At 55.9% G+C, this 64,061-nt stretch overlaps 1 protein-coding gene across 1 annotated transcript; it reads right to left on the bottom strand.

Moving 5' to 3' along the window:
* Positions 1-3,579: 3,579 nt before the first annotated feature.
* On the bottom strand, positions 3,580-32,558 carry Trpc6 (transient receptor potential cation channel subfamily C member 6). Its single transcript, XM_042682739.1, has 14 exons — positions 32,538-32,558; positions 30,897-30,958; positions 26,995-27,775; positions 25,494-25,676; positions 24,045-24,209; positions 20,696-20,912; positions 18,614-18,847; positions 17,013-17,277; positions 15,091-15,286; positions 14,133-14,336; positions 13,128-13,202; positions 5,679-5,762; positions 4,784-4,859; positions 3,580-3,836 (listed from the first exon to the last, which is right to left on the bottom strand). The coding sequence occupies exons 1-14, from the start codon at positions 32,556-32,558 to the stop codon at positions 3,682-3,684; spliced, it is 2,718 nt and encodes a 905-aa protein (XP_042538673.1). The 3' UTR covers positions 3,580-3,681.
* Positions 32,559-64,061: the final 31,503 nt, after the last annotated feature.

Here is a 64,061-nt window from a genome sequence, read left to right as displayed (position 1 = left end):
CTAAAGAGATGGTGCTTTGTTCCCTCTCGGTGATGAGGACAAGGGATCTGAACTAGACCCGCAGCAGAGCCAAGCAGCCAGCCCGGCGCGCCTCCGTCCCTAGCCTCGTGTTTATCTGTCTCCTCTCATTCGGGGCCTGGCCGTGCAGGGTGGGCTCCCCCGAGCTCAGCCGCCTGCGCCGCTCCTCCGAGCGCCCTCCTTTCTCCATGGGCTGTGATGGGGGGTGGTCTGCTTTTCTCCTGGGGGGAGGGGCCCGCACGTCCTGTGAGGGGTGTGAGGCTCGGCCCCACTGGGCGTCTAGAAGCCATTCTCCAGCAACCACCGGCGGCGATGGGGGCCTTTCATCTCCAGGACCTGTTGTCCCTGCACGGGACTGACTCCCGGCGGCTGCGTCAGGTCCTGATGCCACTGCGTCGTCTCTGTGCGTGGCCGTGTTATGTGGATCTCCCAAGGCTGAATGTCACCACTTCCAAAGGAAAAGTCCTCAGGTCTGATCAGGACGCAGCCTGGCGTTTATGTGGCTTAGTGGCTGGCATCTGTTGTTGATGTGTGTCACGCTTCTACAGTGAATACAGACTTTTTGTTTTTCATTTTAAAATCACTCATTTTAAAAACTCATGCAACGAATCCTTGAAAAACCTCCATCAACCTGAGAGCTGCCTGCGACATCTGAGCGCACACACGGCCTGCAGACGTCCCCGCGTGGCTGCGGACGCACCGATTTGGACAAGTCAAGCCGCCACTGCGTTCTGTCTGTTCCCAGTCTTCCGGGCCTCGTGTCCATTGCCGTGGTTATGTCAGGGAGAGCCTGCCAGTGACCCACGCAGCCCCGGCCGCAGCCAGCCTGTGTCACGGTGTTCCTGGAGGCTGGCCGCCTCCTCCCGCCCCGCGGCAGCTGCAGCTGCACCCCGCGCCCCAGCTCTCCACCACGGGGTGGCACCCAGGAGCGGCTGCGGCTGCCCCACACACGCACGCGCCCGCACACACACGCACACACACACACACACACACACACAAAGCAAACTGCATGTCCTCGTCTTGAAACTGTGGCCCGCGCCCATGTCTACAACTGGAGAGGAGAGAGTTTTAGCTTTGCTCTTCCAGTTGGCTTTCTCTTGGTTTGCACCCCTGCCGAGGCGAGCCTGCACTCCTGTTATTAGCCTTCCCTGCCTGGCAGGGGGCGCTGGCGGCACCGGCTTCACTAGCTTTTCCTGCTCCAGTGCGGCTGCCCGGGGGAGGGGGGGAAGGGAGGGGAGGGGAGCGGAGGGAAGGGGAGGGGGGAGACCAGGCGGAGCCGGCAGGACCCGGGTGGGGTGGGGTGAGGGGGCAGCAGGGCTGCCTCCCTGCAGAGGTGAGGGCACTGGTGTGGGGCGCCCGCGCCGAGCCCCCGCCGAGCAGGGTCCCGCTCCCCAGGAGAGCCTGGCACCCCAGCCAGCCTGCTCTAACCACACGCACGCACACCCACACCACGGTGTGGCCTGGGGTGTTCAGCTCGGGATGGAGCCGGGCATTGGGCAGATGGGGTGGAAGATGGCGGGGCCCTGCATCCGCGTGAAGTACTCTGAACAACCAGGCAGGAAAAGAAGAGGTAGCTGACTTCAGAGTCAGGAAAAGGGGTGACGTCATCGAAGAGAAGCCACCGTGGAAGGACAAGGGAGAGCAGAGGCAAGGGCCGAAGTCGTCTTTTCCTGGTGTCATAGGTACTGATGGATGGTTGGGAAGTGTGTGCGGGTCTTGGATCATGTGTGTGGATGCGCATGCATCGTGGTAGACAGGATGTTTATGTGCACGCGTATAGATACGCATTCTGTGGGCTGACAAATGACAGCCACAAGGTGATTGCAGGTGAACTTTTTCAGTGCAAGGACATGCTGCCATCTGCCCTTTCCCAACTCCGCTAATGAAAGCCCATCACGAGCAGAAGAGTGAAGGGGAAATGTCGGGCTGAGTCGCGGAGCTCCTGAAGAGGCTAAGGTAAAAGCAGAGCCGGGCCTGAGCAATGATAATATAATTTCTTCCGAATCAAAACAATGCTCTTTTGTTGATCGCAAAGTCTATTTTCCCGGATAATAATTACTAGAACCCAAGTGGGGGACGAGGAAGTTCAAGATTCTCTTCCCAAATGTCAGCATGCAGCTTCCGCGCAGGACCGAGGGGAATGAAGTGAGGATGTCCCGCGCGCTCCTGGAGGCCGGGTCTGTCCCCCTCAGCGGATGTGCTGCAGGTACCGGCGGACGACTCTAGAAGCCTGGGGGCATTGGAAACAGGAAGCTGGCTCTTCGCTCAGTTTAAGCAGTGGAGCTGTGTGCGAGGAGTAGGAGATCAAAGCCAGACTCCATCCCGATTACAAGCGCTGGCCAGCCAGGTGCCTTCCACGATGCTGTTGCCTTGCTCATTGCCGTGGCGAATTCCAGGGGTGCCGTGCTTCGTGTCCAGCCGGTCCGTCTGGAAAACCAGGGCGTGTTCCCTGGGGTTGTCGTGGGCAACGCCTGCATGCCCACATCGTCTTGGCACGCAGCAGCCTGGCTGGGCACTGCATTTGGTATGCGGCTGGGTTTTACCAACACTGGGTGCCAAGACTGTCACGGGACACGTGGGAATGGACTTTCTTGCCTGGCTAACTTCTCAATGAGCAACAGCCACACATACAAAATGACAACATAGATTTTATCGGGGATAAAAAAGGTTTTCAGTTCCTGTTTCATCTTTAACACAAAATAAGAGACTTGCCCTGAACCCTCCTTCACGGAGTCTAAAGCCCATCTCTCGAATGCCCAGCGTCCTCTGGTGAGAGGTTGAGCCTTCTCAGTTAGGCTGCTGCAACAATCCCTTGGAGAACGCCCACAAAAGCCAACTCTTCTCCTACACATTGGGGAGCGGAGTAAACCAACCAAAAGGAGCCCGGGCGTGTGTGCAAATTCTCACCCCTCAACAGCCAGGTATGAGAATCTATCTATGGGTGCCCTCAGAAAGTGCTCAAAATACATCCTTTCAATTCACCCTGATAATCCCAGACAGGGGCCGTTGACACATCTCTAAAGGTTCTTATTCAGACAATATTTTTTGAGTAACAATAAAAAACTATAACAGAGCTTTTGAGTATTCACAGTAGCTACAAAAGATACAGGAAAAGCATTCTGTGTACATATATGCACACACACACACAATCAGACCATCTGTGTTTGCAAGGGTCAGTGGGGAAAATAGTTTTTCGCATGAAGTGCAGTGCCATCAAAGAGATGAATAAGAAAACGTAAGCCGTTCTGTCTGCCCGGTTCTTTGAGGATGGAGACAGGTGACGATCGCACCGCATTATTTAAAGATAAGAAGACTGCCCTCCCCTCCCCCTCCCCGCTTCAAAGCTGGGGTCACCAAGATCAGGTTCTCTAGTCACCTGAGACCCATTCTCAAGCCGGCACAGCCTCGTCCCCACAGTTACCCCAAGAAAGCAGTCTTAAAAAAACAAGCTCCAAACCACTAGACAAAAAAACTTCCTTTATGATCTGCACTCTTTACCTCAATGATAAAACAATCAGCAAAGCTACGACACCGCGATCCCGCGGGCCGCGAGCCCAGCCGTCATCTCACTTTATTCCTTTATCATTGGCACTTAACAAAAATATATCAGAAAACAATATGGCTTCAAGTGGACAAAGACGGATTTCTAAGGAAGGATCTGGATTATCTTTTGCTGCTTTCCTCTTGATGTGGTTCCAAGGATAATTTCTCCCCGAGTTTCCTTATGAGTTCTGCTAGGTCCTCTGTGTTCTGGGACTTTTCTTCAAGGAGCTCGTAGCGGAGGCTGGAGATGTCCTGCTTGATTTCCTTCAGTTCCCCTGGGGGAAGCAAGGGCGGAGAGGGGTCAGCGGCTCTCCAGGGGAGCGTGTGGCTACTGCCCTGGTTATCTTGGGAGAGTGGACAGACCACAGCGAGTTCTGACGCTGCCCCAGGACGCAGCTGGAGAGGGCCAGGGGAGGGCTGTAACCCCAGCTCGGATCGGCCCGCCACCTCCCCAGCCACCCCTCCCGACCCCTCCCCTTCATCCCCCTCCCGACCCTCCCCTTCATCCCCCTCCCCGACCCCCTCCCCTTCATCCCCCTCCCGACCCCTCCCCTTCATCCCCCTCCCGACCCTCCCCTTCATCCCCCTCCCGACCCCTCCCCTTCATCCCCCTCCCGACCCCTCCCCTTCATCCCCCTCCCGACCCCCTCCCCCTTCATCCCCCTCCCGACCCCTCACCTTCATCCCCCTCCCGACCCCCTCCCCTTCATCCCCCTCCCGACCCCTCCCCTTCATCCCCCTCCCGACCCTCCCCTTCATCCCCCTCCCGACCCCTCCCCTTCATCCCCCTCCCGACCCCTCCCCTTCATCCCCCCTCCCGACCCCCTCACCTTCATCCCCCTCCTGACCCTCCCCTTCATCCCCCTCCCGACCCCTCCCCTTCATCCCCTTCCCGACCCCTCCCCTTCATCCCCCTCCCGACCCTCCCCTTCATCCCCCCTCCCGACCCTCCCCTTCATCCCCCTCCCGACCCCTCCCCTTCATCCCCCTCCAACCCTCCCCTTCTTCCCCCTCCCGACCCTCCCCTTCTTCCCCCTCCCGACCCCTCCCCTTCATCCCCCTCCCGACCCCTCACCTTCATCCCCCTCCTGACCCTCCCCTTCATCCCCCTCCCGACCCCTCCCCTTCATCCCCCTCCCGACCCCTCCCCTTCATCCCCCCTCCCGACCCTCCCCTTCATCCCCCTCCCGACCCTCACCTTCATCCCCCTCCCGACCCTCACCTTCATTCACTTCGTCGCTCTCCTTGTCCACCTGCGCCTGCAGCACGTATCTTTTGATGAGCCGCTTCATTACTTTCTAGACAGAGAAGGAGACGCTCGGCTCAGAGCTGGGCCGGGGAAGCCCTCTCCTCGACCCTCACTCCTGGGCTGCCCCGCGTGGGCCAGCGCTTTGGGAGTGAAGACTATCCAAGGTGAGCAGGTGAGGACAACAGCACGGCCCCACTCCGCTTTGGGTGGCCGCCATCTTCTCTGGGCTAAGGACTTCACCTCCGCAGAGAAAACGTCCAGCACCCAAGTCCCGGCACCATCGCCTGCGTTCCTCTTAAAGCGCTGGAGACGCACAGGCAGCCCTGCTGCGGGACAGGCGCGAGCCAAGTGCCGGCCCCACCGGAAGAGGAGAAGGAGGCCAAGTCGTCTCGGACGGCCCCACACGCGGCCTCACCAGGACCCAGAGCCAGCTTTGATGCTATGCTCGCTGTGAATTCTAGAATACCACGTTCAGCATCTAGACGCAGGCACATAGCCACGTAGGTTTCTCTCCATAAACACTTACCTATATTATCTGTCTAACTATATATAATACAGACATCTAGCAGAATTTTCATAGCAAGCAGAAATACCTGAATGGTGAGGTCTGAGGTGAATGTTACTCGCTTATGATCTAAGGTCAGCCTTCTGTGGTGAGCATCTCCCAAGGCTTTCTCTAAGTTGTTTACTTACCTATTCAGTACTTAAGACATGCCTGGCATGTTGCTCTGGATAAATATTTGCTGTGGGAATATGTCATTTTCAAGCTGAGAAACATATCCTCCTATCCCATTTCCATTTCATTACATAGTTTGAGAATCTACACATGACCGGTAACTGGCCCTCCTGCCTTCAAATGGATACGCACCTGATACCTTCCTGGAGGGCTATTGAGACTATTTAAGTGCAAGTCTTCTGAGCTCCTTATACTGGGTTGTGTATCGTGCGCAAGCTGCAATTCGAAAAGAATTAGAAATTGTTGTTGGTCCCAAGTAATGTCTGGGATCATTGGTTCCATGCATAACCACAGGTAATCTCGTGTACGTGAGTAATCTTATCTACCTGTACAGGGCCATTACCCGTCACTCGCTTGAGATTCTGCCTCCAAAACGGCCCTCCCGTCCCTCCACGCCCCTCCCCCCTGCCCCTCCCGTCCCTCCACACCCCTCCCCCACCCCGCCCCGTCCCTGCGTGGCCAGCAGAGGCCGTGGGGCCCTCACACTGTGGCTTTTCACCCCATTGCCGTGAGACGCTGTAGCCTTCCAATAAGACAACCACTGGCAATGGTGCCGTTCTTACATCACCAACAGCCACACCTGCCATGGGATCCCGAAGGCAAACCCTGGTAAGGCTGGGGGGCCAGACTTGGTGCGGAGGAAGCCCGGGACGTCCTTTGCATTGGGGATCCACAGCATAGTCCATCCCGCCAGCCTTGTCAATGGTGTTTCCTGACGGAAGCCCATCTGAGATCTCAACGCAGAACCGTGCTGCGCATTGCCCAGCTGGGAACTTCCTCTACGAATGTTTCTGGGTATAACTGTCTGTCCAGGAGCGGGGGAAAGATCTCTAAGGCTGTCTCCACAGGCTGCTCTAGCTCACGGGACAGGTCAGGGGGAGCAGACGCGCTGAGGAGACGCAGAGAGAGCCCGCGATGGGTGTCCACGCGCTCCGCCGCTGCGGCCTCCTAGAGCCACAGTGGCTGCGTGCGCAGCTCCGCGCTGCTCGCAAGGCGTAGGACTGGGCGCTGGGAATTCAAGGGAAAGCCAGAAATAGCTGCAGTGAAATGAGGTAAGAGATGGCAAGACTGGAAAGAACTGTGAAAACAATGTCAGTTTGAAAATAGTGAGGCCCCTCTCTCCCGTTTGCCCCCGGCAAACACACCAGGGAAGCCTCCCCGCTTCATGCTTTGTGCACAGCACATGGCTCTCCATTCATTTGCTCTTTCCCAATCCCTAAGTGCTTCTTCCTGCCCGTGGCCCAGGCGTGTGTGTGTGTGTGTGTGTGTGTGTGTGTGTGTGTGAACTCAAGGCCTGGTGTGGGTGTGAGCTCAAGGCCCGGCGTGGGTGTGAGCTCAAGGCAGGGTGTGGTGTGAGCTCAAGGCAGGGCGTGGGTGTGAGCTCAAGGCCCGGCGTGGGTGTGAGCTCAAGGCCTGGCGTGGGTGTGAGCTCAAGGCCTGGCGTGGGTGTGAGCAGGGCGTGGGTGTGAGCTCAAGGCAGGGCGTGGGTGTGAGCTCAAGGAGCAGTGAGCGCCTCTGAGTCTTGTCCTCGCCGGCCCACCTGAGAAGCGGGCATTGTGTTCCTTTCCGGCCGCCCGGCCGCCCCTCCTCGCTGCCGTGCTACACGCGTGCTGTCGGCGTGCTGCAGGCCGCGGCAAGCAGGGCCCGTGGCGTGTGCCCTGGAGCAGGGCTGGAAGAGGATGAAGGCCTGGAGGCACTTCTTGAGCAGTGACAGTTGCTTTGCGGGCGCTCCGCGATGCCAGGCACGCACGCCTGGGTCCGAGCCCAGGTTCACATACAATATGACGCGCGCTGGGCTTCCCCAGCCACGCGCCCTCAGCCTCCGGAGCTGGAAACTCGTGCCGCGCACTGCAGCACCAGCAGCTCCTCACCACCCATGCCGCGGCCAAACCACCCCAAAGCCACGGCCCCGGGACCGGAGGAGAGGCAAAGTCACCTCTGATTGGGAGCCCCTAAGATGGCTAACCAGTCTACGGCCATACCACCCTGAACACACACGCTCTCGCCTAATACAGCTGATGACTCAGGACCAAGCGTCTACGTACGCATTTGTTATTGTGTGACTAGCTCTAAGTGTGAAACGTTAGATTTGAATGTAAATATGACATGCCGTTTTAATTTCTATTGATTTCTATGATTAATTCTATTTCTATTAGTTTCTTCTAACATACCATACAAATCCAACAAATACTTATGGAAAAATTGGGAAACGCAGCCCAGGTGTAAGGAGGGCCTGTCGCCACTGGGTGGCAGCAAGTCCTCGTCTTCAATTCATTTCCACGCACAGCAGCTCAGCTTCAAACTGGAAAAGTGCTCGGGGCTGTTCTTGGAGAGCTGAGCGCTAGGCTGGGAGCAGGGCGTGCACCGCCGGTGGTGTGGACGCAGGACTCATGGAGGCAGAGAGCACTGGGCGCCAGCTTCCTCCGGTGAATCCACCCTGAGCCTCCCAGTGCTGCGCTCCCTCTGGCCCTGAAGTCCCACAAGCCAGCTCTGAACGAAGCAGGAGCTTCTCTTAAACTTTCCTATTCTCTGCGTGCGCTGTAGCTTTTTCATTTTCTACTAACCGTTTGCCACAAGCCTGGGTTGATTGTAAGTTCAGAGTGGGAAACGCAGCTGTGTGCTGTTCACAGAATGTCCGAGTGTCCGTCTTCTCTCGGCGCTCTCATGTTGTGGGTGGAAGTCTCTCGTTCCGGTCAGAAGCCGGGAACGGAGCCGTGCGCCAGGCAGCCACGGCCGTGTCCGACGATGGTCCGTGGGGAAGCGAGGGTGTGCGCAGTCGTGTTATACGGGGCTTGAAAACCTGCTCTACCAGTCGAGCTGACTCTGGGCCTACCATTTGTCTGAGATGGGACTTCAGGCTAGTAGTCTTCCTCCCGTGGGCCCAGGCTCCTCAAGCAGAGACCAGAGACTAGATCACCTCCTTCACAGCCAGCGTGTGGCCCCCAGAGAAGAGGCAGGGAGAAGGCACCGCTGGCACGTGGTGCTGGGACACTGCCAACAGCTCTTTTCCCCTAAGTACCAGGCTCTGGGTAGCCTGCACGGCTGGTTTAATCTAGTCGGTACAGTGGAGACATAGGCAGTTGACTGGCCTGCTCTTTGCAATTGAGCGATGCTTTTGTTATAGCAAACACTTTGCCAATCATGAATGGAAGGTGACTAGTCAGGGAGAGATGCCTCTTTGGATTGTTCTATAAAACATCCATTTCTTTGCCATAAAATGGCAGCTTTTGTACAAGTGTACTTAAGAAATGAGTTGTCTAAGCCAGAGTGGTGAAGGCCTTGAAGCAGAGCATCAGTACTCCAAGGCAAGTCTACATAATATATATATGTACATATCTATACATATGTGCATACACATACATACATATATATGCATACAGACACATGAGTATATATAGAACCAATTGTCTATGTGTACCTACCTCTATTTATTGTGGCTATTCTGCGTACTTGAGTTTTATAGAGAGTTACTAATATTTTTTTTTTTTTGCTGGTCCTGGGCCTGGAACTCAAGGCCCAGGCACTGTCCCTAAGCTTCTCTGGGCTCAAGGCTAGCGCTCTACCACTGGAGCCACAGCGCCACTTCTGGCTTTTTGTAAGTAGTTCATTGGAGAGAAGTCTTGTGGACTTTTTCTGCCTGGACTGGCTTTGAACATCACTCTCAGCCTCCTGAGTAGCTAAGGGGACAGGCAGAAGGCACCAGCGCCCAGCTAATACTTCATAACCTCTTAATTAGAAGAGACCACGGTGCAGCATGCTGCCCATGATACCAGGATTCTCAAAGGGAGACGCAAGCACCGCAGACCTAAGAGCTCCCCCCACCCCCACCGTGCGCGCTCTTCTTAGATGTTATTATTCACATGCGGATAACATGTACTCTGTTGTCACAGCTTCTCCTACCTTGCGAAGCTGTTGCTAATGGTGTGCTGCTGGCGCAGGGGCTGAGCTGGCAGAGCCGGGTTTAATCTAAGGGCCTCCCTCACTAGAGTCATCCTGGAAACGTCGGTGTCCGTCACCCCGTCCTGGTTCTGACGGGAGTGTGTGGCCGTCCGTCACCCCGTCCTGGTTCTCGTGGGAGTGTGTGGCCGTCCGTCACCCCGTCCTGGTTCTCGTGGGAGTGTGTGGCCGTCCGTCACCCCGTCCTGGTTCTCGTGGGAGTGTGTGGCCCTTGTTGAGCCTCACACACGCACACGCCAGCCAAGTTTCTCAAAGTTCATCACCCTTTGTTAAATTGGTTGGATAAACGTTTGGAGAAGTTAACTGTATTCTTTTGTGAGCGTTCCCCGTCCTTGTCCGTCCGTCCATCCATCTGCAATGACCCCCCTTCCTCCGTTGGTGGCCTCTTCTTGGCATGGAAATTCCAGAATAATTTCACTGCGCCAAGGTAACTGTAGAAAACTCCATCTGCTACATGTGCCTGGCTAGGTGTTTCATCGCAATTAGTTCAGGCTGCCTTCGAGTCTCCAGAACCCAGTGAGGCTTTTCTCAGGCCTAAGTCCATGGCTGGAACATGGGGGGGGGGGGCGGTGAGGGAGGGGAAGGGGGTTGAGAGTGCTCATGCCAGAGAGAGGGGGAGGGAGAGAGAGAGAGAGACAGGGGGAGGGAGACGGAAAAGAGGGTGGGAGAGAGGAGAAATCAGAAGAGAAAGAAGAGTGGAGACAAGAGGGAAGAGTAAACAAGAGAGAAGAGACAGGAAGCAGAGTGAGGAGAGGAGGCGAGAACAAGAAGGGGGGGCTGGGAAGGTGGCTCAGTGGTAGAGCGCTTGCCTTGCATGCCAGAGGCCCTGGGTTCCATTCCTCAGGACCACATAAGCAAAAAGAAAAAAGCCGGAAGTGGTGCTGTGGCTCAAGTGGTAGAGCGCTAGCCTTGAGCTGAAGAGCTGAGGGACAGCGCCCAGGCCCAGAGTTCAGGCCCCACGACCCAACACCCCCCCCAAAATAAAAAGAAGGGGAGAGAAGAGGAAGAGACGAGAGGGACGAACGAGAGGAGGAGATGCGAAGAGCGGTAGCAGAGGAGAAAGAAAGAGGGGAGAGAGAAGGGACAGAAGAGGGGGTGGCAGAGAAAAGAGGAGAGCCAGAGAGAGGAAAGAGGCGGAGAAAGATGGGGGGATGAGAACGAAACGGAGAGGGAGGAGAGAGGAAAGGAAGGAAACGGGAGAGAAAAGAGGAAGAGAAGCGATCAGAGAGAGGAGGGAAACGAGGAATGAGAAGGAGGTAAGGGAGATAGGGAGAGGCGGGGAGAGGGGGGAGAAACGGGGGAGAGGTGGGGGAGAAACGGGGGAGAGGGGGGAGAGCCAGGGAGAGGAAGGAGAGGTGGGGGAGAGGGGGGAGAGGAGGGGGAGAGGGGGGAGAGGTGGGGGAGAGGCGGGGGAGAGGAGGGAGAGGAAAGGAGGGAGGCGGGGGAGAGGGGGGAGAAGAAAGGAGGGAGGCGGGGGAGAGGCAAGGGAGGAGAGGGGGGAGAGGTGGGAGAGAGGCGGGGGAGAGGGGGGAGAGGTGGGGGAGAGGGGGGAGAGGCGGGGGAGAGGAAGGAGAGGAAAGGAGGGAGGCGGGGGAGAGGGGGGAGAAGAAAGGAGGGAGGCGGGGGAGAGGCAAGGGAGGAGAGGGGGGAGAGGCGGGGGAGAGGAGGGAGAGGAAAGGGGGAGAGGAGGGAGAGGAGGGAGAGAGAGGGGGAGGCAGGGGAGAGAAGGGAGAGGAAAGGGGGGAGGGGGGAGAGGAGAGGGGGAGAGGGGGAGAGGCAAGGGAGGAGAGTGGAGAGGGCAAAAAGAGAAGGGAGAGGAGTAAGAGGGAGCAAGTGGGAAAGAGAGAAATGGGAGCGGAGAGGGAGGAGAGGGAGAGAAACGGAGGACAGAGAGCGAAATGAGAGACGCAAAAAGGAGAGAGGAGGGGAGGGGGGAGGGATGGAGGGGGTGGAGAGACCGCCCGTGTGTAATTTGTGCACAATTCAGGCAACGTTGCCTTCCAGATCTACTCAGACGTAATCGTCCATCACCATTTCTCTTTCTTCCACTAATTCGTTCACTTCAAGTTACTTTTTTTCCCGATACATCCACTTAACATTTTTGAGCTAGATCTTGTGCTCGGTTGCGTTCTTTCTCGGGACTGTTCCTGGCCCGGTCTGACTGCTCGGCCCTCCCAACCAGCGGGGCTGTGTGGGTGTCTGTCCTTCCTGCACCGCGCCCTGGGGCAGTGTGCCTGGAAGTCAGCTTGACCGCTGCCACGCTCTGCAAATGGCAGGGGGTCTGTGGGGCACGCGCATGTGTCCTGGTGACAGCCTCGGCACAGTGCGATCGGCACAGCGTCCTGGTGACAGCCTCGGCACAGTGCGATCACCACAGCACGCTGGTGACAGCCTCGGCACAGTGCGATCACCACAGCGCGCTGGTGACAGCCTCGGCACAGTGCGATCGGCACAGCGCCCTGGTGACAGCCTCGGCACAGTGCGATCGGCACAGTGTCCTGGTGACAGCCTCGGCACAGTGCGATCACCACAGCACCCTGGTGACAGCCTCGGCACAGTGCGATCACCACAGCGCCCTGGTGACAGCCTCGGCACAGTGCGATCGGCACAGCACCCTGTCTGCTCACCGTCACCAGACCCGCCCAGACTGCTCTGTGAACCTCTGGATGAGAAATATTTTAGGGTGGAGAGGCACAAACTCTGCCCTGTATTTCCTTCCTTCCTTGGTTTTCCACAGCCCTTAACAATGAAAAAAACAAACAACACACCCTCAAGAAAATCCTCCTTAACTGATTTTGAGCCAAACCAGGCTGAAGACCAAATACAGGCGAAGGCTCACTGACTGTGCCCAGCACCCCAGAACCCCAAACCGCACTTGGCTGTGTTACTTGCAAATGACATCGCACTCACCTGCTGTCCCAAAGGGCGCCGGAAACAAGCGTGGCTCAGAGTTCCCTCGCGTCTGGCTGTCTCTGAGAGCCACGGTTTTGTTTAGGCCGTTGCGACATGGGTTACTACCTGGCACCGAGTGGAATTCCTGTCTGACACACCACTCCTGTACTTCGTCTCTAACTTCTTTAACTGTCATTTGTCTCTGACTTCCTGTTGTAGCCTACTCTGTGCTGCACTAAGCAAGGAAGCAAATAACCTCATCTCCAAAGATTCTCCTTCTTCAAATTAGGGAGTTATGCCCGCAGGACCAGCCACAAGTGCCACTAAATTCCAGCAGCCTCTTCTTCTCCATGTCCTCCTGGGCTTCCAGGTGTGCCACCACCCCACGCTCTGACAGCCTGCACTGGCCAGGCGTGTTCCCCTAATCTACCGACGCTTTGAATCGTCCCTGGGTCCGAGAGAAATTCCTCTCTCAACACATTGCTGTTTCTATACTCCACCCCCCACCCAAGGACCTAGAAACGAGCACCACTAAAAAATGTATGCGGAACACACGCACGCGCGCACGCACGCACGCACACACACACACACACCTTGCTAATTTTATGTAGGTTACTTTGACCTCCCAATAAGATTTAAGAAAGTTGTTAGAATTCTTTAACTGTCTCTTGCCTATTTCTCGAAGGCAGCCCTGACCGGGGTGAGGCTTTGTCCCCCCAAATCTCATCTCACCTGTTTCTGGTCAAGTGACAATTTTGAAAGATCTTCATGACTTCCCAGAATTCCAAGTTTCTTTTCTTCTTTACTCTTTTAAAGACAGCAAAATGAGTACAATTACAGCGCCAAATCCACTTTTCATTCTGCAGTCTATAAAGCCACCTGGTGCAACGCCCTAACAGGTATTTTGTCTAAGATGGAGACTGCCCTCACTATCTGACACTTGCTTTTGGTCACTGGCTGGTGCTCTACCACCTGATCCACACTCCCAACCCCCCACCTCCTTTTGGAGTTCTTCCTTTGGTAAGTGCTTAAACATTTCCTCTCCTCAGACCTGCAGTCTTCATTATGTGATGGGAAACGGCTTCCTCGGGACTGGCAGAATGCCGTGGACGTCTGTAGTGAAAACTAGCCAACCTAGACCTTACAATCGGCCTGAGAGCTGGTATGCCGGCAGCACAGGCATGCGCACCCTGCCCAGCTTCCTCTGCCAATTCATCTGACTCCTTTATGTTGTGGTGATCATTTCCTCCTGCATTAATACGGTGGAGGAATCCAGGACAAGAATGTTCTAGAACTCTGGAGGGGATCAGCTGGTGCCCCCAGACCGTTCCTTCCCCAGCTATGGACTGAAGACGCTCAGCTCCCACATCGTATGTGAGCAGCCGAGTTCAGAACTTTTCAACGTAGACGTGAGGTCCTGCCAGCCGTAACTGTGATACTGCACGTTGCTCTATAAGCCACTGGGAAAGCGACTGTCACCAGAACAGCAAAGGTGGACCCCGCAGCGTGGGAAGGGGGGAGGCCCGTTTAGCGCCTGCCGTGCCCTGCACGTCATTGCTGGGATGTTGTGTGAACTCGCGGCTCACACTAGGAGGCCTGTGCTGGACCAAGCGGCTGGGCGGGGATGGGCGAGCCCTGCGTGGGGGACGGTGATCTGGACTATGTGACCAGGCCCGGCCGTCACACACCGTGCCTGCTCGGCGGCGACCGGGTGAGGGCGTCCAGGCTCCCGGTTACCTCGCTCATCTCCGCGTCCTCCCGGAAGCCTTTTCTGTGCCCCACAAACAGCTCCGAAACCCACTTCTTCAACTTGACCAGGAGATAGAAGAGGGACTTGGGGCTGGGCACCAGGTTGAACGGGACCGGCAGCGTCCTGCCCTCCTCGAAGTAGGAGAACCAGAGCTTGGCCCTGGCGAACTTCCACTCCACATCGGCATCGTCCTGTGCACAACACACAGCCGCTCAGAAAGGGGGTGTGCTGGGGGTGCGTGCCCAGCCCCCCTGGGGTGCGCTGACCACCTGAGGCCGCCAGCAGATCAGGCCTCAGATTTCTCTGTGTGCAGAGGTTCTGCACACGCACATGCATGCACGCGCGCCTTTGCTGTGTAATGCTGAGGCTTTCTGGACTCAAGTCTCCAATGTGGGGAGGAACGGCTTCTGGGCTCCGTGCTCACTCATCTGAGCCGCCTGCCTGTGCTCTGTTGCCATACTATTAAAAAAAGCTCGCATGCCTTCATACATGTGAAGACAAACGTTAACGCGTTTCCCCACGTTCTAAACCAACACCGACAGCGTCCTCTCTCACTCTTCTATAAACTGACTGCCCGCCAAACAAGACCCAGATGAAGCGCTGGAACAGAGATTTGTACTACTTATTCTCAACTTGGAAATGGATCGATTTGGAGGTGCTGCCCAAAACAGGAAGCAACAGAAATGTGTGGAAGCATTGGTATTTGAGTAACAATCCATGCTCGCGCTGTATTTCTTCGGTCTATGAATTAGATGTGTCTAACTTCTTTTGTTCATCGTCCTGCCTACAGGCAGAGTGAGAATGCTCTGGCTTACGAGCAGGCATATGAAAGAGGAGGGAAGAGCGGAGGAGAGGTAGGGACACCTGTTCCCTGCCCACTGCCACCTTGCTCTCTGGGACACCGCTAACCCATCCCGCAAGGGCAGGCACGCCGGCCTGGCGTACCTCGATCTCCTGGAAGGAGCTGTTGATCATGGCAATGAGCATGTTCAGCAGCACGATGACCATGGTGACGTTGTAGACACCATACAGCACGTAGCCGATGTTCTCGATGAACTTGTGGTTGTAGTTGATCACCACAGACTTCACCTCCGAAAGCCCAAAGATGGCCCAGAACAGCGTCTTAAAGCTCTCCTCCACGCTAGGGGACAGCCACAGAAAATAAGGAGATGCAGACTCTCGTGTAAGAATTACAACCGCACAACGTTTGAATTGACTCTGTATCTTTGCAAATCGCTAAGGATTCATGGAAATTTTTTTTTTTTTTTTTTTACTCAGTTGTGGGGCTGGAACTCTGAGCCTGGGCACTGTCCCTCAGCTCTTCAGCTCAAGGCAAGCACTCTACCACTTGAGCCACAGTGCCACGTCTGGTTTTCTGGTGGTTTATTGGAGATAAGAGTCTCACGGACTTTCCTGCCCGGGCTGGCTTTGAACCGCGATCCTAAGATCTCAGCCTCCTGAATAGCTAGGATTATAGGCGTGAGCCAACAGCGCCGGGCTTCATGGAAAATTCACTTGCCTGAGCCGCTGTGTCCTTCTCGGCTGAATGTGCATGATGACGTATTTTGGGGAAGAACACGGTCATACCAAACACAGACTATCTGGCACAGAACAGGTTCTCAGTAAAGGCCAGCCTCACTTCAACCATCATACGTCTTAACATTTGAAAGAATCAAACTGCTTTGTCCACAGACTTGTTAAGTATTTTGCTTATTAATAAAATACAAATTGCTAGTCTTCCTAGGTCTCTGATCCATCTGTACTTTTACTCCTACCCAATAGAAAATACAGGCGTCTTGAAGGAAACATGGCAGCCTGGACTTACACAGCACCCCTGCATCCCAGAACTCAGTGCTGCAGGGATTGCAGGGAGGAGCTAAGCCCCCTGGCCAACCAGGTGGTCCCCTCCCCTGGGCAGAGCTAAGCCCCCTGGCCAACCAGGTGGTCCCCTCCCCTGGGCAGAGCTAAGCCCCCTGGCCAACCAGGCAGTCCCCTCCCCTGGGCAGAGCTAAGCCCCTTGGCCAACCAGGCAGTCCCCTCCCCTGGGCAGAGCTAAGCCCCTTGGCCAACCAGGCGGTCCCCTCCCGAGAAACCTGCAAGGGGTGGGGGGAGAAGCAATGCCCTTGTCCTTCAGTGCTACCCATGGAGGCCCTGAAAACCCACATCTCAAGGATTTGTGTTGGGTTTTTCACCTTTTTATGGGGGGAAAAGGGTGGCACAGAAATGGAGGGAGGGAGGGTGAACTAACACAGCCATGGTATTTAATACACGCTATGTGAAAAATGAACGCCACAGCTGTGGCAAGGATGGGAGGGGAACTGGAGAGAAGGCAGGGACTGGGTGGCACCATCTGAAGACACGTACTTGTCACCAAGTCTGCTACACCTTAGCAAGAACAAGAAAACTATATTTAGAGCAAACACATGCTCCCATGGGGCAGATTCCTCCCCACGACAAGACCGGAGAGGTTATTCTGTTCCATGCCCAGGAATCTGGGTGAGCAGAAAGCTCAGGAATTTACTGGGTGTCAGGCCAACACAAGGGGCTACAGCCAACTGCAGGTGCCAACTACAGGTGCATCTGGAAACTATCTAAATGTTGTGATAAGAAAATTATGCATGAAAGCTACTTACCCTGGTATTTGGTACTAAAGTGTTAGCTATGATCATTTAAGAGGAGGAAGGTTCCTATGTTTTAGAGTCTTTTTTTTTTTTTTAAATCCTTTGTTTTGTTTTTAAATGAAGAACTAGACAAGAAATCTTTGACTAGAGCAGAGACGTATGTGAATACTGTTAAAGGAATATTTGCTAATTAGCCCATCTGCAGCCCGCTCTCCGTCACCCAAGCCACGCCCCCAGGACACGCACGTGGTGAAGGCCTCATTCTGCTTGGCGCCGATGTAGTAGGAGTAGAGGTTGAACATGCCGATCATGAAGGCCACAAACACCATGATGAAGATGACCATGAACTTGAAGATGTCCTTCACCGTCCTCCCCAGCGAGATCTGCAGAGGTCCGAAGCTCTCGTTCGCTGGCAGGATGTACGCAATTCGGGAGAAACTCAGCACCACCGCAATGGCATACAGACCTTCGGATATGATCTGAGGGTCCGACGGGTCCCACTGTATCCTGGCTGGGAAAAGACAGAGAGCCGGGTGAAGGGTGCGTGTCTTTAAGCTGCTTAGGTAGCCAACTTCCGAGAAGAAATATAATTCTATTAACCACCTAGACCAATACTAGAAGTCTGTCATCCTAAAGGGCTCTTGAGCCATCAGCCCTATTTAAGTTCTGAAAGATGAGATTGAGAGGTGAGGCCAACCTGTCTGCTTTGCTAGTGATTTCCCACAGAAGCACACATTGCTAACATCATTAAGAACTCAGACTATAGATTCAGTTGTCTGTAAAAATTGCAGTATAACGACTGATAGGCTATCTCTATCCATAGCTACGTCTCAACCAACAGGACCTGTGCTAGTGACTCAACTAATCGTAGCTTTCCGTCTCTTTAATATTGCTCCTACCCTAAATTCATGTACATTCAGTGTTTGGAAAGTTTCTGACAGCTCCTTAAGAAACTGTAGCATTTATTACATTATTTATATTACAAGGTTATTTAAAATTACTAGAAGTAACATTTCCTCTGAATAGACTCAAGTCTATTTTTACCACAAGATTTTGTGATAACTCACTTATGAATTTTCTTGGCATGAATACACAAGGTCATCAAAAAACCCAATTAAGAAACCATTATTAGGAAACAATACAAGGCGGTACGTAGCAAAGAGGAAAAACATGCTTCTTAAATTAAATTTGTTTATTTGCTGAAAGTATAATTAGAAAAGGGAAACAGAAGCCTAATAAACGAAGCTCCATTTTTGCGATGCTCTGAATGGAAGTATTACCTAGAAATAAGTTTGAAACTTAAAAACTGTATCTTTTGAAATCTTGAGGGGTAAAAAGTACCTAAAATAATCATGCAAAATCGCCTTTATGAGATGTCGCCGCTAAATCCATTTAGGTGCCAGTTTTCAGTACGCGACTTACCATTCTCAACCCCGGTCCCTGCTCTGTACGGCAACACGGGCGCACAGAGTCCTGCATGTACCTGCGCCCACCCCTCTGTCCACACGTCCCTCCACACCGCCGGCCTCCCTGAGCTCCACCTGTGAGAGCATGCCGTCCTCCGACCCGGCAGCCCTGCCTCCCCTCTGTCACCACGTGGCAGCCTTCCCTTCTTTTTGTAATGCTGAATAATATTCCACTGTGTGTGAAGAACTCAAATGCAAATTATTTTTATCGATAAGGGGAAATGAACACCAGCTCTAAGACAGATACTTTCCGTGGGGTTTGGTCCTGGAGACGAAGGAGCGACATGGGAATTTTATAAGGATTGGACAGATGACCAAGTATAGCTGGCGTGTCTTTTACAAGAAAACGATCCGCTTGTAGGTCTGTGTGTGTCGGCTCACCCAAATTGTAGTATTTCACGTTGTCTCCCAAGGCAACTTTGGTCAAATCCTTCAGCGTGTCGTTGGCGTCGATGATGCTCTGGGCTTTGGAAGCGTGCCAGAACGCCATGAACCTGGCAATGAACGAGGCCGCGAAGATGGCCAGCATGCCGAAGTCCAGCATGTTCCACAGCTCAAACAGGTACTCTTTGGGGCCCTGGATCCAGATTTCTTTACATTCAGCCCATATCATGCCTGTGTCGGAAAGGGGATACACAGCACGTCAGTCCCACGGGGCCTCCTCGCTCCTGTCAGTGACATCTGAAAGCTCTCGGCTCACACCGAAAACTCTCCAGCCTCTGGCCCGGCTTTCCTATCCAGCCTATTCCCACCTCCTCCCCACCCAGCAATGCCAGCCCCTGTCCTGAGAAGCCTGCACACATTAGAGAGCCTTTCTGCAATTAAGTCAAGTTAGAAAGCTGAAAATGTCAGGTTTCAATGTCGCAGCGTAGCAGGTGGCCGGTCAGGGGTGCTAATGACGCACATTTTCATGCCACTTTTGATAAAGTTACATAGTCTTTCCAAACATTCAGTGTTTGGAAATAATACTTGCTTTGAGATCTGACCCTTGGGGGGTTGAGAACTTTAACACTGGTTCTCTGTGAAGTCTCCAGCCTGCCACTTAAGCTTTCTAAACCTTTGAAGATGAGGACGGCCATTGGCACCTCCTTCACACAGAGTTACAAGGCCGAAGTAAAAGTAAACCAGCACCCTGCCTAGCCCGGTGCCTGGGACTCAGACAATGATCACAAACACTCTCAGAGCGCTTCCTACTTCAAACTGCACATACTTCAGAATATTACTTGAGAGGTGCAGGAGGAGAGGGAGGAGAAGGAGGAGGAGGAGGAAGAGGAGGAGGAGGAAGAGGAGGAGGAGGAAGAGGAAGAGGAGGAGGAAGAAGAGGAGGAGAGGAAGAAGAGGAGGAGAGGGAAGAGAAGGAAGAGGAGGAAGAGGAGGAGAGGGAGGAGGAGGAGAAGGAGGAGAGGGAGGAGGAGGAGGAAGAGGAAAAGGAGGAGGAAGAAAAGGAGGAGAAGAAGGAGGAGAGGGAGGAGGAGGAGGAGGGAAGCAGAAAGATAATGAAGAGAATCCATGATTAAGAAGAAAATGTTCAGCTGGGCACTGGTGGCTTACACCTGTAATCCCAGCTACTCAAGAGGCTGAGATCTGAGGGTCGTAGTTCAAAGCCAGCTTGGGCAGGAAAGTCTATGAGCCTCTTATCTCCAATAAACCACCAGAACACCAGAAGTGGTGCTGTGCTTCAAAGGGGGAGAGCGCTCGCCTTGAGCTGAAGAGCTGCGGGTCAGCGCTCAGGCCCAGAGTTCAAGCCCCACATCTGACAACAACAACAATATATATGTTACAGATCAGAAACAGAAGCAGAGAGAGCTTAAAGATCTGATATCCAAAAAGCACCTTCCACATGCCCCGGCCTTCCACATGCCCCGGCCCTCATCAACATCCACTAACGAGGAGAGGACATCTGCTCCATTTCTAGCAATCTCCACACAAAATCACACGGGTGGCAGCTCTCCCGGGCTTTGATTAGTACTATCCCGGGCCTTTCTTCCCGGGGTTTGATTAGTACTATCCCGGGCCTTTCTTCCCGGGCTTTGATTAGTACTATCCCGGGCCTTTCTTCCCGGGCTTTGATTAGTACTATCCCGGGCCTTTCTTCCCGGGCTTTGATTAGTACTATCCCGGGCCTTTCTTCCCGGGCTTTGATTAGTACTATCCCGGGCCTTTCTTCCCGGGCTTTGATTTTTTTAGTGCAGAAGGCACAGAGAAGACGGACTAGCACACCCAGCAATAGAGGAAAGCGGGGAGCTGGGAGCGCGGGGAGCTGGGAGCGCGGGGAGCTGGGAGCGCGGGGAGCTGGGAGCGCGGGGAGCTGGGAGCGCGGGGAGCTGGGAGCGCGGGGAGCTGGGAGCGCGGGGAGCTGGGAGCGCGGCTCGCGCGTGGCTCGCGCTGCGGCATCTGCGTTTGCCGTTCTGCCTGAGCGCGAGGGCCACCAGCGCCGCGAGGTGGGGCGTGCGCGGTCCTCACCGACCACCCAGGATATGATGAGCATCTCCATCCACGAGAAGCAGGACGTCTTCATCCGGAAGAGCTGCCGCGCGTGGTCCACGCTGGTCTCGTTGGGCAGCAGCTTGGTGCCTTCGAATCTGTCTGCCGCGTTCATGACCAGCAGCCCCAGGAAGATGGTGAACGAGGCCGCGTGAGCCACAAACTTCATGAACGGCCCACGCATTATCCTCCCAATCTGTCAGGACACACACAAGAGGAAATTGCCACTCTGTTCTGGACACCTTGGGACACACACACACACACACACACACACACACACACACGTGTGTAAGAACAAACATCTGCCTGTCCCAATGCTGTTGTAAAATAATTACGTCCGCTCGTGTAGCCACTGGTAGAATCATAAATGTCAGGCTGTAGTAAGATTTCATTCTTCACCTACCCATGCTGGTGTTCTCCATTAAGGACATCTAAAGGTTCTTGAAACGCTACAGCATGGTGGCAAAAATGTGGAGTGGAATATGAGCATTATTCGTGGCGGGCAAGCTCACTCAATGGGCCTGAAGTACTGAGGAAATATCTAAGCGGGTCTAGGGCTCCACACGAAGATCTGCAGGTGACAGGTGTCACTCAGCCCCAGTGAGTGAGAAGCAAAGAGATTAAAGTCAGGGGACCAAGCAGAGAGCCCCAGGGAGGCCCCAGGGCCGGGTGGGCCCCGGCACCTGCTGCAGTGTGCAGGACACTGAGTCCCACAGCAAAGCAGAGCGGCAGGGACACATTTCCTAAGTTACGGAAGAGCAGCTTCTTCCTATGAAACACGGGATGAGAGGAGCTATGGTGTGTCTTTGGTCTGAAATGCAGCCAGTCAAATCCAGTCGTGTGGTTCTCAGTCAAAGTTTCAGTCTTATCTTTTTTTACAGCAAGAAAACAGACCAATACAAATGAAAAAAAAAACAACCAAGTTTTCAAGAAGGTAGTGTGTTTCCATTATCATGTTCTCTATGCCTATTACAGACAGTTGAGCACTATCTATTTTTAAGATGGGGTTTCAGCCTGAAACCCAGGTTGGCCTCAGACTCCCAATCCTGGCCTCCTGAGGCCGGGAATACAGGCATGCACCAACACACTTGGCTGGGTTTCTCTTAAGAGAGACTTTGGTGCTTCTTAGTGGGCCTTACAAATTGCAAATGCTATCCATTTCAGAAAAATCTGCCATGATTATATTCTGGGACATAAACAAATTTCTGAAGAATAGCTAGGGAGATTTTGTAATAAAGGGAGAGATTTTGTTGAATGAACTAAATAAACTGTGTACCCAGAAAATCATGGATGGTAATCACTGACAGAAATACTTACCTTTAAATATTATATGTCATACTCTTTTTAGGGATCATCTGTAATGAAGTGCAGCCACCCAGCCTGATACAGTAATGATAAAGAGGTTGAGGCTAGCTCGAAGGAAAATAACTTGAAATCATTCAATGATCTATCTTCAGTGTAATCAGTGCACAGCAACTGGTAGTTGGGGACTACACAGAAGAATGAAAACAAAGAAATACAAAAACATTTCTAAATGGAGTCAAGACGAACTCTGGGGACTGAAAAACAACATGACACAGAGACCATGCCCCATGGAGGTGACTATTTCTATAACTTGGCCTGGATCCGTTTTGTGGATGTGTTGGAAGAGCTCAAGTATTTTAAATAAAAATTAAGCTGGAGCTCTCTCTTCTGTCTAAAAAATCAACTCTGTGATCTGTAAGTAACATTTATAGACACTGCTAGTGGGAAAGAGTGTACAAATCAGTGTCTTAATCACGCTTCGGCGGATGGTTATCCTCTCATGTCAAGCTGGCAAACAGGTTTAGGTAGGAGAAAATGCCCTGGAGAGGTCTTTCACTTGATCACTGGCCTTGTTCTCCATAAATGAACCAGAAGGAAACATAGCCGGAAAAGAAAGAAAACTGAGAAAAGTCAGTTCATTGTAATTCAATCAAAACTCAAGAAATGTATACACAGCGTCTGTCGCCACGGCACGGAGTGCGGTGATGGTGGAAAAGAAAAATGAGTCCGTTCAGGAAAACAGTAACCAACTAGCAGAGGCCCCGCAGCTCCCGAAGACTCGGGAACAGGAAGAAGGGAGCTGAGGCGCGGCCGCGGCCTTCTGTTCAGGGGAGACCCAACAAACTCGGTGCGCAATGTGAAATGTTTATTCCTATGAACAAGAGGAAAACCTCAGCTTCCTATTCTGAAAAAGAAATCTGTGTGCCAAGAATCCTTTCTAATGACTTGCCATTCTCTGCGTGGGTTTCTCATTTATGTTTAGAGGGGGCAGTTTTGGGGTCTCGTGTAGAAGCACTCAGGATGGATGTGTACGGATGGATGTTACCCTCCTGAGAAAATGTTCTGGCCCTTTCTATCCCCTCCCTAGAAATGACTGTGAAATCTCAGCGTCAGAAGCCTCGCACCGGTGCTGGTGACACGTGCACTTCGACCGTCGTAAACCAATGTGTGACTGAGGTCTGGAAACCAGTCCTGCCCGAGTCTGTCTAGACTCTGCACTAAAGAGACAGGTCTGGGGGCAGTTAGCTTTGAAGGACTCCGGTCTGCCGCTCGGGTCTGAAAATCACACACACCCGGGCAGGTGGCTTCGGACACACGAAGAGAAGCTGGTTAGCAGAAGGCACACCGGGCTGGGCCAAAACAGAGCCCCTTCCCCGGCCGCTGCGTCCACCGAGCAGGGCTGTGCCGCTGAACCCTCACCCGAAAGCCAGGCGGGACTTGGCCAAAGCCTGGGCAAATGAAACTCTGCTAGGAAAGCAGGCACGCGCGCAGCGACAGTGTCCAGTGCACTCTGTGGCTGATATACATATCCCTAACTGCAACAGCCACGGGCCCCTCCTTCACGAAGGTCCCGCACAGAATGTAGCCAACGATGCTGGCCCAAACAAGCGCCATTGTACCTCTCACCTCAAGCGTTACTAGAGGACAAACGAAGTTATGACGACCATCTTTTAGGGAGTAACCTGAAACCACAGTTTAACAACCCTAAGACCTCATTAACGTGTAACAAAGCGTCTGTACACCTAGAACAATGACGCAGACCGACTGGTAACGGCAGAGGCTTTTCCATCGTCTGACGGTGCTGATGGCACAGGCGGATTTTTTCTTCTTTGCATTTTTTCTTGTTTCCCCAAATAAGTATGTATTTAATTTTCAAAACAATAAAGACAGCGCAACTGTGCTTCTATGAAATTGTCATTTGGGGAGTGGATGCAGCCGGCGTCCCATCCCCCCCCAGCCAGCGTCCTGTCCCATCCCTGTCCCCCATCCCCCATCCTCCATCCCCCGCGGCCCCCTCGCGTACCTTGCTGCACGGAGCACACCAGTAGATGGGAGCCAGGAAGGGCAGCCCCACAGCCACCGCCAGGACCACCAGAAACTTGACGGCCATCGTCTGCTGCCGCAAGCCAGAAAGGTTCTCGTACCAGATGGACAGGAGCTGCTGCTGGCAGTTTGGGTGAGCCACGAACTGGGGGGAAGAGGCAGGACAGGCCGGCTGGAGCAGGCCAGGCTTGGCCCACGCGCTTACATGGGCTTGGCCCGCGCGCTCACAGGAGCTCGGCCCGCACGCTCACACACACAGCCCTGCGCTTTCTCATGGAGCATGGCCAGGCTCGGCCTGCACACTCACACATATAGCCCTGCGCTTTCTCGTGGGAAGTCTAGTGTTAAAGCATGCACACACCATACACAAACACACATGTGCACGCAACTTCCAGTGAGCAAGACTGCCAGAGGCCCTAACACGCGTGGTACCAACACAAATCGGTTTTCACTGAGAAGCGTACAGTGGGTGAGTCCTCTTTGTTCGGAACTGGTTACATGGGGAGGTGGTGTGCCTGCATTGATTACACACTTCCACAACTAGGGATGACATTTATTTTAAAACATTTTAAAGTAGATTTTTACTGCTGTGTGCCAGTGGCTCACGCCTATCATCCTAACTACTCAGGAGGCTGAGATGTGAGGATCATGGCTTGAAGCCAGCCTGGTCAGGGAAGTCCATGAGACCCTTTTCTCCAATTAACCAACACAGTTGGAAGCAGAGCTGAGGCTCAAGTGGTAGAACCCCAGCTCTGAGTGAAAAAGCTGAGAGACAGCACTCAGGCCCTGAGCCCAAGCCCCAGGACAGGCACCCCAAAAAAGGTTTTATATATCCTAACAAGGCAGTGAGAAGGGACCCCTACATTAAGACAGAAGCACCAGATGCCAGTGGCTCACGCCTGCCATCCTAGACACTCGGGAGACTGAGATCTGAGAATCATGGTTCAAAGCCAGGCTGGGCAGGAAAGTCCGTGAAACTCTTATCTCCAATCAACCACCAGAAAACCAGAAGTGGCACTATGGCCTGAGTGGTAGAGCGCTAGCCTTGAGCAAAACAGCTCAGGAATAACGCCTAGGCCCTGAGTTCAAGACCCATGACTGAAAGAAGAAGAAGAAAAGACAGCAGCCAAACGCAAAGGTACTCCACGAAGATACAGCGGCAGGGTTCCGGGGCGTTAAGGAGTTGTAGACATTGGAAAAAGCAACAGAGGGAAAAACGGAGGGCGTCAGACACACGGCCACAGGTGCCTGTTCCGATGTCAGGTGAGGAGTCACAGTTAAGACGGGGACACGTGGGGCAGAGGAACCATCGCGTGGCATCCGCGCACACCCGTCTAGACCGGCCAGCCCTGCCACCAGAAGCACCCGCTTCCCCGACCAGGGCCGAGGCTGCCTCCTGAGCACCGGTAAAAACTGAAACGGCGCTTACTTTCTTTACTTCGTACTTAATGGCGAGCTTCAAGCGGCTGAGGTTCGGACGGCCGTGATCCCCGGGGTGCCGCGTCTCCACATCGCCGTTCAGAATGGCCTCCACCTCCTCCGTGTTCCGGCACAGGTCCAGAAGGCCCACCACGAAGTCCTTGCACTGCATGGACAGCTTCTTGTAGTCGTTCTAGTGACGACAAAGAAAAAGCGAAGGGTGGAGGCAGGCTGTCCGCGGGCTACACGGGGCCTGGCGGCGGGAGGAGCCGGACGGCTGAGAAGTCCGCGCTCACTGCTACCGCCATTCACTCATCTCCCGCCTGTCCCATTAACCTGCGCGCTGGGCTCTGTCACTATGAGGATTCCCCTCGTTCTCTAATGAATAAAAGGTGCCCAGAGCATTGCCATCGTCGCTAATAAAGGTTCTTTTACGCCAAGCTCAACTGCCATTCGAGAGAAAGGACTCTGCCTTCCCTTTGCCTTGTGCACACCACATCCTCTTTGGTCGCAATTTCAGGAGCGAGGTGCACAATATCCGCTTGATGGGTCTTTAGAAGACTCTATAAGCGGTGTCATGAACTCGACAATCAGAACATTCCGGCAGGAGCAGAGAAAACCAGACAAATACAATTACCTTCTTAACATGGTTCTGGGGGAATTTTATGTGCTAAACACAAGGCCAAAAGATAAATCTACTTCTGAGCCATTCATCGGTATTCTTCTTTAGAGAAAAGAAAGCTAAGCCAAGTATGGTGGCTTCCACCTGTAATCCCAGCTCTCAGAGATTGCAAATTCAAGGCCAGAAGGGGCTAGGTAGTAAGATCCTGTCTCAAAAATAATGTATTTTTACCTATGACCGGATAAGATGAAGTTAAGTGAAATGAACCCCAAGAGAGGGACACAAGTGGCTTTTTCTTTCTTGCTATTGTTTCTAATGTATGTATAACGTACCATGTGATTTTTTTTGTTGCTTTGTATGTGTCCCTCCCCCCCCCCCCAGTATAACCCGTTTTCACTGTATTTGATGTCGGTGCCCTGCATCTTGTATATACACTTCTCCAATTTGGGGAGGGGAAGGGAAAACACAAAAGGCTTCAATAGGGATACAGGTTGACCCATTGTAACAATGAGATGTACAAGACACTATGTTGAAAACGAACTTGACAATTTGGGGGGGGGGTGCAGTCCTGGAGGTGGGAGGGAAGGGATGGGGGGAACACAAAGGAGGAGGCAACAATGCTCCACAGGAAATGCACTCATGACCTAGCTCGGGTAGCCGTGACCCCTCTGTGCAGCATTTTTACAATAAAAAACGTATAAGTAAAAACGTATTTTCATGAAAAATCACGGTTCATCTTGAGAGGGGTGATGATGCGTTCTGTTGGGGAAAATGCGCCGTGTGGTTGCTATCCAGGTGGGCCCGGCCTCCCGCGCTGCGGGACATCCAGCAAGGGCTCCACCTCCCCGCGGGGACCCCGGGCGGGGCCGGGCCGCCCCGCGGGACCCACCTTGAACTCCTTCTCGATGTTGGCCAGCACGGCCAGCTCGTTGCTGAGCTCCAGCGCCGTCCTGACGGGGTCCTCGCTGGCCAGGGACAGGTAGGCGGCGCTGGCCAGGCCCCGGTAGGCGTTGATGCGCGAGCGCGCGTGGCTGAAGGCGTCGCGGCGCTGGCGCTCGGCGCAGCGCGCGCACTTGCAGAAGTAGTCGTGCGGGCGCTCGATGCGCGCGCCGCGCCGCAGCAGGATGTGCACGATCTCGAACTCCTGGCAGTGCGCCGCCAGCACGATGGGCGTCACGTCGTGCGAGAAGCGCGTGCCGTCCTCGTCGTAGGCGTAGAAGTCGTCGTCGTCGTCGCGCGGCTCGGCCCGGCCGGGGCTGCCCGCCAGGCGCCGGCCCTGCGCGAAGGCCGGGTGGCCCAGCAGGGCCTCGACGATGCGCACGTAGCCCTTGCTGATGGCCAGCAGCAGCGCGTCGCCCACGCGCGCCAGCGGCTCCTGGCGGAGCAGCAGCTCCGTCACCTCCAGGTGCTCGTTGGCCACGGCCAGCTGCAGCGCGCTGCGCCCCAGGTAGTCCACGCAGTTCACGTCCAGCGCCGCGCGCTCCTCCAGCAGGCGCCGCACCACCGGCACGTTGCCGTACTCGGCCGCGTCCAGGAAGCGCTCCTCGTCCGGGGTCGGCCGCGCCGCGCGCTCGCTCAGCATGTAGGCCGGCCCGCGCGCCGCCGGACGCCGGCCCTTCTCCCGGCCCACCGTCTGCCGCCGGGCCGGGCGCCCGCCCGCCAAGCCGCGCCTGCGAGCGAGCGAGCGGGGCGGGTCAGCGGTCCGCCCCGCCCCGCCCCGCCCCGCCCCGCCCCGCGCCCACCCTGACGCCCGCCGCGCCCGCCCCGCCCCGACGCCCGCCCCGCCCCGCCCACCCCGCCCCCCCGCGCCCCGTGCCCACCCCGCGCCCCGTGCCCGCCCCGACGCCCGCCCCGCCCCGCGCCCGCCCCGCCCCACCCACCCCGCGCCCCGTGCCCGCCCCGCGCTCCGTGCCCGCCCCGCCCCGCCCCGACGCCCGCCCCGCGCCGCCCCGCGCCCACCCTGACGCCCGCCGCGCCCGCCCCGCCCCACCCACCCCGCGCCCCGTGCCCACCCCGCGCCCCGTGCCCGCCCCGACGCCCGCCCCGCCCCGCCCCACCCACCCCGCGCCCCGTGCCCACCCCGCGCTCCGTGCCCGCCCCGCCCCGCCCCGACGCCCGCCCCGCGCCGCCCCGCGCCCACCCTGACGCCCGCCGCGCCCGCCCCGCCCCGACGCCCGCCCCACCCACCCCGCCCCCGGCGCCCCGTGCCCGCCCCGCCCCGACGCCCGCCCCACCTACCCCGCCCCCCGCGCCCCGTGCCCACCCCGCGCCCCGTGCCCGCCCCGCGCCCCGTGCCCGCCCCGCGCCCCGTGCCCGCCCCGCCCCGACGCCCGCCCCGCGCCCCGTGCCCGCCCCGCCCACCCGCGCCCGCCCCGACGCCCGCCCCGTGCCCTGTGCCCGCCCCGCCCCGACGCCCGCCGCGCCCGCCCGCCCCGCCCCGCCCCGCCCCGCGCCCACCCTGACGCCCGCCGCGCCCGCCCCGCGCCCCGTGCCCGCCGTCCCACGCCTCCCGTCCGGCCTCCCTCCCCCTTCCTTCCTGGCTACCTAGAGGCCAGCGAGCTGGGAACGCCGATGGCCAGGGCGCCGCCCCCCCCACCCGCCCTGCACCGCCCTCCCCTCCCTCGTCCTCCCTCCCTCCCTCCATGGCCCTCCCTTCCGCCCTCCCTCCGTGGTCCTCCCTCGTCCTCCCCTGCCCTCCCTTCCTGGCCCCCCCCCCCCCCGCCCTCCCCCAGGCTGCCACCCCTCCTCCAGTCCCCTGGAGTCTTACAGACCCTAACCGGGAACCCCAAGGCCGCCAGGTCCGGCAGAATGGAGCCCAGAGAGCAGGGCCAAGCGGCCCAGGGCCGGCCTCTCTGAAGACGGCCACCAGTGGCTCAGGAGACCCCACTAGCCAGCACCCTGGCCGGCCTCTGCCCGCCTCTTCCCCCCTCCTCTCCCTCCTCCTCCTCCTCCCTCCTCCTCTCTCTCCTCCTCCTCCCTCCTCCTCCTCTCCCTCCTCCTCCTCCTCCTCCTCCTCTCCCTCCTCCTCTCCCTCCTCCTCTCCTTCCTCCTCCTCCTCCCTCCTCCTCTCCCTCCTCCTCCCTCCTCCCTCCTCCTCTCCCTCCTCTCCCTCCTCCTCCTCCTCCCTCCTCCTCCCTCTTCCCTTCCCTCAGTCCTCCTCCTCCCTCTTCTTCCTCCTCCCTCCTCCTCCCCACTCCTCCTTCCTCCTCCTCCTCCTCCCAGCCACAAACAGCCAGCCCTCCAGCAACAGACAAGGAACTTAGTAACAGGACTTCAAGAGGCTGGGCCAGTCCCAGAGACTCTTCAAAGATGCTCACTCACCAGGGACTGCTTTAGCGACCGTGACCACCAGGACTCGTGTTTAATTGAAGAGTCTACTCCTTACATTTAGGAAAGTGACCACCACAGACGCCACATGACAGTAAGAATCTCTAAGTTGGGTCTTTACCTGATTTCTAGTGACTAAGGAATGGTTTCTATGACTGTATTCTGGAGGGAGATTATTTAGGGGAGGGAGCTATCCTTAGCCTGATGCCTTCCTTATCCTTGAAAGCCTTGTTTCCTGACAGCGTGGCCATGTTGCTGTTTCTTGCTTTTCCAGGTGTGCCGTTACCTGTGGAGTGCCGCAGTGGAACCTGAGGGCTTGGCTGAGCCTCGTCCAATAAGCCTCCACGTCCCTCTCACCGTCTACCGCACAGGTGCACCAAGCACACTTTGTGCTCCCTAATTGTTTCCATGTGGTTTTCTCATAACTCATAAAGATGAGTAACAGCTACCACCAATGGCTGCCTACAGCGTCCTTTCCAGTTCAGCCTCCTGCTAAAACCCAAAGGCAAAAATGACCTGCATGTGCCTGGCTATGAAAAGCTCTTAATCTAGGGGAGATGCTGGGGGGGCGGGGTTCTGTGAAATATTCTTACCCAGGTTCTTAAAAAAAAAAATTATTTCTTGCCAGGCACCAGTGGTAATCCTAGCTACTCAGGAGGCTGATATATAAGGCTCACGGTTCAAAGCCAGCCCAGGCAGAAACATCTGTGAGACTCTTGTCTCTAACTAATCACATATAAAAGCTGGAAGTGGAGCGGTGGCTGGTGTGGTAGAGCGCTAGCCTTGAGCAAAAGAAGCACAGCACGGTGCTCAGGCCCTAAGTTCAAGCCCAGGACCAACACAAATAGGAATAACTTTTTTCTTGCTTTTATGTTTTATTTTGAAAGCCTCTTTGAGATGATGGACATTCCATCATTTTTTCCTCAATTTTCTTTTCTTTCCTGCCCTATTTCCACTTATTTGTTTTCGAATTATGCTCTGGGAGAGCTTGTTAACTTTGTCTTCTAAAATATGTACTGAATTTTTTTTCTATTACTACACTTTTCTGTACAATATATTCTTACTTTCGGCAGATAGTAAAGCTGTCATCTGCACAGGTCGTGCATCAGGGAAATTACTCCCAAATTGATTTTTTTAATATCTGTTATTTTATGTCAATTTTCCAGCAAAGAGTTAATGGTCCTTAGTAAATATTCTTTTCTTCGCTTTAAAGAAATAATTTTTCAATTTTTTTCCCTTACGGAGGACTGGACTTGTTGGTTTGGGAAAAAAAAGAAATAAGATCTTGAGTCGGAAGAGGGTTTGTGGAGGAACATGATTTCCGAGTGAATGAGGCGGAAGACTGGGTGGCCCGGGTCCGCTACACCAGCCACCGTCCGCCCGCCACCTTCTGCAGTGACTCCCGGCCTCCTCCCTGCCTCTGGGGGTTCTGGGGAACCGCCCTTCACTTCCCTCCTTCTGTACTTGTGGATCTCCGTAGCCCTGGTACAGACGGGGACGCCGAAGGTGGCGGAGAGGACACGCAGCTGGGAATGGGGAGAACACTTTGGGAAAGGACAGACGGACAGTTCAGGGAGACACGAGCCAGGATCCGGAGACGGACGGAGATGTGAGGAAACGTTCTCATGTGAGTTCCGAGCCCAGAGAGACACAAGATGGTGTGGAGTGTGGGCAGGCCGGGAGCCGGACCCCATTTTGTTCTCTTCTGAAAGTTAAAGTGGGAGCAATCACTACTGCAGCCACTTCAAGTGCCGACTGTGGAAAGTCACGCCACGGTGCTTCCCACACTTGGGAATACGGCTGGCAAAAGCAAGGACCCTGGACCTCATCCGCTCACAATGGTATTCAACTAGAAGACTCATGGAAAAGCCAGGAACTAGCCGCGTGCTGGTGGCTCACGTCTGTAATCCTAGCTACTCAGGAGGCTGAGATCTGAGGATCACGGTTCAAAGCCAGCCCAGGCAGGAAACTCCATGAGACTCTTATCTCCAAGAAACCACCAGAAAACGGGAAGTGGCGCTGTGGCTCAAGTGGTAGAATACTCGCCTTGAGCTGAAGAGCTGAGGGACAGTGCCCAGGCCCAGAGTTCAAGACCCACTACAAGACGAAAGAAAGAATGGAAGGAAGGGAGGGCAGGCAGGCAGGCAGGCCAAAAACTGTGATAGTATCTGATGTAAGGGGGCTTTAGCTTGTAAACTATATACATATTTATAATATATGCATGCTTATATATTATAAATATATAACATAGCTATTATATATAAGTATATAAATATATTACAACTGTCATATATTAATATACAAGTATATAATCCATAACTTTATATACGTATTTCTAATTTAAGTATAGTTTCCAAAGATTGATTTATTCACAAGATACCTCTAGATCTGACCTGTGAATTAAAGATACCTAATTTTAAATTTTAAAAAGTCATTAATTTCACGCCTATTTGTTTGAAAGAAAGATAGGAGAGGCCCTGCCCCTGCTCAGCACGGGCCTTCCAGTCCTGCACGGTGCAGCCTGACGGCCCGTCCTCTGAGAAACAGCGAAGACGAAGGCGCTCCCATTCATTGCAGTGTCTTCCGTGTTAATCACAGTGCCACGAAACAAAGCGAAACATCCCACCGATTCAGCAATGTGAGTTCCATCCGCATTTTTATTAGGCCTGAGTTTCCTTAACATTGTGTTGACAGAAAAACCAGAAGCAGGCATTTTCTTCACTTTGGCAGCGCCCCGGCCACAGACATGGGCAAGGCCCTGGCGGGTTGAGAGCTCAGCCCAGCACCTCCCTCCTCGCCGGGAAGGCTGCTCCACCCCGGGCTTGCAAACTCGAAAGCAGAAAATGGAACACAATTTTCAAAATAGCAGACATTTAAACCTTTCTAGAAAGACTGTGCCAGTGGACAGGAGAGCCACTTTGGAAATAGGACTTCTAGAGAGTACCCCGAGAGCAGACCCAGCTCTGGAGAGACACCTGTTACCACAAGAACTCCACGAGCCACACCCCTGTGCCAGCAAAACAGGTATGTTCCTTCCAGCTAAAGGGAAGCACGCTGCGTCGCCAGCTCTTGGATCTAAGAAAAATGCCACGGAATTTTCTTCACCCAGTTGCCTCCATTGGGCATGGTTTAAAGTTTTATATCTACATTTTTCGATTTTTATCATAAGCATAACGTATATAATGGTTCTAGAAAGAGAGTGTGAGTGAGTCACTCTGCCCAGGACGCCGGCATGGGGTCAGGGCGCCGGCATGGGGTCAGGGCGCCGGCATGGGGTCAGGGCGCCGGCATGGGGTCAGGGCGCCGGCATGGGGTCAGGTGGCGGAGTTCACGTTCCACGCACCTCTTCTCCCTGGTTCTTCCTCCGCTGCCGGGCGGCACCTGTGCCCCGGGCGTGGGGGCGGCATGCGGCGCATCTCTGTGCACAAAGGCAGCCACGTGAACAGCTCCCAGCTCCTGGCAATCTCTTCCACTTCCTGAGCAAACACCACACACTCTCTCAGACGCTGCTGCCCCTGCCAGGCCCCGCTGTACTGAGTGCCTCGCCTCGCATCCTCTTTTCCATCTCAAAGTCCTGGCCAGCGCTGGAACACACAGGTCTACCCAGGCCGACGTTGCATAGATGCAAATGACAGGTGGCTTCCCCGGAGATGTGGCGAGGGCTGAGAGCAGACACTGTAGGTTCACCTTAGGAACATGGAGACCCCAGAATATTCCTTGATTCTAGGCATGCACTGTCCAGGAGAACACCGATGCTTGGATCCTTTCAGAATAACAACCAACAGAAGTAGTCCTGTTCAATAACCCTGAGTCTGTCCTCACGCTGGCCACGCTCCGCGGTCTCTTCCGCTGGGGTTTTGGATGCAATAACCATCCCGCGGCTTTCCTGCGCTCCACTAGCCACCCATCAGCACCTCAGCCCCGCAGCCCAGGGCGAGGAGTCCGCACAGAGCTGCCAGGGGCACCGCTCCGCCCCATCAAAGGAATCAGACTCCCTTTTTAACAGGACAGCAAATCACCTTAATGTACAGCCCTACCCCACAGAAAGGCACAAGACAGCAGGGCGGAGCCACGGGGGGGGGGGCGAGGGGGGGCATTGTTTTCTCATTTCTATAGACAGCGTCTTTGTGTGCATTGGAAGCCAAACTGCACAAGAATGAAATGAAAGCGCGCACGCACAGTGGCACGGCTCTAGCAATGTGGCGTTTGGGGCAGCAGCTGGGTTCTATGCCAGCCGCCCTCCGCGGCCCGGTTCAGGCTTGGGCCATGTGTCACGTCTCTGGGATGCTCCCGGTAGAGCTCTGGGCACAGGCATTTATTTTTATCCAGTCTTGGGATGGCAAAAGTTTACGTGGAGTGGGAGCGGAGTGCATCGGATGAGCTCGTCAGAGGAGGACGTGCAAACACGTTGCTTCAGTTACTGACCACTTTACGGGCCTGCGTCTCCCACAGGGCATTTTCCTGCTTCGCAAGTCACTTCTGTTGGAAGATGGAAAAGGGAGGTTTCTCAATCTGCGCCGAACAGAGCCTGCAGACGGGGCTGGCATGGGCGAGGGGCGTGTGGCCCGGTGCCGTGCAGTGTCCGCGCCTAGAACGACGGGCCCAGGACGGTGGCGGGACCGAGGGTGCGGGCTCTGGAGTTCAGCAGGGTCACGGGGAGCTGGGCCCGATGGGGGTTTGGACGGTTGTAGGGGCCACGGCCACGCCCAGGGGCCACGCCAGAGACCATGGTCTCATGCGTCGCGCGCACTGAGTGGAATAAACAGATTCGCAGTCCTGAGGCTCTGAGCTCCAGGCACCTCTGGGGACCCTTGCAGAGCGTGGGGAGAGCCCAGCGTTGGGAAGACGCCTGGGTCAGGCGTGCTGTTCTGCGGTTCTCCTGCGTGCGCCACCCCGGGGGGGGGGGGGTTGGGCTCCGCACGGCTCCTAGGGCTGCTGTGAAATCAGCGGCCTGGAGTTCCACGTGCAGCCGCTGTCCACGTCGCCGCCCGTGAGGGATGCAACGCTGGCTCGGCCGGGTCACTCACAATGGTGGAGGATGCCACCCGCCAGCAGCTCTGAAGGCGGGGGGGGGGGGGGGGGGGGGACGCGACCCGCACGCAGCTCTCAAGGCGGTGAGGACGCCACCCGCACGCAGCTCTCAGGGCGGGGGGGGGGGGGATGCCACCCGCACGCAGCTCTCAGGGCAGTGGGGGGGATGCCACCCGCACGCAGCTCTCAGGGCAGTGGGGGGGACGCCACCCGCACGCAGCTCTCAGGGCAGTGGGGGGGATGCCACCCGCACGCAGCTCTCAGGGCAGTGAGGACGCCACCCGCACACAGCTCTCAGGGCGGTGAGGACGCCACCCACACGCAGCTCTCAGGGCGGTGAGGACGCCACCCCGCACGCAGCTCTCAGGGCAGTGGGGGGGATGCCACCCGCACACAGCTCTCAGGGCAGTGAGGACGCCACCCGCACGCAGCTCTCAAGGCGGTGAGGACGCCACCCGCACGCAGCTCTCAGGGCGGGGGGGGGGGGGATGCCACCCGCACACAGCTCTCAGGGCAGTGAGGACGCCACCCGCACGCAGCTCTCAAGGCGGTGAGGACGCCACCCGCACGCAGCTCTCAGGGCAGTGGGGGGGGGATGCCACCCGCACACAGCTCTCAGGGCGGGGGGGGGGACACCACCCGCACGCAGCTCTCAGGGCGGGGGGGGGGGATGCCACCCGCACGCAGCTCTCAGGGCAGTGGGGGGGATGCCACCCGCATGCAGCTCGCAGGGCGGTGAGGACGCCACCCGCACGCAGCTCTCAGGGCAGTGGGGGGGGACGCCACTCGCACGCAGCTCTCAGGGCGGTGAGGACGCCACCCGCACGCAGCTCTCAGGGCGGGTGCCACCCGCATGCAGCTCTCAGGGCGGGTGCCACCCGCACGCAGCTCTCAGGGCGGGTGCCACCCGTCTGTGAAGAGCGCTCCACTCTCCAGCGCCAGGGGAATTCACGCGACATCAGGACGGCGTCAGCTCGCCCGCTCCCCCGCGTGACAAGAGGCAAGGGAGGGGAGCCGGCACAGGGCTGGTGAGGAGGAGACATCGTTCCAGAGAACGCACTGCGACCTGCAACAGATGGAAAGCAGAGCCCCAGCCTCCGAGGGCCACACTTCTGGAAGCTGAGGAACGAAGGAAAAGAAGCCCAAGTAGGAACTCGACTTTCTACATAAAGAAACAGGGGCCCCAACTCAGACAGCTACTTCTGGGCCTCTTGACTGAAAGCAAAGGCGTCTGGTCTCACCAGGAGGGATGTGCTCAGGATGAGGCTGAGCTTCCCATGCGGTCGCTCGGCATTTAGATGGCTGTCAGATAGCAGCAGAGCTGGCTGGGCGGGGACAGGGCAGGCGGCGGGACAGCCAGGGCACGTGGGCACGTCCCCCCCCCCCCCCCCCCGCAGGGGCGATACCACCAGGCCCCGGCGGGCGGCCATGGCGCTGGGCAGACCTGTCTCTGCCGCCAGCGTCTGCTGCCAGCGTCTGCTCTGCCCCTGCAGCCTCCCAGGCCCGTCCAGTTCATCGCTCATTCTCCTTACTTAATGAATTAACTCGGTTTTCTGAGACAAGATTTTAAAGGGACCAGACAGCCTCAAACTCACGATCCTCCCGCCTGGGCCTCCTGCGCCTACACGTGCGCCTTCTCCACCTTGGGCTCCTGCTGCTTCATTTTAAGAGCAGAACACACGCCCTCATTTCTGATCTTTTGGGAGACAGATCACACACTGAGTAACTTGAAATCACATGAGAACGTTGGGGAAAGAAGTCCACAAAATGATGCTCTCTCCAGAATCCATTTTTCCTGATTGTTCCTATCAGTTAAAAGCCAACACTGTAGTTAGGAGGAAAAAAGAACCGTCAGGCAGCATCCTTGACTTCCTTCTCCTAAACCCTTTCATCAGGAAAAGGAATCATCTTGCTTGTACTTTGTGTTTTGTCTCATGTTTTTCTATTCCATTCAGGATTCTTAGTTCTGTTTAGCTTGTGTGTGGCGTTAGTTTCTGCAGTAGTGGGGGGGAGGGCAGGGGAGGGGGAGGGGGTCCAAGCTGGGACCCCACGCATGCCACCCCCACGCGCGCCACGCCGCATCCCGTGCCCGCTGCTTTGCTGAGTCCTCACCCATCACAATCTGCGTCTGCCCATCAAGTCCCGAGGGGTCCTCACAATTCATCCAGAATCTGGGCCGCTCCAACTGGCAGGCAAGGAGGGCTCACCCTTCCCGCCCCCCCCCGCCCCCCGCTTCCTTCCTCTGCCTTTGCTCCCATCTCTGCACCCCTGCCTGGAGCATCCTCCCCCCTCCCATGGCGCAGTGCCCATCCCCCGTCAGCAGATCTGTGCTGCCAAGCCACCCCTAGAAGTGAAACCCGAACCTCGGCCTCCACACCCAAACCTCGGCCTCCACACCCCACTGCTCTCCACCCTCACCCTCCCGTGAAGGTGTCCACGTCTTCCCTCCTTGCTTACTGTCTGTCCGTCCATCTGTCCATCTGTCCGTCTGCCTGGGTCTTCCCAGAACCACCCCACCACCGCCAGCGTGCTCTCGGGGATGGAGCACAGCCTGCAGCTTCTGCTCCGACCCCGGGACCCAGACGGGACCCAGACTTCCCCGGATAAGAAGGGCCAAGGCTGAGAAGAGGAGCCAGAGGATGGGAGGGGTTGGCCTTGACAAGAGTCCTGGCTCCACGGCGCCCTCTTCTGTCAGTACCGCAAAGTTCAGGACGTGGGCGGGGGGTGCTCCCTCCAAGTGTCTCAGAGACACCAGTGAAGAGCTCCACGACAGGGAGGAGGCTCTGCTCTTGCGATGCCCAAGAAGCCCACAGCCGGCCACGCAGGCTGGCAGGCGGCAGAATCGGCGGTGTGGTTCAAACCTGAGGGTGGGCCCGCATCGCGCTGCCTCTGGAGAGAATCCGCTTCCTCCACCCTGCCGGTCCACGCGTGGCCGCTCAGCCGGGCCCGCGCCTCCCTCCCTCCATCAGACCAGCAGCCACCTCTGCACACACCTTCCACACGCCTGGAAGACACCAGGCCAGAAACAGGTGACCGGAGCCCGGGCAAGCTGGCCTATCGGACGCCGGCCAGGACAGAGCCACAAGAACCGAGACAGAACCACAACAGAGAACCAGCCAAGTCACGGTTCACTCTGACTTTCTTCTCCAGCAGCCGGCCTGGAGGAGGAGGAGGGGCGAGGAGGAGGAGGAGGGGCGAGGAGGAGGAGGAGGGAGGAGGGAGAGGAAGAGGAGGGGGAGGGAGAGGAAGAGGAGGAGGGGGGAGGAGGAGGAGGGGGAGGAGGAGGAGGAGGAGGGGGGAGGAGGAGGAGGAGGGGGGGGGGAAGAGGAGGAGGAGGGGGGAGGAGGAGGAGGAGGAGGAGGAGGAGGAGGAGGGGGAGGAGGAGGGGGAGGAGGAGGAGGGGAAGGAGGAGGGGGAGGAGGAGGGGGAGGAGGAGGGGAAGGAGGAGGAGGAGGAGGGGGGAGGAGGGGGGAGGAGGAGGGGAAGGAGGAGGAGGGGGAAGAGGAGGGGAGGAGGGGGAGGAGGAGGAGGGAGGAGTGGGGGAGGAGGAGGGAGGAGGAGGAGGGGAGGAGGAGGAGGGGGGAGGAGGAGGAAGGGGAGGAGGAGGAGGGAGGAGGAGGAGGAGGGAGGAGGAGGGGGGAGGAGGAGGAGGAGGAGGGAGGAGGAGGAGGGGAGGAGGGGGGAGGAGGAGGAGGGAGGATGAGGAGGGGGGAAGGAGGAAGAGGAGGAGGAGGGAGGAGGGGGAGGGGGGGGAGGAGGAGGGGGGAGGAGGAGGAGGAGGGAGGAGGAGGAGGGGGGAAGGAGGAAGAGGAGGGGGGAGGAGGAGGAGGGAGGAGGAGGAAGGGGAGGAGGAGGAGGGAGGAGGGGGAGGAGGAGGGGGGAGGAGGAGGGGGGAGGAAGAGGGGGAGGAGGAGGGGGAGGGGGAGGGGGGGAGGAGGAGGGGGGAGGAGGAGGAGGGGGAGGAGGAGGGGAGAGGAGGAGGGGAGAGGAGGAGGGGGGAGGAGGAGGAGGGGGGAGGAGGAGGGGGGAGGAGGAGAGGGGAGGAGGAGGAGGGGGAGGAGGAGGGGAGAGGAGGAGGGGGGAGGAGGAGGAGGGGGGAGGAGGAGGGGGGGAGGAGGGGGGGAGGAGGAGGGGGGAGGAGGAGGGGGTGAGAAGGAGGGGGAGGAGGAGGGGGAGGGGGAGGGGGAGGAGGGGGAGGAGGAGGGGGGAGGAGGGGGGAGGAGGGGGAGGGGGAGGGGGAGGGAGAGGGGGAGGAGGTCGTGCGGGAGCTTTACGTGCTTCCCTGTCTCTCGTTTTAGTGCTGGGCTGGCGGCGCTGTCTTGGGGTTAGTGCAGAGCTCGGCTCCGGTGACGTCGGCTCCCCTCTCCCGCTGTCTGCACATCACAAGCATCCTTTGACGGATTCAGGGGGGAGTGCTCCCGTGATACCTCAGCCCCACACCAACGGGCAGGGGGCGGGGGGGTTCCATACGCCTTCTGAAGTTTTTTGGGGGGGTCCTGTGGGGCCTGAACTCTGGGCCTGGGCGCTGTCCCTCAGCTCTTCAGCTCAAGGCTAGTGCTCTACCACTTGAGCCACAGCACCACACCCGGCTTTTTTCTTTTTGCTTATGTGGTGCTGAGGAATCAAACCCAGGGCCTCAGGCATGCAAGGCAAGTGCTCTACCACTGAGCCACATTCCCAGCCCAGACTATTTATTGTTGGTAGTGCTTTTTCTACCACTTTAGACATACTCCAGTCCAATAAAAGTAATTAGAAAGAGTCACACAAATTTTAGATTGATAAAGGAGAATTCCTAGAACTTTGACTATTTTATGATAATCTTCATTCAAATGTTGTACTTTCCTCCCTTTTTTTTTTTTTGGTCCAGTCGTGGTGCCTGAACTCTGGGCCTGGGCGCTGTCCCTCAGCTCTTCAGCTCAAGGCTAGCACTCTACCACTTGAGCCACAGCGCCACTTCTGGCTTTTTGCTTATGTGGTGCTGAGGAATCAAACCAGGGCCTCGTGCATGCAAGGCAAGCACACTACCACTGAGCCACCTTCCCAGCCCCCACCTTCTGAATTTTTTAATTTGTTTTGTGATGTTGGACAAGAATGCCACTCTTCACACCACACCCCGGCCCTCTTTCCCCATACACAATCTGCCAGCTCCTTTTTGCCTATGATGGCCTTGAACTCCTGATCCATCTGCCTCTATCTCCCAAGGACCTAACAGGAATACCAACCACGCCTGGCAGAAGACTGAGGGTTTTTTCATTTCAATATTCCTCATGTCTTAATGCAGTGATACATGTGTATTCAGGATTATATGCATGATCTTCATCTATAAAAAGCAGACAGGTGCTGGTGGCTCAGGCCTGTCATCTGAAGATCATGGATTGAAGCCAGCCTGGGCAGAAAAGTCCATGAGTCATCTCCAATAAACTACTCAGGCAAAGCTGGAAGTGGTGCTGTGGCTCAGTGGTAGAGCGCTAGCCTTGAGCAAAAGAAGCTCAGGGACAGTGCCCAGGCTCTGAGTTCAAGCCCCAGGACCAGGGAGAAAAAAAAGCAAACAGGAGAACTGGATGTAATGGTTACCTATAGGAAACATTAGGTGTTTTCTTTTGCATATCTTCTGTTGTTATTCTATGAATTTCCTACACTTTGCAATGAATGTATTTTTCTTGACAACCAAATGGTTTCCCACTTCACATACTTTCCAATTATTTCTGTTTCCATGCTTTAGAAATAGACAAACGATCACATCTCATTGGCTCACTTGAAAGAGCTGCTGCTCCGAGCAGAAATCTTAGAGGAATTGGTGAAGAGATGAATATGTTTAGAATTCCAGTGCCAATTACGTTAACCGCTGATTTTAGTGTCACCGTGGAAGAAACAATTAACTGAAATCAAGTTAAATACTTCAAAGTGATATCGTTCTGGAGAGCGCGCCGTCGGCAGCCTCGGCAGGCCCCTGGCTGCGGAGGGCTGTGTGGTTGCCATGGAATCTTAGCGCGGCGACCTGCAGGGTGGGCTGAGCAATTTGATCTCCCTAAGACTCCATTTCACCACTTGTGAAAAAGGAACGCGCATGACTGATCTCGAGGGTCTGTTCCAATAAGGAGGGAGAAAAAGTGCACAAGAGGTCAAGCAAAGGTGCATCGTCTCGGGGTTTTCAAGATAGACAAGGAAACAGACCGGATGAGGGAAGAGACGGGAGCGGGCCCGTCTGCCTCGGCGGGTGATCCGAGCTGAGGGCTGAGTGCGAATGCTCCCGGAGGGAGCGTGGCAGGCTGAAGAGAACAATCTAGAAAGAGGTAGGTGAAAAGAGCCAGGGACCAGCTCGGAGGCTTTGGCGAGGCCGAGCGCGTCTTTGCACCGCGGCGTTTTCTTCACCTGTGCCTTCCTAAAAAGCGACGTGCACATTGAAGTCTGGAGGTGACGCAAAGCAATCCTTTGTGCCAACAGACGGAACGGTTCTTACATGTCTTCTGGCTGGCTACGGTGACCTAACAGTGCATGCCAACGAGAAAGTGTGAAACGCTACAGACCACCTCCCATCTACAACGACACACCCATGAACGGTTCTGGACCATGCCTACTAGCGTGGGAAGTCACGTAGCCAGCAGGAGGATGAGCAATGGAGCGGGCTGACTTCCAGTGAAAATAAGGAGTGGTCGGAACATGCGCAAGGGACACTCGGGCGTTACACGCCAGCCCTCGGGGGGGGGGGGGGGGAGCTGCACACGTCACTCAGCGCTCAGACGGATTTGGGGAGCCGGGGGGCAGGCGGAGGAAGGATGCAGGGGCCCTGGCCGGACCCCTCGCCAGACCCCAGGCCGGGTGGCAGGAAGAGGGCAGTGGAGGCCTCCCCTTTGTTCAAGGAAGGAAGGAGGCGCGGGAGCAGGTGTGTAACGCAGGCGTGCAGACCTGCGCGCGGTACGAGCTGACAAACCCGGTATCACAAAACTGGTCCACTCCACGCAGAATTATCTGAAGACAAGGTGGCCGGCACCAACTGGGCTCAGAACAGACTGTCTACCAAGTCAGAGCGTCTCCACGCGGGGGTGCAGCGCGTGTTCATTTCCCACACGCGTGGCAGGTGCCACGCTGAACGCTGTTCCCCACACAACAGCTGCGTGCCCCACCACGGACTCGGGCGCAACCTCGTCCGCCTGGATCCTGCCTGTGGAACCGTCACCCTGCACGCCAAAGGCCAACCAGACTAACAGAAGAGCCAGGAAGAAAACCACACCGCGCGCACACCGCGCGCACACCGCGCGCACACCGCGCCCATCTGATTCCCGTGAAAGAAAAACCTGTGGCAAAGCTGGTCGGCCCCACTCAGGAGCGAGGACCTGGGTGGCGAAAGTCAATGCCAGATGGATCCAAAAGCTCAACAGAAGACCTGAAACGTTACAACGCCACGGAAAATGGAAATCACGGGAACTTAACAGCATGGACAGTTATTTCCTGAAAGTAAGAGCAAAAACTGACAAACACAAGCCGGGCACCAGTGGCTCACGCCTGTCATCCCAGCTACTCAGGAGGCTGAGATCTGAGGATCACAGTTCAAAGCCAGCCAGGGCAGAAAACTCTGTGAGACTCTTATCTCCAATAAACCACCAGAAAACCAGAAGTGGTACTGTGGCTCAAGTGTTAGAGTGCTTGCCTTGAGCTGAAGAGCTGAGGGACAGCGCCCAGGCCCAGAGTTCAAGCTCCATGACTGACAAAAATAAAAAATTGACAAGTATGACATCAAATTGAAGCATTTCTGTATGTCAGGAACTTTTTATTTTAAAACCTTTTTCTTGCTTTCTTTTTAGGTCTGAGACTAGAACTTGAACTCAGTTCCTGATGCTTTCACTCTGTCCTGCACTCTACCAAACAAGCTGTGCCTCCAATCCCAAAGCTTTTTATTTTAATTACTAACAAACAACTCGTGGGATGAGAGAAAATCTTCACCAGCTATTCAATAGAGAAGAATATACAAAGAGCTCAAAAATTCAAAGTCAAAAGAACAGATAACCCAATGAATAGGAAAAGCTGAACAGCCAATTCTCAGAAGTGCAACCAGTTCCATGTGGCATAGTGGTGGAGCGCTTGCCTGGACAGCATGAAGTCCTGGGTTCAATTCCTCAGCACCACATCAACAGAAAAAGCTGGTAGTGGTGCTGTGGCTCAAGTGGTAGAGCACTAGCCTTGAGCACAGAGAGATTCAGGGACAGAGCCTAGGCCCTGAGTTCAAGCCCCAGCACTGGCAAAAAAAAAAAAAAAAGAAAGAAAAAAAGAATAAATGTTCAACATCCTTCACCATAAAGGAAATGCAAACAGAGACAAGTGCTTACTTTAAAAACACATATTTTGCCATTTTGAAGGTCAATGAATAAATTTTAAAGGTCATTATGCCTGCTGATATGTAATCTTTATGTTTAATGAGTGGACTGTATAAGCACATAAAAATTTCAAATGAAAGATAAAGAGACTAAAATCCTTATCTTGAGATTTCAAGATGCGAGAAAAACCTCTGAAGAAAACATGAGAGTATTTGTGACATATTACACAACGCCTTAGGCTATAAAAAGCATGAACCATTTTAGAAGTTGATAAACTATACTTCATTAAAATTAAAAAATTCTATTCTTTGGTACTCAAAAAAGTGCAACCACAAACTATATATTGGGAGAAAATGTTAATGACACACATAGCATTGAGACTTCCCTCCAGGACAGAGAACCAACTCCATAAAACAACACCAAATGAGGCCTGAAGATTTGAATACAAGTAGCCGACTATCCCACCGCAGCAACTGATGCTCAGGGCAACTGGTCAGCAGCTGGCCAGTGAAGGAGCGGGTGTAGGGCAGGGGCAGGGATGTCATCTGGAGCCTGAGCCCTGCTGTAGACCGCCAGCTTGCTTCTCCGCTCCCGGAGAGCCACTGCTGGGTCTTAAGAAGTGAGATTTGTGGGTCCCCCGGGACCCAACAATCCCCCTCCAAGTCCTCTCCAGGTTCCGTGACCCTTTTGAACGTCTCCAGCAAAGCGGGGGTCAGGTCCTCTGTCCAGAGGCTGCGGGGCGGGGGGGATTCATCCATTCTAGAAAGTCACCTCGCCCTCTGTGTGTGAGGCCCTGGCCCCACTGAGGGCCGGTTCTGCATTAGTACACACTCATACACACACTCACACAGAGACCTCCACAATGTCACCACCGTATTTCACACTAACATGTTTACCAGGCACAGCAGCCTGTTCTGGGATCTGTAAAACGAGCTGACTGCGGGGTGTGTGTGCTGGATCCCGTGATTTCCAATCCGAGGCCCAAGAGCCCGTCCTGGGGCTCCCGCCCGGGTCTCCGAGGAGAGCCGCGCGGCTACCCCCAGTGCTCTCGAGTTCCATGCTTCTCCACACCCCTACGCTGAAGCACATGGGGGGGGGGCTGTCATTGTTTGTTCTGCCCTGAAGTATGACATCCCTGCGTTTGCCTTATCTCCTGAGACTGACTTTCCTTTCTCCTATCAGCTAGCCAATGTAGCGCAGACTTTATCTGACATTTTTGTCTTTGTGGTACTCCTGTGGTCACAGACACACTCTCCTCCCCCTCCCCCTCCCCCTCCTCCTCCTCCTCCTCCTCTTGTTTGTTTTCCTGATGAGCGGCCCCTCTGGTCTGTGAAGAGCAGTACAGACAGCAGTACAGGAAAACAGTACAGGAAAGCGGGCGATGGATGGAGCTCACAGGAAGATGTTTAAAAAGGGATAGATATAATATTGCGTTTTAGAAGTGTTCATGCTCAAGCTCGTGTGTGTGTGTGTGTGTGTGTGTGTGTGTGTGTGTGTGTGTGTGTTCCAGCCAGAAATAAAAGGAACTCACTCATTCTGACTAAGGAAACTATAAAAGAACTGGAAAAGCGGAAGCTGGGTGGTGGCTGAGGAGTTGAGGAGGCGTGGTGGAGGCCTCCCCCTGGGGCTAAGGCCCCCAGGGCTCTGCTGAAGGTGTAATCCCATGCAGGGCTAGCAAAACCCCAGCCGGACCCAACCATGACAAACTAGAATAGGAACGCTTTATGCACAACAGGGAAAATATTTTAGGCTTTTAGAGCATGAACAGAATTTTCGATAAATGTTCCTGAGAAAATTGGTTTTCTTTATTGAAAAGTGCAAAATTTTACACCTAGGAAAAATAAATAAGAAAGCAATGCCAGGCAGAAGCTGAAGATGGCACTCAGCGAGAGAAGCCCTGCATGCATACACACACAGGTCCTCCACAGCACACATGTGCATGCATGCTACACACATGCACACGCATGCATTCACACATGCATGCATACACACATATGCATAATACACATGCTACAATCATATGCATTTACACATTCACACATGCACATGTATACATACATACTACATATACACATACACACATGTACATTTATATACACTGTATATGCTACATAGACACATGCACATGCATATATATTTATGCGTGTTATATGCATATACACATATGTATGCATTTATGCATACATGGTATCTGCATGTATACATACACGTATATACTACACACATGTGTGTGCATGCCTACACACATACATACAATCCCAGGTAGAAAAATGATCTATATCTGAAAAACAAAACTAAAAGACTTATTACCTCAGAGTAAGGAGGAGTTTCTGAACAAGACACACATTACATGTGCCAGTCATTAAGTAAATGCCTAGGATGTCAGGTAAGTTCAATTGAAGAGTTCTCTGGCTTTTTAAAGCAATAAGTAGCAGGCAGGCCACCAAGGAGTGGAAGGTGTCCGGAATGTCTATAATTAAGTAACATTCAGAATGTAAAAAGGAACTCTTGGGAAGAAATATGAAATAACCGACAGCCTAATAGATGCACAAGGGTAAAAACCTTGATTGGGCACTTTTTAGAAAGATGATCAAATGGATATATGAGGCACAGATTCAGTCTCTGAGTTAGTGAGACAGATAATGTTTTAACCACTGCCTGATGCCATTATATCTGAAGTTCGGCCATAAAGACCTCTAAGCATACCGTGGGGGTCGCGTCCCTCGTCACAAACTCACATGTAGAAGCCAGAGCCCAGGCACGAACTCCCGATCCTAAGGTCAGAGTCTGCGGGGAGACGCCATCCGCCAGGGGAGTCTGTGCAGGTAGGTTCTGACCCAAAAGAACTCAGTCTTTACCGAGAGCTTAGACCCGGGACAGGCTGGGCTCGTGTCCCGCACCCCAAGAGAGGGGCGAGCCTGGTGAAGCAAATGAAGAGCTCGGAGGTCGGGGCCCTGGCCATGGCTGAAGAGAGGACACGCTTGTGCAGACAGCAGAGCTGAGAGGGTTACAGATGCACTCCACTGTACCCCACTGTACCCCCACTTCACCCACCGCACCCCACTGCACCAACCGCACCCCACTGCACCCCACTGCACCCACCATACCCCACTGCACCAACTGCACCCCACTGTACCCCACTGTACCCCACTGCACCCACCACACCCCACTGCACCCCACTGCACCCACTGCACCCACCACACCCCACTGCACCAACTGCACCCCACTGTACCCCACTGCACCAACTGCACCCCACTGTACCCCACTGCACCCACCACACCCCACTGCACCCCACTGCACCCACCACACCCCACTGTACCCCACTGCACCCCACCGCACCCCACTGCACCCAGCATACCCCATTGCACCCCACCACACCCCACCACACCCCACTGCACCCCACTGCACCCCACCACACCCCACTGCACCCCACTGTACCCCCACTGTACCCCCACTGCACCCCACTGCACCCACCACACCCCACTGCACCCACTACACCCCACTGTACCCCACTGCACCCCACTGTACCAACCGCACCCCACTGCACCCCACTGTACACCACTGCACCCACCGCACCCCACTGCACCCCACTGCACCCCACCACACCCCACTGCACCCACCACACCCCACTGCACCCACTGCACCCACCACACCCCCATTGCACCCCCACTGCACCCCACTGCACCCCACTGCACCCACCACACCCCACTGAACCCTACTGTACCCCACTGCACCCACTGCACCCACCACACCCCACTGAACCCTACTGCACCCACTGCACCCCCACTGCACCCCACTGAACCCAGATCAGAATTTTCCAATTTAAAGGCACTGTATGTGGAAGCTGTGGCCACATGGGTGGCAGGGCGGGGGGGGGGGGCTGGCAGCATGGGCGGCAGGGCGGGGGGGGGCTGGCAGCGCGGGTGGCAGCGTGGGCGGCCGGGGGGGCTGGCAGCTCAGGTGGCAGGGTGGCCTGGGGGGGCTGGCAGCTCAGGTGGCAGGGTGGCCTGGGGGGGGCTGGCAGCACAGGTGGCAGGGTAGGGGGGGCTGGCAGCGCGGGTGGCAGGGTGGCCCGGGGGAGGGGGGGCTGGCAGTGCGGGCGGCAGGTGTCGGGGGGGGGGCAGGCCAGACGCAGCCTGCTCACCCACGTCCACTGAAAGCTCAGGGGAAAGAACCAGCAAGGCAGCAGCTGACCAGCCGTCCATCTTAATCTACGTTGGAGCTTATGTTGTATTAAGCTTCGGGGACACATTTCTCCTATTCTCTGCCTTCCATTGACACTTCCCAGGAAACTGTCAGCGGATGTCCCCAGAGACCAGGCCCCTCCCGTGGGGTCAAGGGTTAGCGCAGGTGATTGCTCACTGCTGGAAACGAGAAACCACCTCCAACTGAGTCTGTTGAATGGCATCCTCTGGTATTGTAGGTGTGGGACGGAACTGTACGGAAAACAACATGGCCCGCCCTAGTACAGAACACTGTCACTCAGACAATACCAAACCTCATCAGCGAAGCAACCCCGGTAAGACATTCAATCAACTGACAGTCAATCAACTGACAAGGCAGCACGAGGACACAGCTCAGGATAAAGCACAAAGCAGCAGGATAACAAAAATGCACACACAAAGCAGTAGCTTTCAGCCAGGCACTGGTGGCTCACGCCTGTCATGCTCGCTACTCAGGAAGCTAAGAGCTGAGGATCTGGTTTGAAGCCAGCCCAGGCAGAAAAAGTCTGTGAGACTCTATCTCCAATAAACTACTTAGAAAAAGCCAGAAGTGGAGCTGTGGCTCAAGCAGTAGAGCTCTAGCCTTGAGCAAAAAAAGCTCAGGGACAGCACCAAGGCCCTGAGGTCAAGCCCCAGGACCAGCAAAAAAAAAAAGAAAAAACAGTAGCTTTTCTGTTTTCTGGGTACCAGTGAGGGAAATTACAAGAATTATTCTGTCCACAATAACTTCCAAAAAAAAAAAAAAGGCCTTGGAATACACCTACCCAAAGAAGTGAAGGACCTCTACACCAAAACATACAACTATGAGGAAAAGCTGGGCGCTGGTGGCTCATGCCTGTAATCCTAGCTACTTAGAAGGCTGAGATCTGAGGATTGCAGTCCAAAGCCAGCCTGAGCAGGAAAATCTGTGAGACTTTTATTTCCAGTAAACCACCAGAGAACCAGAAGTGGCACTGTGGCTCAAGTGGTAGAGCACTAGCCTTGAGCTGAAGAGCTCAGGGACAGCGCCCAGGCCCAGAGTTCAAATCCCACATCCAACCAAAAAAAAAAAAACTTTGAGGAAAGAAACTGAAGTAGACAATGGGAGGAGGAAGACCTCCCTGCCCACCCTTCGACTCTCGACTGGCAGAGTCTTCTGGATGAAATGGTGACGTTGCCATGGGCAATCTACAGACCCAATGCTACACCCACCAAAATCCCAAAGTCACTCTGCCCAGACAGTGGGGAATATCGGAGACTTCATCTGGCTCACAAGAGGCCTCAGACAGCCAAGGGCGTAATGCTGAGGAAACAGAAGAGAAAAAGGAAAAGCCGGTGCTAGAGGTATCAGGATTCTAGACTCCCACCTCACTACAGAGCTTTAGACCCAGAGATGAACCCACACACCTAGAGCCAGCTGACTTTTGACAAAGGAGTCGGAACTACTGTTGGACGAAAGACCACCCCTCCCCCAAACGTGGCTGGGGGAGTGGGTGCGCTTGTGCAGAAGACTGAGCGCACCGGCCCGCTCCTCACTCCGCGCCAATTCAGAGCCGGTCCAAGGCCTCCGAGGACCCTCGGAACAAGTGCTCCAGCAGGACACAAGACAACGGGAGATTACTCTTCTTAAACACACACTTACATACGGCTTTTATAAGGTGATAGAAAATAGAAGGATAAACACTCCACATTAAAGAAAACGTGCTAATCAAATGCAGTCATTTTTACTATTCTACATCGACACGCTTTTGATTTAAAATGCATTTGCTTAATCGTATAGCCCTTGGGATCACCTGTGAGATAAAATTAATACTAACTCCACGGGCTGGGCTGGGCTGGGCTGGGCTGGACTTAGGCAACAGGGCACCTTTGTAGCAACTGTGAAGCCCCAGAGCTCCAACCCCAGTACCAGCAAGGCAAAAAAAGATACCTATGTTTTGTTAAATTATAACTATTTAAAATAATTGGACCATGTTAATAACAATATTATTGCATTAGCAAAAGTTAAATAGCCATACCCATTAAAGTAAAACTGCAAGTACATCATAAACACGGAGAAGGAAGCAGTCGGTGTTGCTAGCAGTTTGCTCGGGAAGCACACTTCTGCAAGAGGCTGACCAGAGACAGCCTCTCCCCATAGGAGTGTGTTCTCAAGCCAAGGTCCTTTCATAAATAAACACTTCGATTTCAAACTTCTTGGAAATGGAAATAGAGTGTTTAGCTTTTAATCAGTAACTACAGCCAATGACACTAAGTAGATTAAAAAGACTAAATGAATATCATAATTTGGCGCTGGTTGAACACAACTTTAAAGTATTAAATAACATGGCGTATTAATGGCCAATCAATTTATGGCCACTCTTAATAACAATATATTTTTATAATCCATTTGTCAAAAAGAGAGCCCTCAGATATTGGATTTGGCCACTGAAGTTATTTTTCTTTTTGTCATATTTATTTTTTTTAAATAACTAATTTCATTCACAATTATTCTCTCAAGAAGTCAGCTTTAGGAAAAGCTTCGGCCTACCATTCTGCCACCTGAGGTCAATTTCCTTGCTTCATACCCTTATGCAATCCCACGGGTGCGATTTCATCTGTGGTTCTAAATGTCCAACAAATCATCTCTACCATCACCTATCCCCAAAGACCCTACAATTCATGTACTTCCACGGGGTCTAGTGTTTCTACATGCCTCCTGTGCAGCCCAAACTATTTCGAAAGACATGGTGTAGCAGCGGCCTGAGTGGACAGAACACCCCCGTGGGCGCCGGCGGCCTGGCCGCCGCTGGCTAGCACAGGTGTCGGTCACTGGGCTCAAAGTATATATATTTTTATCACTTTTTGTCTCAGCCATTTGTCAAGAAACAAAATGATGCAGGAGGCATCTGTATCAAATTATAAAGCATTAGTCAAGCCATGAAGTATAAAACAGAAGGTAGGAAGTTAGGTCAGAAACTGAGTTTTGCTTTGGAGATTTCTTTACTTCTCAACATTTAGGTTTGTTTATTTGTTGCCCGAAGAGGGGACCTTGGTTGATACTCTGAGAGCCAATTATCAGAGAAATTGAGTTTTTGCCATCAGGTTGCTTGTTTGAAAGATCAGTGTCTAACTGAGATGATGTCTCGAGCTTTGCCAGACAGGGTAGCTCATGCCTCTAGTCCCCGCTATTTGGGAGAGAGGTAGAAGAAAAAGGATCAAACTCTGCACATCTCCCCTAGAATGCCGCCCTTACTATTTTCCTGTTGGCAGTCAGAAGGCCACGTCTAATTCTGGGTTGTAGTCAGGGCTAGGTAAGAGCTGTGTAGAGGAGACGCCATGACCATAATCGACACTGACAGGCTTTGCGGATGCACCTGGCAGAAAGAAAGCGAAAACCCCGGAAAAGACTGGTCACCCCGTTCCTGGGCAGCAGGAAAGAAACGTGCTCGGTTGAGCTCTTGTGGAAGTTGAGGATGTGGGGAGCAACATGGAGACGAGAGCCACGGGGTGCAATGCAGCCTGGCGCAAACACCACTGCCTCGGTCCCCCGAAGCACGGCCTCAGATCCCCGAGGATGGAGGACTGAGCGCCCCAGGCCTGCCCGGGCCTGCGCGGCAGCGGGCGTGGGCTTCTGCGTCGTTGCTGATCTTGCTTTCGTTCTTGCCAGCGAGGCGCTGCGTCCAGGCTCTGCGAGGCACCGACCTGTCGCCTCCTATCTGCTCTCCTGGGTGAGTAGAAGCACAGGCGTCCACTGACTGCGGCCGCCGCGCCGTCCCTGTGGAGACCACCGGCTGCCCACGCGGCCTAAAGCCACGACGGTGGCTCCCAGCGCTGGCCTTCGAGCGCATCGGCTGATGACTGCGGTCAGCCCGGGCGGGGCCCAGCGCCTGGCCGCCAGCTGCCCCCCGCCACCGGAGAGCCCTGCTCACGCCGCGCCCACCGAGAGCCACACCTCCCCGCCACAGCCACGCCCCGCCCCGCTCCACTCAGGATCGGAAGAGGACACACACACCGAGGCCTGTCCCTCCTCAGAAATGTGCTCAAGATTTACCAGGCGCCAGCGGCACGGGGGGCACGGGGGGACACGGGGGGCACGGGGGGACACGGGGGGCACGGGGGGACACGGGGGGACACGGGTGGCACGGGGGACATGGGGGGGCACGGGGGACACGGGGGGACACGGGGGGACACGGGGGGCACGGGGGGACACGGGGGGACACGGGGGGACACGGGGGGCACGGGGGCACGGGGGGCACGGGGGGACACGGGGGGCACGGGGGGACACGGGGGGCACGGGGGGCACGGGGGGCACGGGGGAACACGGGGGGCACGGGGGGACACGGGGGGCACGGGGGGCACGGGGGGACACGGGGGGCACGGGGGGACACGGGGGGCACGGGGGGACACGGGGGGCACGGGGGGACACGGGGGGACACGGGGGGCATGGGGGACACGGGGGGACACGGGGGGGCACGGGGGGACACGGGGGGCACGGGGGGCACGGGGGGACACGGGGGGACACGGGGGGCACGGGGGACACGGGGGGCATGGGGGGACACGGGGGGGGCACGGGGGGGCACGGGGGGGCACGGGGGGCATGGGGGGACACGGGGGGACACGGGGGGGGGCACGGGGGGGCACGGGGGGGCACGGGGGGGCACGGGGGACACGGGGGGATGGGGGGACACGGGGGGGCACGGGGGGATGGGGGGACACGGGGGGGCACGGGGGGATGGGGGGGCACGGGGGTCACGGGGGGGCACGGGGGTCACGGGGGGGACACGGGGGGGCCACGGGGGGCCACGGGGGGGACACGGGGGGCACGGGGGTGGACACGGGGGGGACACGGGGGGGCACGGGGGTCACGGGGGGGGCACGGGGGACATGTGGGGGCACGGGGGGGCACGGGGGGGCACGGGGGGGGCATGGGGGGACATGGGGGGGGCACGGGGCATAGACGACAATCATACCGCAAATGTGCGACTGGATATTCGCTGTATGCAAGATGTCAGGCGCATGTGTGTGTGTGTGCTATGCACGCAGGCGTACGGATGCAGCATTCATGGGAATACAGAAACACACCCACTGCACTCTGCCTGCTTGCAAGCTGAACTGACGCGAAGGTGACCTTCAAACCCCTGAGATCAGAGGCAAGGGACCCTGTAAATAAGGAGGCGGCGCGGGGGGGTGGGGGGGTTCAGCCAGCGCAGGCGCTGTGTGGACAGGAAGCAGCACCTCTGTTTCCACAGGAAGAACAGCACGGGAGCCTCCTCCTCGTCCTCCTCGCCGCCTCCGCCCTTTTCATTAAGGCCCCACCACAGGGCAGCCAGGCTGTAATGGAAACAAGCTGGGGGTTTGCACACCTTTACCTTGAAGCTCTGTGTGCATTCCTGTTGTACTTCCTGTGCTGACCACCTCGGTTATTGAGAAGCTAAATACCTTGGAGAGTAGGCACTGGACGGCTGACCGCCGTACCAGCTGGAGCAAGCTCAGCACAGGGCGCTGGGTCTGGAGGCCGCCGGGCCCCAGAGGCACCAACCCCGGGGGGCTGGGGGGGGGGGTCCCCCGGCCCTGTCCAGTCTCAGATCCACAACCCTGCCACGTTCCTTCTTACCCCACCACGGAGTGAGGGAAGATAAAAAATGAAAAACAAATTAACAAAACTTCATTAAAGACAAGTCAACAGGAGCCACCTCATTGTCTAGACTCTGGACAGAAGCGGACAGCGACAGAGACAGCGACCGCTGGCTCAGAGCAGGGCCCCTCACCAACAGCCCTGCCCCCGCCCCATCCTCCGCCCCGCCACCCCCCCCCACCCCACCCCATTCAGAGTCTAGCGCAGGCCAGGCCGCAATGCCTGCATTAGCATTCCTGGGTCCACCGTCTGTCAGTCTCTGAGCCAACACTGCTAGAGCCACGGAGACGTTGGCCTGGGAGCTCCCTGTAAACTCCATTCGCGAGATGGGGGCGCCGCTGTGTAATTCTACCTCTAACACCCTGTTGCTGAAACCTGTCCGCTCTCCAGCGCAGAGGCAGGAGGCTGTAGGCCTGGGGTCAATCCGTCATGGAACATGCCGGAGCTCTGTGTTCTGTCTCCCCCTCCCAACGGCCTTTCCTTTCAACTTTGTCTTTCACAGACCTGTCTGTCTAAAACAGACCTCCTGTTTTTCCTCTGCCATTTCTCGATGGCTTCCTCTTGTCCCTCCTCCTCCTCCTGGGGAGGAAGGGTCTGTGGGCGCGGTATATTTGTCTATGGTCTTAACCTGGAGAGTGGCATTGCTGGAATTTTCTACTTGTGGTCACCGGTGTGAGCTGTCTGCTTGTCTCAGCCAGGAAATAAATAACCCGAGCATGAGGCGACGGAGAGCCACATTTGATCTTTCTGGAATAGGTGGTAGGAAAAAAAACATTTCATTTTTGAGATGAACATGAGACCATTATGGAATATGATGCAAACTTTCAATGTAAAACACACATCAAAGGATGCGTTCACAGTGAACTGTGCCATATTCTATGAGGAACTGGACAGGGGCATGAAATGTCAGGAGTTTGGTATAAATAAGTATTTGTAAAGCTGTGCACTTGGCACTGGGTTTTGCATTCAGATCGGTGACAAAGCCAGTCCCCGAGCCTGAGCGGGGCCTCCAGGGACATCCTGCTATCCTCCTGCCTCCGGGAAATTCAGAGAACTTCTTAAAAACTGGGAAGGACTTTTGTCACAGTGAGGCCTTAAGATTTCTCCAAAAGCTTGAGCTCGTGAGTGTCGGTGCGACCTGTGCTCTGCGATGCTCATTTTAAACCCACAGCTGGCTCTGTTGTGAAAAAGTAGCATCGGTCAGGAAGGAGGAGACCTGCGTGGCCTCCGCATGGCAGCTTCTCTTTGGCTGGAGGATCCATGGGCGGTGCGTTCCAACGCGCCAGCACTTGCAGAACAAGTTGGCTTCAACCCCCATCACAGATTAAACCCACACACCCCTTGCTCGTTATAAGCATTACACAAGAATCCTGGTACCTCAGAACCAACCTATGGCTTCCCAAACACCTACGGGTGAGAAGGAGAGCATGCTCCAACCTCACAAGCCACGCCCTGCCGCCCCGAAACTCCCAGTGTCCAGATGCGTGGTGTTCTGCTCAGTTAACTTAGCAGCTCTGTGGCTTATGGTACCACAGCGTCAGCTGTCAGTTTCAGCACTGCGGTTCATCAAATGGACATTAAAAAATATCCCACTTGCAATGGTTTGACAACTAGAAAAAGTCTTGCCACAGAACAGGTATTCCAAAAAGGCTATTCACCCCCAAATACATGTCAATATTTTGGATTCGCCCTCTGCACAGACAGCGACCCCCGCGGACCTGTGTGTGCTTCTGGGGCCCCCGGGGCGCCATTTTGTAGGACGTCCACCCCACCAGCAAAGAGGCAAGGCCTAGACGCAGAGCGCAGCGTGGAGATGAGCTCCCGGCACTGAGAGCCAGCAGAAGATTCCTGAACAAAGAGCAATCACACAGGGTAATTGCACCCAACTGGATCCAATTATCCTTAGCATTGTTTATAAAAGGGAAAGAAAAAAAGAAGAAAAAAAAGAGCGGACTCAAGAAAGTGTTTTCCCTTTTTTATGATGCTTGCTCTCTTAAAGATGATCGCCCTTGTGAAGTTCTAAAAACTCAAGGAACAAAGCTGTCTAGGGGGAAAAATTCTGCGATGTCTACTTGGAGATAAACATTCTGTTACCGAGTAGCTGTGGGCATTTAAGCCCATCTGGTAACACTGAACAACCTGAAATGCCGCCCCCAAAGCAGCGTCTCCTGACCCTCACTGGTCACAGCGACGCCGACTGCCTCAAGCCAAGGAGGCTTGCAAGAGAGACACCCAGAACACAGCGGCCAAGAGTGAAACTGGCCATTAATCCAACAGGCGGGCGGGGCTGGTGGCTGCTGCCGGAGATCAGAAACCAGAGCCAAAGGCCACGCTGGCCTTTGCTTTCCAGGGGCAGCAGCTTCAAAACTCCACATCTTCACCCTTTAACCAGTGCTCTGTTAATTTTCCCTTTATTTATGTCTGTCTGCCCTAAGTACTGTTACCAGTTACTCTACAGCTACACTGCGCTGTCATTCTTCCTGTCAGTTTCACTACGTCTCATCTGAATTTACCTCTTCCATTGAGGGTTGTTTTGGTTTTTTTTTTCAGGAACTGCACTTTTTAATGGATGTTCTATCCATTAGCTCTTTAGAACGACTCTCGTTCTTGTCTGGGTGCCTAACAGTTCATAACATGCCGGTGGCTTTAGCGTCTGGTGGCTTCCGGGCGCTCTGTCACTATTGGCATGGCTCGCTCTTTTTCCCGAGCCCCCCCCCCCCCCCCAGCTCGAGACTAAGCTTTCATGGTGGTTTCTCAGTCCACTCTTCCGGGAGCCCGAGGACAGTCTTCAGTCTGCGGCTTTCTAGGTCAGCTGGGTTGTATTTAAAAAATAAATACAAATAAATAAATAAAAATAAAATACAACCGCCTATGGCCATGTAGGCTATCAGAATAAAGTTCTCAGGGACCCGCCCAGCTTCTGACTGGTGAAGGCTGCTCTCCTCCGTCTGCGCTGGTGGGCACAGCCCAACTTCTCAGCAAAATAAGGGCCCTGCCTCTAGCAAGGGCTGCCCAGTTCCAGTCTCTGCCTCTTCGCAGGCCAGGCCTTTCCCTGCGTCTGTCCCCGGTGGGATTCAGCCCCCAGCTCCTGGGACTCTGGGCCGGTGCTCCCCACAGCAGCAAAAGCGCCCCATCATTTAGCATCTTTAACGTGGTTGCTCCTGGTGGACAGCAATCCCCTTTATTTTTTTCTAAAGAAAACAAACTTTTTTAAATCTTTTAAAATATCCAGTATTGCCAGGCCTTTATAACTGTAAGGGTTTTTTGTTCTTGTTTTTGTTTGTTTTTGTCAGTCATGGGGCTTGAACTCGGGGCCTGGACATTGGCCCTGTGCTTTGTCACTCAAAGCTAACACTCTACCACTTGAGCCACAGCGCCTCTTTTAGTTTTTCAGTGGTTAGAGATAGGAGTCTCAGGAACTTTCCTGCCCTGGCTTTGAACTGGGATCTTCAGATCTCAGCCTCCTAAGTAGCCTGGATTACAGGCGTGAGCCATCATCTCCTCGAAAGTGTTTTCTTGGTTTTGTTTTTGTCTTAAGATTTAGCTCCCTCTATTTTATTTCTAATGCTTTAGTTGACAGATTACAGTTTCATGATTCATAGTCATTCCCTAGCCAAAAGTTTAGCTGGGTTGTGTTTCAGATGTTGAGATGTCAATAATTCTTAGTGTATGCACACACACACATGTGTGTGTTTCTTAGGTTCTGAAGTAATGGCCCAATTATGTACATGAACATTTCCTGTTAATCACCATTGAATACTGATTACAATAAAATGTGTTGGTTACTAACTGCAAGTTGGAAAGAGAACATTTAAATCTTTTTCTTCTGAACACCATTTCAAAATATGAATACTTGTCTCCAGGGGCTCCTTAGTATATGTAATGTGTCTCAAATGAGATAATTCACCACAATTTTCCACATTAAAACTTGCAATACTATACATAAAAATCTTACAGAAGTGAACTGTGGGGCAGAAATTTTCTAGCAAGAGAATGCACACCACAGAAATAGCAACTCATAACAAGGATCTTACAAGACCGAATCTCAATGGTTTGAGAAAATGACAATCCGAGCCTGCGACCGACAAGTTGAAAGCGCACGGGGGCGGCTATGCAGACTGCACCAGAAGAAAGTCGCTTTCCTTCGCCTTTCCCCTACATCATAAATGGGGAAGCACCGTTGTTCGCTGGATACGTTTTTCAGCTACTTAATTACTCAAGTGGAAGAAAACCGTGGATACGGTTGGAAACAATGGATTGGGAGGAGCCGGCTTCCAGTCCAGAGCGCACTCGGCCTAAGCAAGGGTGCTTGAGACAGGACAGGCGCTCGGGGAGGGGGGGGAGGAGCGCGGGGAGCGGGCGCAGGGGGAGGGGCACGCGCGGGGAGGGGGGAGTGGGGCGCACGGGGAGGGGCGCGCGGGGAGCGGGGCGCACGGGGAGGGGCGCGCGCGCGGGGAGGGGGGAGCGGGGCGCACCGGGAGGGGCGCGCGGGGAGCGGGGCGCACGGGGAGGGGCGCGCGCGCGGGGAGGGGGGAGCGGGGCGCACGGGGAGGGGGGGAGCGGGGCGCACGGGGAGAGCGCGCGCGGGAAGCGGGGCGCACGGGGAGGGGCGCGCGGGAAGCGGGGCGCACGGGGAGGGGCGCGCGCGCGGGGGAGGGGGGGAGCGGGGCGCACCGGGAGGGGCGCGCGGGGGAGCGGGGGCGCACGGGGAGGGGCGCCGCGGGGAGGGGGGAGCGGGGCGCACCGGGAGGGGCGCGCGGGGAGCGGGGCGCACGGGGAGGGGCGCGCGCGCGGGCAGGGGGGGAGCGGGGCGCACGGGGAGGGGCGCGCGCGCGGGGAGGCGGGGAGCGGGGCCGCCGGTGGTGGGTGAACGGGGCGCACGTCCCCCACACAGAACAGTAGCTCTGGCCACACGGAGGCTCAAGGAAAGAACTACAGCGGCTCGGCGGCAGGAAGCCGCTGGCAGGAAAGCCTGACATGGTGGCTGTAGCAGCAGATAGCCAGCCACAGGTTTAAAGCCCGGTGGTTTCCTACAGACACAGGAGTAACTGACTACCGGACACAGCTGTGTTTATGTTCAGCTCTCTCGATTATATATACATATGAACATTATGCCAACAGTGCCAGTCCCGAGGCTCCACTCAGAGCCTGGGCCTGAGCTTTTTGGTTCAGGGCTGGCGCTCCACCACTTGAGGCACAGCTCTACTTCGGGCTTTTCGGTGGTGAAATGAAGCTGAGAGTCTCAGGGACCGTCCCGCCCGGGCTGGCTTTGAACTGAGATCCCCAGATTTCAGCCTCCTGAGTAGCTGGGTTGCAGGCGGGCGCACCTGTGCGGGGCCCCGCGCGCCCCTGCCAGCTCTCCTCCCGGACTCCACTCCGAGCCAATCAGACCGGCCCGCCCGCCTTGTAGACAGAGGCTTCCGAGCTCTCGTTTCTGTGAAGAGTCCTGGCCAAGTCCCGCGATCCTGCCTCGACTTCCCCGCGGGGCTGGGGTCTCAGGCTGGCGGCGCTGCCTGGCTCCGCTCGGCTCCCGGTCCCTTCCCGCCTCCGGCAACTTCCGGTGGCTGGTGGACGCCAGGCAGACCCGCGGGGAAGCCGGGGATGCGGGAGACCCGGTGGCCGTGGGCCAGGCGCTCCCGCGCGCCTCTGCCCCGCAGGGGCGGCTGCGGGGTCCCGGGCTGAGCTCAGGACGCCGTGCGGGGCGAAGGGGCAAAGGGGCCCCGTGCGCACGGCCCGGCCCGGCCCTGCGCTCCGCTCCTGCTCCCTCGGAGCCCCCGGTCCAGGAGCCGGGGAGCGGGGCGCCTTAACACCCCGCGGCCCGCCGCGCCCGCTCGCGCGCCCCTGCGGTCGCCCCCCCGCCGTCTCCCGCTGAGCCCCCGGTCGGCTCGGACGCCTCCTCTCCCCCCTGCCTCCCCCCCCCCCCGCGCCCCCTCTCCCCCTCGGCGCGCCCTCCCCCTGCGCCCCCTCTCCCTCCCCTCTCCCTTACTCTCCCCCTCTCCCCCTGCGCCCCTCTCCCTCCCCTCTCCCTTACTCTCCCCCTCTCCCCTCTCCCCCTGCGCCCCTCTCCCTCCCCTCTCCCCTGCTCTCCCCCACTCTCCTCTCCCCCGTCCCCTCTCCCCCTTGTCCCCTCTCTCCTCTCCCCCATCCCCCCTGCGCCCCTCTCTCCCCCTCTCCCTCCTCCATCCCCCTGCCCGAGCGCGGGCACTCACGGGCCAGGGTCGTCGGCGAGGCCGGGCGCGCGCGGGCCGCGGGGGTCTTGGGCCTCGGGCTCCAGCAGCAGGCGGTCCTGGCTGTCGTGGCGCCGCGCGCTGGCTCCGGGAACAGGACCGGCCCGCCGGGGCGCGAACCCGGGGCTCTGGGTCATGGCCGCGCCGCCCCGCGCGGGGTGGGTCCGGCAGGGTGAGGCGGCGGCGGACGCCCGGCCGCGCTGGCCGCGGCGCCAGGGTTAAAGACGCCGCGCGGGGCGGGGGCGCGGGACGAGCGTCCGGCGGGGCGGGGCGGGGCGGGGCCTGGAGGCGCACGGAGAGCCTGGGGCGCTCCGAGCCACTGAGCGCAGCACTCCTGCGCCCACCAAACGAGCGCAGCACTCCCGCGTCCGCCCTGCGCGGATGCCAGGCCGCCCTCTAGCCGCGGAGGGGCGGGGTGGACGGAGCCCCTGCGGGAGGCGGGCGGACGGGACCAGGCTGGGCCTCCCCCCCCTCCATCGTCCAGTTCGTGGCCCGCAGCCCCACCCCCCACCGAGCTTTCCAAAGCTGCTGGAGCCGCCCCGCGCCCTGCTCCCTGCGCCCTGCGCCCCCTGTGCCCTGTGCCCTGCGCCCCGTGCTCCTGTGCCCCTGCGCCCCTGTGCCCCATGCCCCCCGGCACCCTGTGCCCCTGCGCCCTGTGCCCCTGCGCCCCTGTGTCCCATGCCCCCAGGCACCCTGTGCCCCTGCGCCCTGTGCCCCTGCGGCCTCAGGTCTGAGAGGCTCACAGAGAAGGTGCCTGCTGCCCTCTAGAACCTTCACGGGAGGCCAAGCCAGAGTGAAACTAGCCCTGGACAGGGCGGGCTTGGCGGCGGTGGCGGTAGACAGCCCTGTGGCCTGCTGCCCACCCCGGGCGGTCACTGGGGCTCTGGAATGCGGGCAGCAGGGAGCTCTGGGAGCAGTGGCCATGGGGAGGGGCCCGGGAGAGGGGAAGGGATTGGAGAAGGGGAGGGAGCCACGGGGAGGGGGCCCTGCCCACGGATCCGGATGTTTAGGGTCCCATCCCCACAGCACTGGGGCTGAAGGCGCCACTCAGCCGTCGAGGTGCGGCCTTGGGGAAGTGTTTGCATCCTGAGAGCGCCAGCCTGGTCAAGGTGCCAGTCATGAGCTCGGAATTCAAAGGTATTATTATTAGGAATGGATGGAACTAGGAGGTAAAGTTGGAAGAGTTAGGCCACTGCAGGGGTGCAGGTGTCCAGGGTACCCCCCATCTCCTGCTCGCTCCTGACTTCCACTGTCCATCAACCATCCAGGAATACACAGCCCAGAGTGCCTCTTTCCTCCTTCAAATTGTCTGTCCTAGGCATCGGCCCTAGCGCTGAAAAGCCAGCACTGCACAGGCTGGGTAGAAAATAATAATCAAACCTTCTTAGAGCATGTTTATCCCGAAAACCAACCCTGGACCATTCGCAGGCTCATTACTAAAGAGCCTCATCATTAGCCTCGTTTTTTTCACCTCTCAATGTATGGAACACAAACTAAAATGCTTACTACTTCCTGGCAATGCTACCCAATCGAGTTCCGGCTTGCAGCTGGTTTAGGGGAACTGCTGACTCTCTATCCTCAACAGCATCGAGTCTGGACTGAATTGTTAATAAATGTGGCACTTACACAGTGACAGAAACGACCAAATATGGGCCATTGCAGCAGGAGATAGAACATTCGAATATTGTCTTCTTGGATCAAATTGTGAGTAAAAGCAAACTTAGAGAGCATGTATGGTGTTGGCCCCAGTGTGAGTATGGCTGAAAAACGGAGAAGAGAGTTCATCTTGTGGTAGCTGGTTGAACTGTCTGTGCCTTTTCCCATAACACTGTTTTCCATTCACACAGAACAGCCTCCACACTGACGAAAAGACTGCAGTGAACTTGTAACGACATTAATTTATCAGCTTCCAGGAGAAGACATCCTGGGTCTGTTACCAGAGGTCTGGTATGTGCCAGGCCTGTGGAACCCATGGACTCGGGTGGGGTCCCAGGGTTTGATGGGAGGACGTAGAACCACATTATGATTTGAGTTCCAAGTGTCCCCTGCAGGCTCCCATACTGGGCCTTGGGAAGGGACTGGACTCCGGGGCTCTCCCCTAGTCAGCGGATCAAACGGGGTAACGTGGGTGAGAGAGGGTGACTAGAAGGTGAGGCCCAACTGGAGGAAGGAGCTGGCCGGGGGGAGGCCTCAGCGGCTCTGTCTCCGCTCTGCCTCTGCTTCCTGACTATAATGCTGGTAACAACTGTAACAGTATGAACAGAGAAAGAGGGGAGAGAAGGAGAGAAATGCTAGACCATGCAGAAAAGCAGGCTTCCGGGCACTGTTGGACAGAAGTCACTCGAGGAGGCAGCGTTCTGTGCATCTTCCTGTTCTGCGCTCCTTCTGGAGCATTAATGGAATAACTAAAAATTTGGAAAGAAAAAAAAACCCACTCTGCACAACAGGAAAAGTCGCCTGTCTAACGGCGCCTGAATTAGTCTCGGCTATCTTTAGCCTGCGATTCTGTCCCAGCGGACTCTGGAGACTTAGAGGGAAATAGGGGTAGAAAAAATGTTTTGTTTTGTTTTTTTTCCCCTTCAGCTTAATGATGCTGAGATCTTCCTGAAATATACTTCAAGCAGCTTCATGCTCCACAGCTAACTCAGTTGCTGCCCATCGAAGAGGAAATGGAAAGGTGCAGAAATAATTTTCTGAGCCAGTGTGCTCTCCCGAGGCCTCCGCCAGGCACCGGCTGCTCACAGAGATGCCAACGGACGGCAGCTTCCACAGGAGAAAATTGTAGACAAAGCACCTATCCTGCCCAACTTGTCTCTTTACATTTTGATGGAATCCACGTCCCTTCTCAGACGGAAACTTCGGCACCTCCCAGTCCCACGCCACTTGTTCAGAACCTTCCTTCTGACCAGCGCACCGAGCTGGGCGAGCTGCTGAGCTGTGTGAGCTGTGTGAGCTGTGTAAGCTGTGTGAGCTATGTGAACTGTGTGAGCTGCTGAGCTGTGTGAACTGTGTGAGCTGTGTAAGCTGGGCAAGCTGCTGAGCTGTGTGAGCTGCTGTGTGAGCTGTGTGAGCTGGGCAAGCTGCTGAGCTGTGTGAACTGTGTGAGCTGTGTGAGCTGGGCAAGCTGCTGAGCTGTGTGAGCTGCTGTGTGAGCTGTGTGAGCTGCTATGTGAGCTGTGTGAGCTGTGTGAGCTGGGCAAGCTGCTGAGCTGTGTGAGCTGCTGTGTGAGCTGTGTGAACTGTGTGAGCTGTGTAAGCTGTGTGAGCTGGGCAAGCTGCTGAGCTGTGTGAGCTGCTGTGTGAGCTGTGTGAGCTGGGCAAGCTGCTGAGCTGTGTGAGCTGCTGTGTGAGCTGCTGTGTGAGCTGAGCTGTGTGAGCTGTGTGAGCTGCTTTGTGAACTGTGTGAGCTGGGCAAGCTGCTGAGCTGTGTGAGCTGTGTGAGCTGCTGTGTGAGCTGCTGTGTGAGCTGCTGTGTGAGCTGCTGTGTGAGCTGCTGTGTGAGCTGCTGTGTGAGCTGCTGTGTGAGCTGTGTGAGCTGCTGTGTGAGCTGCTGTGTGAGCTGTGTGAGCTGCTGTGTGAGCTGTGTGAGCTGCTGTGTGAGCTGCTGTGTGAGCTGTGTGAGCTGTGTGAGCTGCTGTGTGAGCTGTGTGAGCTGCTGAGCTGTGTGAACTGTGTGAGCTGTGTGAGCTATGAGAACTGTGTGAGCTGCTGAGCTGTGTGAACTGTGTGATCTGTGTGAGCTGTGTGAGCTGCTGTGTGAGCTGTGTGAGCTGCTGAGCTGTGTGAGCTGTGTGAACTGTGTGAGCTGTGTGAGCTGCTGTGTGAGCTGCTGTGTGAGCTGTGTGAGCTGCTGTGTGAGCTGCTGTGTGAGCTGCTGTGTGAGCTGTGTGAGCTGCTGTGTGAGCTGTGTGAGCTGCTGTGTGAGCTGCTGTGTGAGCTGCTGTGTGAGCTGTGTGAGCTGTGTGAGCTGCTGTGTGAGCTGTGTGAACTGTGTGAGCTATGTGAGCTGTGTGATCTGTGTGAGCTGCGTGTGAGCTGTGTGAGCTGTGTGATCTGTGTGAACTGTGTGAGCTGTGTGAGCTGCTGTGTGGGCTGTGTGAGCTTCTGTGTGAGCTGTGTGAGCTGTGTGAACTGTGTGAGCTGTGTGATCTGTGTGAGCTGTGTGAGCTGTGTGAACTGTGTGAGCTGCTGAGCTGTGTGAGCTGCTGTGTGAGGTGTGTGATCTGTGTGAGCTGTGTGAGCTGTGTGAGCTGCTGTGTGAGCTGCTGTGTGAGCTGTGTGAGGTGCTGTGAGCTGCTGTGAGCTGCTGTGTGAGCTGTGTGATCTGTGTGAACTGTGTGATCTGTGTGAGCTGTGTGAGCTGTATGAGCTGTGTGATCTGTGTGAGCTGCTGTGTGAGGTGTGTGATCTGTGTGAGCTGCTGTGTGAGCTGTGTGATCTGTGTGAACTGTGTGAGCTGTGTGAGCTGCTGTGTGAGCTGTGTGAGTGTGTGAGGTATGTGAGCTGTGTGAGGTATGTGATCTGTGTGAGCTGCGTGTGAGCTGTGTGAACTCTGTGAGCTGTGTGAGCTGTGTGAGATATGTGATCTGTGTGAGCTGTGTGAGCTGCTGTGTGAGCTGTGTGAGCTGTGTGAGCTGTGTGAGCTGCTGTGTGAGCTGCGTGAGCTGTGTGATCTGTGTGAACTGTGTGAGCTGTGTGAGCTATGTGAGCTGTGTGATCTGTGTGAGCTGCGTGTGAGCTGTGTGAGCTGCTGTGTGAGCTGTGTGAGCTGCTGAGCTGTGTGAGCTGTGTGATCTGTGTGAGCTGTGTGAGCTGCGTGTGATCTGTGTGAACTGTGTGAGCTGTGTGAGCTGTGTGAGCTGCGTGTGAGCTGCTGTGTGAGCTGTGTGATCTGTGTGAACTGTGTGAGCTGTGTGAGCTGTGTGAGCTGCTGCAGCTGGTGGTTGGTCCTGGTAGAATCATGGGAGAGCACGATGCAGGCATGTGTATGTGGCCTCGACTCAGAACCCTGTGCGTCCGCTCCTGTGGCAAGTCGGGACTCCACAAAGCCCTGTGGTTCAGGTAAATCGAGAGGGCATGGAAGAGGACCGGTGGGGAGGGGCCGGGGGGGGGGGCCGGGCTGTGGGGCCGCATGGGCAGTGGCACAGCCCCACATGGCAGACGGGCGCTGCTGGGGGTGTGGAAGGTGGAGGGGGGTCATGTCCAGAACCACACATGACCTGAATCCAGTGGTGTGTGTG

Source organism: Dipodomys spectabilis, unplaced genomic scaffold, assembly GCF_019054845.1.
Source record: "Dipodomys spectabilis isolate Male_0828 unplaced genomic scaffold, ASM1905484v1 ptg000076l, whole genome shotgun sequence".
Lineage (NCBI taxonomy): Eukaryota > Metazoa > Chordata > Mammalia > Rodentia > Heteromyidae > Dipodomys > Dipodomys spectabilis.
Note: the sequence above shows the minus strand (reverse complement) of the source record. Positions and strands in the feature narration are given on the sequence as shown.

Coding starts and splice junctions, on each gene's coding strand:
- Trpc6 (XM_042682739.1), bottom strand. CDS start 32,558: ATGCCCAATGGAGGCAACTGG. Junction 24,210..25,493: donor TTAAGTACGAAGTAAAGAAA/GTAAGCGCCGTT, acceptor TCTTCCCCCCAG/TTCGTGGCTCACCCAAACTG. Junction 20,913..24,044: donor GGTGTGCTCCGTGCAGCAAG/GTACGCGAGGGG, acceptor GTGTCCTGACAG/ATTGGGAGGATAATGCGTGG.